General features: G+C 33.0%; 9 protein-coding genes and 2 pseudogenes across 44 annotated transcripts; 8 read left to right on the top strand and 3 right to left on the bottom strand.

Annotated features, from left to right (window-relative positions):
- Positions 1–1072: 1072 nt before the first annotated feature.
- On the bottom strand, positions 1073–4092 carry LOC111280553 (uncharacterized; annotated as a pseudogene).
- Positions 4093–4838: 746 nt separating this feature from the next.
- LOC111280828 (uncharacterized) lies at positions 4839–5558 on the top strand. Its single transcript, XM_089757260.1, has one exon. The coding sequence runs from the start codon at positions 5039–5041 to the stop codon at positions 5315–5317; it is 279 nt and encodes a 92-aa protein (XP_089613386.1). The 5' UTR covers positions 4839–5038; the 3' UTR covers positions 5318–5558.
- Positions 5559–5827: 269 nt separating this feature from the next.
- Positions 5828–11905, bottom strand: RH1 (RNA helicase 1). The gene is made up of 9 exons (XM_022868327.2): positions 11657–11905; positions 11313–11547; positions 10752–11006; positions 10079–10233; positions 9240–9417; positions 8521–8708; positions 7501–7705; positions 7169–7274; positions 5828–6641 (listed from the first exon to the last, which is right to left on the bottom strand). Exons 1-9 carry the CDS (start codon positions 11767–11769, stop codon positions 6532–6534), a joined length of 1545 nt encoding a protein of 514 aa, XP_022724062.1. The 5' UTR covers positions 11770–11905; the 3' UTR covers positions 5828–6531.
- A 1877-nt stretch (positions 11906–13782) lies between these two features.
- LOC111280554 (CBL-interacting serine/threonine-protein kinase 23-like) lies at positions 13783–20290 on the top strand. 10 transcript variants are annotated; one of them, XM_089757247.1, is made up of 16 exons: positions 13783–14006; positions 14161–14505; positions 15446–15508; positions 15700–15771; positions 15901–16008; positions 16104–16184; positions 16488–16541; positions 16624–16749; positions 17294–17383; positions 17562–17681; positions 17768–17893; positions 18221–18337; positions 18793–18849; positions 18975–19049; positions 19315–19393; positions 20037–20290. In XM_089757247.1, the coding sequence occupies exons 2-16, from the start codon at positions 14326–14328 to the stop codon at positions 20066–20068; spliced, it is 1380 nt and encodes a 459-aa protein (XP_089613373.1). In that variant the 5' UTR covers positions 13783–14006; positions 14161–14325; the 3' UTR covers positions 20069–20290. The 10 variants fall into 10 exon arrangements, 9 of the variants coding, with proteins under 9 accessions (XP_089613373.1, XP_022723753.2, XP_089613375.1 ...); XR_016335135.1 differs by having other exon boundaries at positions 13783–14505; positions 18975–19063; XM_022868018.2 differs by having other exon boundaries at positions 13783–14505.
- A 638-nt stretch (positions 20291–20928) lies between these two features.
- On the top strand, positions 20929–30203 carry LOC149510656 (uncharacterized). Of its 19 annotated transcripts, none has more exons than XR_016335130.1 (8): positions 20929–21047; positions 22229–22478; positions 22768–22891; positions 23495–23838; positions 23919–25704; positions 27314–27403; positions 28188–28290; positions 29982–30203. XR_016335130.1 is itself a non-coding variant. In XM_089757242.1 (8 exons), exons 1-7 carry the CDS (start codon positions 20992–20994, stop codon positions 28257–28259), a joined length of 2886 nt encoding a protein of 961 aa, XP_089613368.1. In that variant the 5' UTR covers positions 20929–20991; the 3' UTR covers positions 28260–28294; positions 29982–30203. The 19 variants fall into 19 exon arrangements, 10 of the variants coding, with proteins under 10 accessions (XP_089613368.1, XP_089613367.1, XP_089613364.1 ...); XR_016335127.1 differs by lacking the exon at positions 29982–30203 and adding an exon at positions 29370–29823 and having other exon boundaries at positions 28188–28294; XR_016335129.1 differs by lacking the exon at positions 29982–30203 and adding an exon at positions 29451–29823 and having other exon boundaries at positions 28188–28294.
- Positions 29476–39977, top strand: LOC111280827 (solanesyl diphosphate synthase 3, chloroplastic/mitochondrial-like). Its single transcript, XM_089757255.1, has 13 exons — positions 29476–29571; positions 31102–32051; positions 32390–32488; positions 32603–32674; positions 33085–33219; positions 33326–33412; positions 33946–34017; positions 34576–34661; positions 35232–35367; positions 35572–35661; positions 36138–36236; positions 36332–36448; positions 39954–39977. Exons 2-13 carry the CDS (start codon positions 31917–31919, stop codon positions 39975–39977), a joined length of 1152 nt encoding a protein of 383 aa, XP_089613381.1. The 5' UTR covers positions 29476–29571; positions 31102–31916.
- LOC111280555 (transcription termination factor MTEF1, chloroplastic pseudogene) lies at positions 30700–31391 on the top strand (annotated as a pseudogene).
- On the top strand, positions 37308–44505 carry LOC111280829 (solanesyl diphosphate synthase 3, chloroplastic/mitochondrial-like). 4 transcript variants are annotated; one of them, XM_089757257.1, is made up of 11 exons: positions 37310–39978; positions 40080–40151; positions 40260–40382; positions 40535–40666; positions 40768–40854; positions 40945–41016; positions 41111–41196; positions 42216–42347; positions 43146–43235; positions 43580–43677; positions 44012–44505. In XM_089757257.1, exons 4-9 carry the CDS (start codon positions 40658–40660, stop codon positions 43162–43164), a joined length of 405 nt encoding a protein of 134 aa, XP_089613383.1. In that variant the 5' UTR covers positions 37310–39978; positions 40080–40151; positions 40260–40382; positions 40535–40657; the 3' UTR covers positions 43165–43235; positions 43580–43677; positions 44012–44505. The 4 variants fall into 4 exon arrangements, with proteins under 4 accessions (XP_089613384.1, XP_089613383.1, XP_089613382.1 ...); XM_089757256.1 differs by having other exon boundaries at positions 40273–40382; XM_089757258.1 differs by lacking the exon at positions 40260–40382 and having other exon boundaries at positions 37308–39978; positions 40599–40666.
- A 101-nt stretch (positions 44506–44606) lies between these two features.
- On the bottom strand, positions 44607–47887 carry LOC111280825 (uncharacterized). The gene is made up of 7 exons (XM_022868325.2): positions 47246–47887; positions 45942–46474; positions 45778–45848; positions 45648–45704; positions 45282–45371; positions 45005–45181; positions 44607–44834 (listed from the first exon to the last, which is right to left on the bottom strand). The coding sequence occupies exons 1-7, from the start codon at positions 47743–47745 to the stop codon at positions 44790–44792; spliced, it is 1473 nt and encodes a 490-aa protein (XP_022724060.2). The 5' UTR covers positions 47746–47887; the 3' UTR covers positions 44607–44789.
- A 7236-nt stretch (positions 47888–55123) lies between these two features.
- LOC111281088 (putative hydrolase C777.06c) lies at positions 55124–59834 on the top strand. Of its 6 annotated transcripts, none has more exons than XM_089757235.1 (10): positions 55124–55744; positions 55921–56056; positions 56299–56426; positions 56713–56860; positions 56943–57048; positions 58146–58220; positions 58741–58772; positions 58861–58970; positions 59091–59152; positions 59550–59834. In XM_089757235.1, the coding sequence occupies exons 1-9, from the start codon at positions 55521–55523 to the stop codon at positions 59146–59148; spliced, it is 1017 nt and encodes a 338-aa protein (XP_089613361.1). In that variant the 5' UTR covers positions 55124–55520; the 3' UTR covers positions 59149–59152; positions 59550–59834. The 6 variants fall into 6 exon arrangements, 5 of the variants coding, with proteins under 5 accessions (XP_089613361.1, XP_089613360.1, XP_089613359.1 ...); XM_089757233.1 differs by having other exon boundaries at positions 55156–55744; positions 59091–59188; XM_022868686.2 differs by having other exon boundaries at positions 55185–55744; positions 58162–58220; positions 58737–58772; positions 59091–59188.
- A 1227-nt stretch (positions 59835–61061) lies between these two features.
- LOC111280946 (uncharacterized) lies at positions 61062–63610 on the top strand. The gene is made up of 3 exons (XM_022868502.2): positions 61062–61571; positions 61691–61756; positions 62400–63610. The coding sequence occupies exons 1-3, from the start codon at positions 61398–61400 to the stop codon at positions 62892–62894; spliced, it is 735 nt and encodes a 244-aa protein (XP_022724237.1). The 5' UTR covers positions 61062–61397; the 3' UTR covers positions 62895–63610.
- The last annotated feature ends 4214 nt before the right edge of the window (positions 63611–67824 follow it).

The following is a 67824-nucleotide window of genomic DNA, read 5'->3' on the forward strand; positions in this document are numbered from 1 at the left end:
AGTGAAAGGCTAACTTGCCTAGACTTTAGCCATTTTAAGAATTAGATGGCTTTGTCTGAATCAAACTCAGTCAAATTTATGCTATAATTTAAATGATTGTACTGTAGCTTCATACGGATTTACAATATTGAGGCCTCATTGTCACCCGGTACGAAAAATTCGCTTTTTGTTTCAATGCATGTGAACTGTTTGGACCACATGAAAATTCAATGTTGAATCAATTTAAATATGTAAGTAGTTCTATGAATCTTTATCTTCAATGCAACTATCTTTATGTCTGCAATCCACATATAAGTTGAAGAAAATAAGGATGGTCAGCATATAAATCCCCTTATGTGTGCTTTATATTCGACATGAAACTCAATGCAAATCAGAATGAAATAGGTATGTTGTACTGCTAATTAGCTTTGGGTCTTAAATGCAAAACTTCGAGTCATGTTTCAAGGTCTCTTTCTTTTTGAAACTCTTTTTTCGATAATTGATAGGGCGGCCGGCTACACTTATCCTGACAAGTTGCTGTGCCTTTTTGGTACGGATGAAGATCAACTCCAAAAGTCTTCATTTGAAGAACTCTGAGTTGGACATATCAGGCGATTTCCTTTTAGTTGTGCCCTGATAGATACGGCACAGACGAGAAAATACAGCTATGACGGCACTGCATTTGGTGGAGTTCTGTTCAAACAAGCAAACGGCAAAAGATCAGGAGTGATTGTTAAGGTTCCATCAGCTTTCAGGTTCTGTTTGTGGAAAATGCTCGGGCAGACATATCCTGGAGGATTCTTGGACCTCTCACTTAATTGAAACATCGCTCCCATTCCTAAAAGCACTTTTCTTAGTTCAATTAAGATTTAATAAACAACTTGTAAAACAATTTCAGTTATATTGCCTGTCTAAACGATGTTCAGATGCACTAACCAAATTGGTATATTTGAAAATGAGAGTCTAAAAACAAACAATAATCCTGAAACAAAACGTAATACTTGCATTCATATACTTGGGATGTTCTTACAACCAGTCATTAAACTGGGCAGTTTTAAATCGTCATTCATAAAAGTACATCATGATTAATCATTCAATATTTTAGAGGTGGTTACTGGGTTGGCAACAAACCGAAACGTTTCTTCAAAAGAACTCTTTGCCTCGAATATTTGTCATCGGGGGAGAAACGAGCTGCACACATAATGTTGGTAAAAGAAAAAAAATTTCATTAGAAACCGTAACAACATTTCCCAATAAAATTTCTATGCAATTTTCCAAAAATAAAATATGCCTTGATCCTATTACAAACTTGGGCAAAACCAGAATATATATATATATATATATATATATATATATATATATAAAACAGCCGAACATGTTTCCAAGCCGACGTTATCACTGTTGTAGTTGAGTGCCATGGATGACACGGTTGGATACCAACTTGCCAATGAAAGGAAAAATGAGAAACAGATAGCTAATGACCATGTAGTCTCAACACTATCAATTCTTCACCCTATATATATATATATAAAACAGCCGAACATGTTTCCAAGCCGACGTTATCACTATTGTAGTTGAGTGCCATGGATGACACGGTTGCATACCAACTTGCCAATGAAAGGAAAAATGAGAAACAGAGAGCTAATGACCATGTAGTCACAACACTATCAATTCTTCACCAAAATGGACCGTTTTTATTGGTTTCCACATAAAAACAGACAAAACAAATATATGCCGATCAAAGCAGCTTACAGAAAAGAAATTATATTGATAAAGCTTAAAGTAGCCATATGAATTTTCTTTTCAGCTGCCTCAATAGACCATGTAATACATGTAAGGCTTTCTCAAAAAAGGGACACAATCAAGAAGACCATAAAAAAAACAGTTTATGCCAGAACTTTTATAAATACATTAAGCTTTATTACCTACATATAAAATCCGAACAAATATAAATATAAAAAATAACTGGTGAAATATTGATTATACATAAATTAGAAACCTTAAATATTATTAACAAAAAGATGATAAGATGAAAGCCAAACATGAAATGACTGCAGGATAGAGATTAAAACTTAATCCTAGTTTTAATTTTCACGTTTAAATGTGTTTCTCATGATAGAGCAAGTTTATTCAGCCATCAACTCCCTCAATTATTATGGAAAAGAAAAATAGTCTTGACATTCCAAAGAAAAAACCTCAGCTGTAGTACAAGTTTAAGATCAATAATTTAAAATTGAAAAAAAAAAAAGACTTAGCTTTGAAATTAAAAAAAAAAAAAAAGAAAGGGTATAACTTTAAGAGGTATTTAGTTTGGGATAAAGTAATTTTTCGTTCCAGGATCTTTTTGTAGTTTGATTCCTTGGTTTGATTCAAAGTAATATAATTAACAAGGTTTTTTAAAATTTCCAAAAATATCGAAAAGTAGGAAAGTAGAGATAAAAATTGTGATCTCTCCGAAGTTTTTAATATTATGGAAGAAAAGTGAAATTCTTTTTCATTTGTCCTCACTTAATTGTATTTTTAAATTATATAAATAATGTTACTTACCTTAAAAATGAAATAATTTTTTTATTAAATATTATTTAAATTATTTTTCCTTAATATATTTTAAATAAAAATCATGTTTTTAACACGAATATAATTAAAAACACAATTTTTGTTAAAAAGATGAAAAATTATTTTTCATGATTCAACAAAAATAACCTTTTTAAAATAAAAAAGGTAATTTTTGTTAAAAATATAATAAAATTATTTTTTAAAATTTAACAAAGATGAACGTTTTAAAAATTAAAAATGTAATTTTTGTTAAAAAAATAACATTTCTAAGATAAAAACATCATTTTTATTGTAAACATGAAAAAAAAAATTAAATTTAACAAAAACGACGGTTTTAATATAGAAAATACAGTTTTTATTGAAAAGATAATATTTTTTAAAATGGAAAACACAATTTTTGTTGAAAACATGAAAAAAAATTTTCAAATTAAAAAAAAAAAAACAACATTTTTAAGATAAAAAATGTAATCTTTGTTAAAAAGATAAAAAAAATATATAGTTTTTAAAATTCAATAAAAACGATAATTCAAAAATAAATAGGTAACTTTCATTAAAAAAATGACACTTTTAAGATAAAAAGTCACAGTTTTTATTAAAAACATGAAAAATATATTTTTCAAAATCAAATAAAAACAATATTTCTACGATAAAAATATAACTTTTATTGAAAAAAATATTTTTCTAAGATAAAAAAAGTTTTTGTTAAAAACAAAAAATAAAATAAAATCTAAAATATATTTTATTTAATATTATTGCATATAAAATTTATACTAAGCTTAGAGGGAGATTAACCACCCCCTTCCAACATCTACGTCGATTTTACTATAAAAGTTGATTTGCGTATTTTCTTTGCATAAGACAATAACATTAAAATAATAATTAAAATTATAAAATTATATTTGTTGAAAATATAAAAAATTATTATTTAAAATTATTTAATTTTAATAAAAATAACATATTATTCATATGCCACATTTTATTCACATAGTATTATTAATGTAACATGTTATTAAAGATAATATAATAAAAAATTTTATTAAATAATCTCAGATTTACATGAACCAAACACAGAAATTTTTCTTTTCCTAGATCAATAAAATCTAAAAATTATATGTTCTCTTTTAATATTAATTTTTTCTTAAATCATTTTTTTCTCAAAATATTTAAGATTTCAAGTAGTAAACACCTTTTAAGTTTCAAGTTTATAAAAGGTTTTAGTTTCATTACATAAAAGGTCGTCCTTCCCACAATCTCAATCTCCATAAACAAAACATACAAAATGAAAGAATTAACACAAACCTGAGATGCTTTAAACTTTTAACCAATAAATATCAATAAATAAAGCGAAAAAAAAAAAAGGGATTTTACCTTAGTGGTGTAAACTTTGTCACCATTCTCATTTATATAGAACTGGAGATACATCTTATCCAAACAAAAGGAATAGCAAATGTAAAAAAGAGAGAAAAAAAATTTCAAGCAATTAAAAGAAAACCCAAGAAAAAGAAGGAAAATGTGAATCAATGATCCGAGCCGCACCATCTCGGATAGGGGTTTGGAGAAGCAAACAAAGAACCAAGGATAAACAAATATGGTGATCCCTGGGCTTTAGAATTTCAATCAGGTGAGTGGTGATGGACCATTACAGGCTCAATCCTTGAAACTGGGCCAATAGTATAAACAATCAAATTCTAATTCAAGGTGGGTCCAAATGCATTACTAACATTTAATAATTCTTTTTCAGTATAATGTTGAGTTAATTCTAATTGTTCTAAAGTTTCCACTCTTCATTTTAATTTTTTTTTCAGGATTTTTTTCTTCATTTCAATCCATATTTTAATGCACTTGTGTTACAGAAAGAAACACGTAAGACAAGATGATATATGGTTTGAAAGATTTCTTCAACTGATGCACCAAATGAGTTTCCAGCCAATTACAGTGGACCATTGTTTATATGCAAGTTTTTCAGGAAATTTCTTCTACCAACATTGTCAATGTCAACTTCAGACAAACTGGGTTGCCTTTTCTTCAATCCACAAGGCAAGAGGTGCACATTAGGACCTTTACATCTATAGAAAAAATCAACTGACAGATGGCACACAACAGGTTAGTGCCGGTTGAGCTCAGAAAAGGGCAAAGTTGGAAGCTACTGATCCCAACAAAATCCATATCTGCAAAGATTACCTAATTTTCCATTCAAGTTTTGACACATAAAAAGAAAAGGTCCCACGATGTAGTTATCTCTTGGAGCTTGTATTGGAAACATCTAACATCAGACTTTTTCAAATTACTGGTAATGACAGTAAGTGGCGGCACTAGGAGTTAAATTTTGATTAGAACCACTGACTAGGACCTCTCTCTCAATTTAAGCCTAACCATGTTCTTATAAATCTTACCCATAGCTTGAGCTTGTGCTCATCCAAAACCAGGGTGTTTCCCCTATAATTCTTGTTCCTTCTTGGGATTTCCATGTTTCAGCCTTCTACTTCTTCCTGAGATCCTAGACATGGCGAATTCACGTCTCCCGAGGTTCATTATGGAGGTTGCTCCACCCCAGTTTGTTACTGTCATGAGGCACAGAACAAGAAAGATGTTGGACACTATCAGTGAAGAGGATAGAGATGGTAGCAACAATGGTTCTCTTTCTCCTACTTACAAGAGCTCACCAACTTCAGTCGCTGCGGGTGCTATGGCTGCTGCTTCTTCTTCTTCTGCCACTACTGTGACGGCTAACTCCAAGTATTTTCTCAAAGGAGTGTCGAGTTTTTCCATATTCAATAACTAGAATGATTTGCTTTTGTTGTATTGAAGATGTATCTTCCTTCTTCAGTTTTTTTCTCTTTCTTCCACTAACAGAGTCCGGGGGAATTGGCCTGATAGCCTAGACCTTGCTGAGACTTTTGTAGGTCTATATATATCCGTATGTACTTGGTAATATAACCAATGCTGTGATTGGCTGAGTAAGATATTTGCATTCTATGCTGTAAAGAGTTTCATGAATAAAAAAAACATTAGTTGATAGATTAGCCTTGATACTTGACATTATCATCTTGAACCAATGAGTTGCAGAGATTTTACCCTGAATGCCTAACAATTCAATAAAAAGTTTCAGTATCCCCATTGAACCAGCTAAGGAGGCAACAACCTTCATAATGCTCCAGCAGTTCATCTCATGATGAAGTAATTTGAATGACCTCATATAAAGTAGCAAGCTATCAGAATACAGATTCCTCAAGATATGGGGAATCTTCCAAGCACCATTGGCATGCATGCATGACTTTAAACATGTAACCAATAGTCTAAATTCTAAGGATTGCATTATATAAATAGAAAAACCACTATTTAATTAAGACAATATCAATTAGTTTTGACTCTTTCTGCAAGTTCTCAGATCTAATCAGCGATAATAACAATTCTAGAATATCTTTACTGGAGTTATCTCATGGTTTAAAACCATTGAACATGATCATAATAAGTTGAAATACAATTTGATATGATGGGCACGGGGCTTATCCTACTGTTGAGGAAGTAAGGGGTGAGCTCGGTAACTTTCTGTCCTCCTTTGGTAAGTGAAGGACCTCATCGTCCTTCATTGGACGAACAACCGAAGATCTTAACTTGAACAATGCTTTGCCCCAAAAGCTGAAAGCAATTCATGACAACATTATTAATTTTAAGGCTCCTGCTGATTCTCCAGTTAACAGTATGTGCATGACTCAACTTTGTTAGCAACGTAAACTTCTCTGAGCTCTCAAAAATTTCACACCAAGTCCATATGTGTGTGTAAACAGTTCTGCTTTCTGCCTTTGGTGTGAAAAGGTTGATCCTGGCTTCCACACACCACACTAGGGTATTGAAAAATGTAATCTGAGTAGAGTCCTGAATATCAGCTTATCTGCGAAAGTGACATGTTGCCTTCATGTTAAGCAATATCCATCTCCATCGAGAAAATTGAACTATTTTGTAACAAGAACTTTTTGCCTCTGCAGTAAAAGATCATCACTTCTGATGGCCTTTTCCCTTGCTCTTGCTCAATCTCGAAAACTTGGAACCAATTTTTCTCTTACGGGATACTTCAGATTCAACCGTCTCTTTCAGTTTTCCAAGGGCTGGTGCATTAAAAAAAGTGAAAAGCTTCAGTCAAGAACCCTCTTTCTAATTTTCTATTATGCACAACAGGAGGAGAACTAAGCATATCACAGAACCAACAGTATCTCCTTTCACTAAAAATGAAAGGTAAAGGTTATAATCGATAGTTTGTGCTCAATGAACTCATTTTTGAATTTGATCTCATTTTTGAATTTGATCAACACAAGAAAGAAATTTGCTATAACCTTTCCTTTTATCCCTTCAATCTATTACAAATGAAAGGCATTGCAAAATATGCGAAGGAAGAAACGAGTAATCAGCCAAACAGAGAGTCAGGTTCATCATATCCATTTACGAGTGGAATACTAAATCGTAACTAAATTCCGAAAAGGTGGTCCTAAGACCCCCCTCTCCCACCCGCACACCTTCCCAACCCAAAAAGAAAAAGGCAGATTAATGTGGCAGATCATTTGAAAGAAGAGGCTAGTAGCTGAGTGGGATTAATCCAAAGATCTTATATTGGCCTAGATAAGAGCCAAGAAGTTACCAGAGTTATAAACAGCATGCAGTGACTCAATTGAACTGGAAGGAATAGAGTAATGAGGAACTGAGTCATTGTCTGCTTTCAGCAACATCTTCTTAAAACGTTTCACCTGAAACAAGTAAAAGAATAAATAACTTCACAAGTATTTCACTGGTTTTCAATTCGTCCTACTGAACAGGAATGCAAAATAAAGTTATAATAACAAAGATAGAAGAAAAGTCCTATCCACAAGTCCTCATTGACATATACAATGTTCATGAAGAAAAGAGCTATCCACAAGTCCTTGTTGACATGTACAATGTTCATGGTTGGAAGCAATTGATATGTTCACGTACCTCATGCTTATGGAGCAATGTGAAGCAACATCCAGCTTGACCTGCTCTAGCAGTCCGACCGGCTCGATGGATATAGGTCTTTATATATGCAGGCATATCATAATTAATGACATTTCTCACTCCTTCAACATCCATTCCACGAGTCATCGCATCAGAGGATACAAGTACTTGCACCTTCCCTTCCCGGAATGCTTTCAATGTCTTGCTGCAGCACAAAGTTGCATTTCATAAGAAGTCAGCAAGAATGTTTTACAATCACCTCATAGACATTGTACCATTGTGAATGATCATCATCAATTAGAAAATAAGAAGTTAAATATAAAACACTACTCATTTTCGGCAGATGTGGTTGGAGAAAAAGGAAAATGCAGAAACAAGGATACAGGATTACATAATTTCTTGTTTGGCTAGAAGCCAAGGGGGGAAAGCATTTTGGAAGGATCAGAATGTTCCTTAGCAGTCTACCAAAACCATTAGTCACAAAATTGACAAACAAAAAGGGGAGAGTGAATATTACATCTACACCATTTCAATTTGATCTATCATTTTTTTCTTCTTCTCAAGCAAATTGCAAATGAAGAAAGCAGAGTTAGCTTTCATTTCCTTTCCCACCGTTTCTTATTCCCCAAGTCCCATCCATTTGTTCCATTCACTTTCCATCATTTCAATAGAGAGCTATTTATTACCTGTTGTTATATCACTTGATCCATGTGATATTCAAGAGCTCAATAAGGAATATTAATGAAATTTTTTCCACACAATCAAAGTTAAACAGGCACTAAAATTTACAGAAAGAAGAACACTATGTATTTAATCAAGAACTACATTACTGAAGCTCAATCATGTCTAGTTCTTTAGCACTTAAGATGGCACAAAATTGTTTAATTTTGAAAAACAATTCCCAAATGTCATCAAAGAATAAATGCAAATGGGCTGCAAAAGGCTCAGTCAAGCATAGAAATCGTTTATTTACAAAGATGAGAAACAGAAGCCGTTAGGGGAAACTAATCCAGGCATTACCTTCTTAAAGATTGACGTTGACGGCCTGAATACTCTTTTATTTTTATACTTAAATCACCAAAAAGGTTCAGCAACATACAAAGTCGATGAGTTGACTCAGTGGATGAGGTGAAAACAATGCACTTCTTTTCTCCTAATTCTTGTAGAAGGGCAACCAAATACAGGGGCCTCAGGTTCGATTCACATATCTGTAGAGAATACATAGAAATTTAATACAATAAAATAAAAAAGAAACCACCTAGTGCATTAGAAACTAAATTCACAAGCTTTGAAATTAGCATCAGAAATGGGATTTTAAGTTATTGATTCAACTGACATTTTTCTTTCAAGATTAGAGCAGTATATTTAAAACTTATGCCAACAAGACCTCTTAATTTCAAAATATTTCAAGCATTCTTTGATCCTGTCTATTTGTATAGTAGTTCAGAATTCACAGCAGGAAAAAAAGTCCAATCTTATTGTACATAAATTGCTAGAACTTTAAATATTGTCCTGATATTTTGACAACAAAACTGATGAACTTGAAGTGAGCTTTGGAAAAAAAAGAATTACTTAAGACTCTCAACTTTTTCTGAAAATAACTTAAAGACCCCATATTTTAATTAAGTACAATATTAATGAAGAAAGCTACTCAATGTTGGAGCTCAAGAGGTTGAAAAACCAATAGACTCACAAAGACCAATGTATAAATATTCACCAGAAGGGTTACTGAAGCATACAATTTTGTACGATTCCAATTTTTCTGGGAGTTGGTAACGTCTTTTCCCTGTTGTAATCAGCAAAGGATGATGCAGATTAAGCTGAGCAAGCTTGCTTGGATCTTGGGTTAAGGTGGCAGATAAAACCATCTTAACAAGCCTAGGGTGAGATTTACCCTTGAACCCCCTTTCCACCCCACTGCAGCAAAAATGTAACAAAATCATGAATTGAAGTTGGATATTCATAAATATGGCTCTCTTGCTATTTCAAACAGTATGAAAACCCTGAGAAATATTTTGAACATACTCTAAATTCGAGAGTGAGACACTTTCAATAATTTGTTCAAGGAACTCAGTTACTATTCCAAAGTGAACGTGGTTTCAAGCATCTATAGTAGTTATAATATCAATATCCAGAGAGTAACCCATTTTAAGCAGTTTCACGAAATATTTTTAGAAATCATTTAATTAAAGAAAAAATAAATAAATAGAATACACCAAAACATGCTATTTGCCATTTTGCTTTTGCTTAGTGCTACATCTTTAAAAAAAATAAATAAATAATCTTCAAAATGAAGAAAGAAGTCTTTTAATAAAAGAGAAGAAAAGATAGACAGAAAAAGCTAGTACAAACATGCCTAAAAGCATTCCACCTTGCAGAAAAGCTAGTTCCACCATATATACATGCACGTACACATGCCTATTTATCTTTGCATGTAAATGTGTCTAAACAAAAAATGCATGTCTTATAGATAGAAATCTATAAACAACAGTGAAACTAAGTTCAGATCATTTTGTACTATGCTTATTGCCGAAGATCAAGAAATAGCCTAAGAAACCATAAGGAACATAGAACTTACAATCTCCTTATAGTTTTTAAAGGACCCAATGTAGATGAAAGATAAGAATTAGCAAGAGGAAAGAGGCTTTCATCATTAGCTTGAGTCAACTGAAGTACAGTGGGTAGCCAAGACTGGTACGCTTCTCTGAGCAGCCGATCTGTCTCATCAACTACCTGAACCAATTTACCCATCAGCATCAACAAACAAATGACTCAAAACTGAACTATGATAAAATAGGCTCTTTTCCCTTATAAAAAAGATGTCATTATTTTACCAATAAATCTCACTCCAAAAATTAGGACTCACATGAAGTTAAAGAGATTTTAAGTAGAAACTATAGACTACTATGTGTAGGAGACCAATTTTACAGTTGTGTTCTTCAATATCTACAAAAAAAATTGTGCAACTATCAAAGGCATGGTCCACATCAGTGAACAAATAGTCCCAGGTGTTTATAGCTTAACAGAAAAACTTATACAGAACTAGTCACCCAAATTGATGTCAGTATAAATTCAAGATAGGATTCTTAACTAGCCAAACCCTGACAAGCACAGTGAAACTCTCACAGTAAGGTTTATGTTTCAATCCCAGAAACAATGTTTATGAACAACCATTCTAAAAATATTATTGGTAATTAATAGTAGTCAGGCCCCAACAGTGGTTAGAATGCATACACATAGTCACTACTTACAAGGTAACAAAGATGCTCGAGCGTAAATCCTTTTGTGGAGTTGATATGATCCATAAGCCTTCCTGGGGTTGCCACCAATATATCCACTGAACTTTGCAATTCATATGTCAGATCTTCGGGGTCATAACAGATGCCTGCCTCAAGCTTAGGTCTCTTAATAAGCTCTGATATTTCATCAGCAATCGAAGATTGACCCACTGCTAAACCAACGGACAAGCCTACTGCAGGTGCAATGGCTGCAAAAACTTCCTTAACCTGAACAAAAGGAAGCAAAACCCAACATTTTAATCTGTCATAACAGTTGGGCAAAACAGCAAAGTACCTTGAAATAGGAGGACGAGACAACGACCAAGAAATACATAACCCCATTATAATGAGTTTCATAAGAAGAATTTGAGTTCTTTTCAAACAGTTCAACAAATGGTTTCTTGAATAAATCAGAATTAACCATGTTGCTTCATAAAGTTAGTTATTCCTCAAATTTGCTTGAGAGAGAGTGAGGGAGGGAAATAACAGAAACAAAATGGGAATCGTTATACAAGAAAAAAAGGAAGAATTCACCTGCAGTGCCAAATCACGTGTAGGCAACACTACCAAAGCCCGTAGACATCTAACAGCACGAGTCGACAGCATTTGCACAATGGGCAAAGCGTAGGCTAAAGTCTTTCCACTTCCAGTCGGTGAATTTATGCAGAGATCACGCTGGAAAGCACCAGGCCCTAACGTCTCTTGCCAAACTGCAACTTGCACCGGGAAGAGTGAAGAGATACCCATCTTCTCCAAAGCCACCTCCAACCTAACTTGAAAGAATCGATTATCAAATACTTCAAATCTTCAAAATAATTCACCATTAAAGTAAAATATAGGAAATTGCACTAAAAAATATTTAAAAAAAAAAATTCTACCTGGGGTCGAGACAAGGGACAAGATTGATAGGGCAATCTTCAAAGCGATTCACATCAATCGGGCTTCTCATCCATGGAAGAATTGGGATGCTCTTTTTCTTCACTTCCACCATTTTGTTCCCCTTTTTTTTTATTCAAGCTTGAATCATCAAAATGAACGAAAAAAAAAAGAAAAAAACAGCCTTAAACCCTAATTCCGGGTTTTAGGGAAAGGAGCAAGAAGATAAAGAACTGGGCCTGGCTCAACTCCTATTGGGCCTACTTCTGCCCCTTAACCGATTAAAATTAAAACCATGAAAGTGTAAATTAGAATGAGCATACGCATCTTTTGTTATAACAAATGGATTCCAGTCTACCTTTTATCTGTCTAAAATAATTATAAAAAAATATTTTTTTAATGGCTAAAAATATTGCTCACTAGGCTAGCCAACCAAATACAATTATTCTATTACACGAGAAAAGTTCAAGAATAGTACAAAACAGGTACTAATTATTTCTTCTTTCATGAATGTTCATGGAAGACATGAATTATAAGTTTATACATATTGTGGGTCCAAATTGTTGGAACATTTTAAAAATGATGTTATATCATTTATATATGGTAGTACATGAACTATATATGACAGTGAATGGTTATATATTTTTTTTTAAATATATAATTAGTTATTAAGATTTTGGAAAGATATAGGCAAAACAACTACGGTCGGAAGAAAGTGACCAAAAACCACAAAAGAGTAGTATATTTTTTATAATCAAATCAAATAATTATATTTTTACACTGATAGATGTTTAATTGATTGATTTCGTCAAATATAAAACATAATTAATTATTGGATTTTATTATACTTTTGAGATTTATATACCAATAACCTTTTTATATATCCATTAATCAAGTCATGGGGTTAATAAAACTTTAAAAAAGATACGATTGTTATTTTATTTTATTTTGTTTTTTTTTATGGATTGACTTTGTATGATATTATAATTAATAATTAATCACTCCATGACGGTGCTCTGTTTGGTTCAGATTCACGTAAAGCCATAACAGAAAACAAGCACTAAACTACATTAATATAATTATTTTTATACTTAAAATGATAATAGCTGTCTAATAATATTGGTTAAAGTGATGTTTAAAAAATTTAATTAATATATTATTTTACCTTAAATTTAGTGAGCATAATACATTAAATAAAAATGTAATTTTTAAAATAATATTTTAACTACTCCCTTTCTTAAACTAACACAGATTAATTATAATTTGTGCCCTTATTGTATTAATAACTTTTATAATGAAATAAACTGTAATTATATTTTATAAAAATTAAATATCAAATTTAATTTTACAAATAAAATTAAAATATCAGTATTTGAAATTTAATAAAAATATAGAATTTTTATTTAAAAAATTAAGTTTGATGCTCTCATTTTCTCGAATCAAAAGAAAAATAAAAATCATAACAATTCAAGGGATTGCCTTAAGCAACAATGTAAGTTTTTTTTTTTTATATATATATATTTTAAACATATAATCATTTAATTCTTCTTCCACTTCAAATTCTTATATTTTAATTTTAAATACAACATAAAAATATAAAAGTGAAATTAAAATTACTTAAAATTTTAATAAAAAATTATATTTAACTTATTAATATAAATTATAATTTACACATATTTAAAATTAAGTATATAAATATAAATACATAAATTATCGGAAATTCTCTATCAATTCATGAGAGTAAGACACGTATGGCTGTTCTATCTCGTGCAGGTGTCTAGTGCTTTTTTGTTTATTATAAGTGATAGTTATGTCTACTTCTTTTTTTTTTTTTTTTTTTTTAAATCAAATGGTTTGATTTATTCAATGCAGAATGTTAATTATATTATTTTTTTAAAGAGGTAAAAAAATTTTAAAAAAAATCCAAAAGATAGGAAAAAATATGGAGACAGTTTTTGTTTTATATATTTTCCCTGTTAAAATCGAATTATTATTATTTTTTGTGCAAATCAGAGAAGGTTACCAATTTGAGACGAAAAGAGTATCTTACGTCCATCCTCTCCAATAATTGCAGTATATTAAAACCGCCAAACCTTATAAAAACATTCTTACCAACCATCGAAAGATTAATTCACCAAAGTCGAAATCACCTGCATTATTGTTATTTTTTATTTTTATTTTTGGGCAAAACCGCCTTAGAGCTACGCCCTGATTCGACTTCTCCAATCTGCAAATCAAAACCCTAGGAAAGGAAAAGAGAAGGCAAAAAATTTGCCAGCGAACCTCCCCTTCAAATCTCTACGTTCTTCGCTTTCTTGAACCGATTTCTCCGCCGTTGATTTATCCGATTTCGTGTGTACTATGTCTAATCCCTTGGCCACCGCTTCTGCTTTCTCTGTCTCCAACATTTTCCCCTTGATCATCGAGATTTAATTTTTTTCCCATTTTAATCTTCATATATAGGATTTTGATTTTCTTGAATTCGTTTTTTTTTTTTTTTTTGGAGAACAATGAGGGTGTCTAAGTCTCGGGTATGGCAACCGTGCAAGAAGAAGAGGTCTTTGATTAATTGCAAGCTTTAGAAGAAAACAAAGAGAAAAAGAGGATTCTTTTTTGAAAGAAATAGGGAAAAGAAATTTAACAGAAATAAGTAGGAATCAGATAGAAGGTGATGGCGACTCGCACGAGTGCTGGGACCAGGACACGTGTGGGGAGGTACGAGCTAGGGAAGACCTTGGGAGAAGGAACATTCGCGAAGGTGAAATTCGCGAGGAATATGGAGACCGGAGAGAACGTAGCAATCAAGATTCTTGATAAAGAGAAAGTTTTGAAGAATAAGATGATTGGTCAGGTACTTTTTCTTCTAATAATCACACTAATAAATCTCTTTTGCAAAAGTTAATATTAATTTACAACCAATTAAACTTTACTTGATTTGTATTTTTTTCTCGATACGGAATCTTAATTCTATGTTAGTTTCATTTTTCCTTGTATTGATTTCCAGTTAATTGAACAAATTACTGATTATCAGTTACTTGAATGAATTTTTTTTTGGGCATTTTAGTTAAGTTAATTGTTCTAGTTTTTTATTAGTCAGGATACCAAACATGATTTGACTTTGTAATTTTCAATTTTTTAACAGTTTCTTATTTTTATTAATTTTTGTAGATTTTGACTCTCATTTCTCTGTTTCTTATGACTCAATTTTGGGTCTTTTAGTTAAGTTAATTGTTGTTGTTTTTGATTAATCAGGATGCTAAACATGATTTGACTTTGTAATTTTCAAAATTTTAACAGTTTCTTATTTTTATTAATTGTTTTAGGCTTTGATTCTCATTTCTTTGTTTCTTATGACTCAATTAAGAATTGTGACTATGATAATTTAGTGGTTGGTTGGGGGACCAAATGGAGCGTATTAGGGATTAGCAAACAAATGGAGTTTTTATGTCCAAAAAGTAAGAGTCAAACTTAATTTGTCTATGAGAAATAATCTTAATAGTTTCACATTTGACTAATGTCTGTCATTTGGTTACTCCATGTTTTACCAAAAAAGAAATTATTCTTTGAAATAGTAATATAAGTATACCGTAAAATAATAATAACTTTTTTCCTTCAAAGAATTTCTTTTTGGACTTATAAAAAACTTTTGCTTTGAACTGTTACTACATCCCTTGATTTTTCCCCTTATTTACTGCTGACAGTTAGATGGCTATGCTATTTATATCCCTTTGAATCTCATTTCTGTTTTACCTTGTGCATGCCGCATTGTTCTTTTTCTTTGTCCTTTGCAGATTAAACGTGAAATTTCAACAATGAAACTTATTAGACACCCAAATGTCATCCGTATGTATGAGGTTTGACACAAAGTTTTTCTCTATATATCTTAATCTAGTTATTTTGTTGATCTCCATGCATTGCTTCCTTGTATCTTGTATGTGCTCTCTCTAAGCAGTTTGTCTGAAGAGGGCTCTACTTGGCTTTATAACTGATGTAAGTATATGATGTCTATGCTTCTTGGTAACTTCTAGCAATATTCTGGGTGTAGGTGATGGCTAGCAAGACGAAAATATACATTGTTCTGGAATTTGTGACTGGTGGTGAACTTTTTGACAAAATTGTAAGATAGTGCTTGGAACAAATTTGTGTTTTACTTTTGGAAAAGTAAAAGTGCTATCAGGAATCAAGTCTTAGTTGTTCATCAGGGTTGATTACTGTATATTAATCTTGCATTCTGTCCCTGTGCCAGGCTAGCAGAGGGCGGTTAAAGGAAGATGAAGCTAGAAAGTTCTTTCAGCAGCTTATTAATGCTGTGGATTACTGCCATAGCAGAGGTGTTTACCATCGAGACCTGAAGGTGTGGGATATTTTTTGTGTTCAATACCCCTTTAACTATAACAGTTAATCTGTGAATTTATTTGATCCAGCATAGCTGTGTTTCGTAATTTACAGCCAGAGAATTTGCTGCTGGATGCTAATGGAGTTCTTAAAGTCTCAGATTTTGGTTTGAGTGCTTTACCTCAGCAAGTTCGAGTGAGTGTGCTGTCTTTATGTATTATGACATCTTTCTCTCTGAATGACAATATTTACCCAATATCTTATATTCATTATGGTATGGCTGCTTGATCTGTGTTGTCCACTTTGCACGTGTATGGTTTTAGTCTTGCTTGGTGCTTGAATTTTGTGGGTAGCAGAAGAAGATGGCAGACCCCAGAAGCACATTTTATTTGGTTTTTCCATTCCCTACTACATTGGTGAATGGCTATTTATCATGCAACTTTTTGTAACATGCTGATAAAACAATTGAAAACTGATTATCTTATTTTTTAAATATAGGAGGATGGGTTACTTCACACAACGTGTGGGACACCAAATTATGTTGCTCCAGAGGTACATCTGTTTTGTTGCAAAATAGATCCCTTTTCTTTGTGATCCAGCTTTTCTTTATTGCTTTTGTGCTATCACTTTTTAGGTGATAAAAAATAAAGGCTATGATGGAGCTAAGGCAGATCTTTGGTCATGTGGTGTGATACTCTTTGTCTTAATGGCTGGTTTCTTGCCTTTTGAGGACTCCAATTTAATTGCTCTATATAAAAAGGTGCTTGTTCTCTCTATTTTTGTCTCTCTGAGTTCTTTTTCCTTTCACTTCAAAACAAACAATTTTGCTGAACTTTTATGTGTTATTGCTTATTAAGTCATCATCGTCATCATCGACATAAGTTAATCACAGAATCAAATGGTCTCATATTTTGGAAATAATCAATTTTCTCCTGATAAATATTGATTTGTATCCTATATTCTTCTTGTTAGCCATTCTCCATTTCCTCAATCAATATTGTTATTTTAAAGAATAAATTGAAATATTAAAAGTCTTAGTTATTGGTGGTCGTTGGCTTGGGAAACCGTCAATTCTTTCATGGAGGCAGTTATAACTCATGGCCAGGGAGGACAGTACCGTGGAAACATCAATAAGAAAAGTTTATGTGCACACAAATAAGCACAGAAAGACAGGTGCCTGTCATGTTTGTATCTGCATACAACAATGCTGTCATACTGCTGACCAATGAACTTGCAATTAAGTTTGATCTGTGTCTTCTACATCTGAAATGCTTTCTCTGAAGGAGTTTCCTATGTGATTGCAGATATTTAAGGCTGACTTCAGTTTTCCACCATGGTTCTCCTCAAGTGCAAAGAAACTAATCAAGAGAATCCTAGACCCTAATCCGTTGACAGTAAGTTCTTGTCTCTTGCCCTTTGCCCATGCTCTCTTTCTTTCTCCCCATTTTATTATTATTATTTTCTGTTGGTATTTTTGAATTCATTTTGTGCCTAAGGTTGCCGGCCCTGATGTTCTCTTTGTGTTTTTTTTGGGATATAATTTTCACTCTTTATTACTTGTGACTGAACCAGAGGATAACAATTGCTGAGGTTATTGAGAATGACTGGTTTAAGAAAGGATATATGCCACCTAGGTTTGAGCAAGCTGATGTTACTCTTGCTGATGTGGATGCCATTTTCAATGAATCAGGGGTAAGAGTTGTCTTTTTCACTTATGGAATGTGGTTTTATAGTGTTGGTGCAGTGGAACGAGTCTGTCTACATGATTTTGTTAGCAGGATTCTCAAAACCTTGTTGTTGAACGACGAGAAGAAGGGCCTGTTGTACCGGCTACTATGAATGCATTTGAACTTATCTCCAAATCTCAGGGTCTCAACCTTAGGTGTTTGTTTGAGAAGCCAATGGTATGTTTGCCAATTATGTTACTTACAAGATAGAAAATAGAACCCTTGAGAATCTGAAATTTTGCTTCATCCAGTGAAGTGAAAGCCCCTTTGGTTGGTAGTCATGAAAGATATCTCAGATAATTTTCTTGAACTACTGGTTGTCCATAAATTATTTTGATTGTTTTGAAGCATGTGATTGATAATTCACATGTTTATCCCTTAAAAAATGTTCTGTTATATGTAAATAGTTTGACCAACCATGGGTAAATCTTGGGATATTATTTATTGTCTTAATTAATACATAACTTTGAAAGATAATGTGGCTGCAATTTCCTCTGATTACAGGGCCTTGTTAAACGGGAAACAAGGTTCGCATCAAAATGTCCTGCAAATGAGATAATCTCAAAAATAGAGGAAGCTGCAATGCCCTTGGGTTTTGATGTGAAGAAAAATAACTATAAGGTTTAATCTCGTTCCAACCTTAAGCATTTTGACTGCTTTTAATCTTCTTCAGAAATTTAGATGGATGAATTTGTGGTTTCTATACTTAATGCTCCCTTATCCTGATATTTTATCATCTATTGGTAACTTTATCACCTGCTCAGGGCAGCAGTGATCCTATATTTGATGGACACTGATTGAACTAGATTCAGTTTCGATTGGTGCTTGTTGCCAACTTCATTTGGTAAAGATTGTTTTGGTATCAGTTCTTTCCAATGGAACTGGAGTATTGCATATCTGCATTGAGCACTTGAAAGTCCCATTTCTTTGGGTCTTTTTGGCTGAAATAGAAAGATTCATGTGTAACTAAATTGAGTTAATATGTAATCTCTTCAGAATTTTGACTATAAATCAGTAATCAAATGTTAAATTATTTTCTCATTTCTGATAAAGTCGGCTTCTTTTACCCATCTCAGATGAAGCTTCTAGGAGAAAAAACAGGACGCAAGGGTCATTTGGCTGTTACAACAGAGGCACTTCTCTTTCAGTCTTTATCTTTTGAGCATAATTTCAGTTTCACTCTCATTAAAAGTTGTTTGAACATGGTTATTGATGGTCTGGTCTGTAACCCCCATTCCCTGCCTCTTTCCCTATTCAGATTTTTCAGGTGGCTCCTTCACTTTGCATGGTTGAACTTCGAAAGTCTGAAGGAGATACCTTGGAATTTCACAAGGTATTAAGCATAATGTTAGTGATGTTGCGTTGTTTACTTATGAAAATGCTTAATGCTTACCTCTTGAATGGAAATTCTAGGTCTCTTTGCTGTTAATATGGTGGATAATTCATTTATTAATTTTCTGATAACCATGGCCACTTTATCTTGCAAAGGCATGCAAAGAATATCAATTTGGTTTTCCATGATTCGAAGTTAACTTGAATTTTTTCCCTCTTGACTTTATATTACCTTGAATTTACACTTTGCTTTCTTAAATTCACAGTTCTATAAGAATCTCTGTACTGGGCTAAAAGATATTGTTTGGAAAATGGCAGAGGAAGGAAGGGTGGAAAAAAAGGATGGTTAGTATATCATACCAGTTAGTAGAGCATGTATCTCTTTTGAATTCTCAATTAACTATCCTCCTACGATTTAGTCTAAAGGAAGATCGAAATTCAACATATTTTTTCATTAGGACATGGCAAGGATGGTTAGTATATCATACCAGTTAGTAGAGTATGTATCTCTTTTGAATTCTCAATTAACTATCCTCCTATGATTTTAGTTTAAGGGAAAATCGAAATTCAACATATATTTACACTAGGGCAGTGGCGGGACTGAAAATTAGAGTTGTCAAATCAATGAGCTCACAGGAATCTCATCCCTTCTGGGGGGAAATATGGAGTGTCATCTGATCCCTTCAGCCTTCACCCTTTTGGAAAATATTTTAAGAGTGTAAGATGTGAATCTAATGTGGATGGTTTTTAGTATGTCAGCATTTAGCAGTTAGGAAATGTTACATTCTGTAGGAATGATGCACAAGCAGAGTAAACCATATTCAATGAATCTTCCGTTAAATCACATCACTTTCTCTAGGTCTCGCTTTTGTCACTATCTATTACAGATTTACATTATACAAATGTGAGAGATTAGAAAGGCCAGTTTCTTGGACGTAAAGTCTTATATTTTTGGGTTTCTTTTATGGTTTTCCTTCAATGATTACAGGGGCTGCTGGTAGCTCTTCTCAATCGGGATGATTGGCGCCTTTCGCAATGCGCACTGGTCAGTTCTCTGAGGCGAACTTGAAATACCACTACTAGCTACTCAAATGTATATATATCTTGCTTTTCCATGGTTGTAACTTCACTTTTGTGCAAACCACCGTTTACGCATACCAGCTATATGTTTGCCTCTGTTGGATGGTGTGATTCAAAACGAACTTACCATATATCGTATTTCTCTGCTGTTTGGAGACCTAATTTTACCTATCAATTGAATTTATGAATAAATAAAATTGGGAAAAAAAAAAGAGAAAAAATAGTGGTAGAGATTGAAATGTGTTGTTTTTCATTTTTTTTTTTCAATTATGATTTCCTATACAACTAGGCAATTAGGAAGTAAGGACAAGTCCATTTAATTGCAAGGCTGTCGGATAAAACAGTAAATTTAAACACAATATAATGATATATTATGAAAACGTATAAATTTAAATAAAAATAATATATGAATTTGATTAAAATAAAAAATATTTTATATTTGACATACTGATATGATATGATAGTTTTCGTATTTTTCATATTTAACAAAATTATTTGATACGAGATAAGTATGTTCAGATCCATCAGTTGCCAAGTCTTGGCCAAGTTTTGAGTCCAAAATCAGATATAAAAAACGGTGGAAAGCAAAGATTAAAGACGATTTAAGTGGATTTTCCAGTCCTAATCTTCCCCCAGTTTGTTTTATAACTTGGGAGGCCCAAAAAGAGAAGCGAGACCTGGGAGACCCAAACATTAAGAAAAATGCGAGGCCCATCCCCATCATAAAAAAAGAGAAGCAATACTCGTGTTACGCGAGCCTGTCAAGTGTAATAAAAAGGAGCTGACAATGTCTAGTACTCGGGTTTTTGTTTCCAAATTATTAATTTCCTTAGGCCGAAAGAGGCAGGTGGGAAGGCGCTGCAATGAGAGAAGAGGTTATTAGCTCTGGTGGGACCATAGAACCCACTCCTGCTGCGAGGTGCTAACTTTCACTCGCTCCTTTTTCTTTGTTTTCGTCCCAATTCTCAAATTAGGATTTTCTTTTCACAAGCCTTGTTTCTTTCTTGGTGAATTTGGGGTTTTTATTTGCTATTTTTCTGTATGATATGTAGGGTTAGGGTTAGGTTTTTGGTTGTGTTTGGTTGCTGGGAAAAGCGGGGAAAGAAGAATATTGAGAGTTTCAGTTGAGGTTAATTGATTTGGAGAGTGAAAAATGATTGAGATTTAGTTGAAGCGAAGATTTTTAGTTTCTGGGTAAGTGAGGGGCAAGTAATGAGCGTTGGGGTTTGGCTAAAGATCCTAAATTTGAGCTTTGGCGCATTTTCCCTTTAACCTGAAAAAGAAAGAGGAAAATTTGAAAAAAATGAATTTAACTCAGTTTTTGCATTGCAAAGTCTTAACTAGGTAACTAGGTTTATCTTTATATCTCTGTAGACATTTAATATGGCTTTCTATGGAATTGAATCGGTTGTACTCACTTTTATCCCATCTATCTTGCTTTTTTGTTATTCTTTTGTTGGTCAACCAAACTTTTTTGCTCAATTTTATCTGTAAAATTATAAATTGTGAAGCTGGAAATTTTTAATCCCTTGGAAATAAGCAATGATGTAAGGACTTGAAATAAGTGAGGGTATTTGTTCTGCTGCAAAAATTTTTGCTCTGGTTTTGAGTGATGTAAAGGAAGAAAAGAGTGAAACAATCATGATGATCTGGAAAAGATATTGTTCATCACTTCTACAATGTTTTGTCAACGTTCTAAGTCCTTAATTATCCTATTTTGTGGTTATGTTTGAGGGGTGAGGGGAATAGAGGATGAAAACTGTGTCCATGTCGACTAGGAATATGTCATTTCATTAGCAGGCTTAACTCAGTTGGTTTATATAGCCACCTTTGAGAGGAGGCATCCGGTAGGTCTGGATTTTAAATCTCAGCACCTGCAATACCTTTCTTTATCCCAAGCTGCAGCTTCCTTTGTACCAAAAATAAAAAATTTTCTGCTAAAGAAACTGATATATAAGGAACTTGCTAACTTACATTATAAGGAGGTATAGACGTGCTAATTTGTTTATTTATTCATTCATTTTATGTGAAACAATCATATTCACTATGCTTCATTAGGAGTTCGGACAAAAGTGATTTATGCTTCTTCTTACTTATCAGTTCTGCGGGGGCATCCTCACCTGCTGTTCCAACAAATGTTGGCAGTGTGGATTGGTCTGGTCATGGCCAAAATTCCAAAGCAGCTTCTCAATCTTGTGTTGGATCTCAAGCACCATGGATTTCACTCAGTACCAGTGCTGGTGGATCTGCTCTTGGATCATCAAGAACATCATGTCGACCATGGGAAAGGGGAGACCTTCTTAGGCGTTTGGCTACATTTAAGCCTATGAATTGGTTTGGGAAACCCAAGGTACACACTTGATGTGGTATCTCCTTAGTATAAATATACTAGTGGAGTTTGCATTATTTGACATGTTTTCTTTCTTGTATGTATTGATCTCTGATATACATCACGATTGGACAATTACCCATAAAAAAGGATATCATGGATACGCTTTTAAATACAAACTTCTAAGTTTGCCCCTTGATTTTTAGTGATTGCATTGAGTCTAGTACTTAAAAGATTCATTTTTCTTTTAGTTATAGAATATGCGTGATATAATGTTGAATAAAACTGCTCCTTTTCAAATTAATTGCAGGTCGCAAGCTCATTGGCTTGTGCTCAAAGAGGTTGGATAAATATGGATGTTGATAAAATTGCATGTGAAACATGTGGAGGACACCTGCATTTTGCTTTCTCCCCATCCTGGGCTGCTTCTGAAGGTTGGCTGCTGCATTTCGACTACTTTTCTTTGTTTACAGCTCTCAGGGATATAAAATTATTGCAGTATGACCAATGACCATCACAAAAACTCAGGATTTTCTAGTTATTTGATGCTTTGATATATGCTTAATGATATATAAGAAATTAGATGAGGAATGGTGTCATGAATGGACATATAGATAAAAGAACTCGTTTTTTGGAGCAGTTATGTTTTTCTTTTCCGTTTAAATTAATTGTGCTAATAGGAAAAGGAAACTATAGTGTTTTGCTTCTGCTCTCATTCATTTTCTTTAGACAATTTGTGTTTGTTTGAATCATATTTGATGTTGCCTTAGCTTTTATTTATTCTGGTTTCTGGTTAGTTAATAGCTGTAAAAATTGTTCTGGTTTAGGTAACATAGAAGTGGAACCAAACTGTTTTGGGGGGTTGTCATGAAGTTAATATTATGGATGGTGTTTCTTCAGGGGGATTTGCAGTTTTCAAGATTTTGTTAGCAGTAAATTGCTAATGATATGCTATGCTTTGGTCTCTCTTCTTTGCCATTTTTCAAATGCTAACACATTTATATTCTTTTTGGTCCTTTTTTTTATTCTTTCTGAAGCTGAGGATGCTGGTGTAGCTTTTTCCAAGCAGCTGGATGTTGGGCACAAAGTTGCTTGTCCTTGGAGAGGAAACAGCTGTCCGCAAAGCTTGGTCCAATTCCCGCCAACACCTCAATCTGCCCTAATTGCAGGATACAAGGATAGATGTGATGGACTATTGCAGTTTCAATCTCTTCCTGTCATAGCTTCATCTGCAGTGGAGCATATGCGAGTGTCTTGGGGTCCCCAGGTTGATCGCCTTTTGTCTCAGTTGCAGAATTATATGGCAGAATTTGAATCCAGATCAGAGAGTATACCAGAACTTGATAATTGTATAGATGGTGCATTTTGTCTATATTCTCATGTAAGATATTTTAATGCTTTTTTATGTGCTGGTAATTGGCAATGTTTCATTATTCTTATATATGCTTTGCCCTTTTGCAGTCACAGAAGCTGATAAGCTTGTGTGGATGGGAACCGAGATGGCTTTTAAATGTTCAAGACTGTGAAGAACATTCTGCTCAATCAGCTAGAAATGGATGTTCTTTTGGGCCTAATACAGCGCAGGTCCATCTTTCGCAGGACCCTGGACCAAGCAAAAATGCACTGACTTTCAAAGACACTGGAAAAAGTAAATTGTTAGTCATGGAGTCTAGATCTGAATTCAGGTTGCCTTTGTTGGACTGTAGCTTATGTGGTGCTGCTGTCAGGATATTGGATTTTTTAACTGTTCCTCGACCTGCTAGAGTTGCTCCTAACAACATTGATATCCCTGATACAAGCAAAAAAATGGGATTGATTCGTGGAGTAAGTGCAGCAAGTGGAATTAGTGGTTGGGTTGCTGCTGATGATCCTGAGAAAGAACTGACTGAAGACCGTGATGAAGTAGGAACAACTGATGAGAGAAAATTGATGCAAAAAACAGATGTTGATTTAAATCTTACAATGGCTGCGGGTCTGTCTTTTAATCAGTTGGGTAGAACCACAATATCCAGAAATATGAATGATGCAGACATGGGACGGGATCTAATGATTGGGCAACCATCAGGCAGTGAGGTTGGTGATCAAGCAGCTTCGTATGAATCACGGGGTCCTAGTTCTCGCAAGCGAAGCTTGGAAATAGGTGCTAGTTCAGATGACAAGCCACACTTACGCATACAGCAGGCTGATAGTGTTGAAGGAGCTGTTGTCGATCGTGATGGTGATGAAGTCACTGATGGCAGACAATATTCTGCTGGTCCATCAAAACGAGCTCGTGATTCAGATATTTTTGACACTTACTGCTCACCGTATCCAAGAGATTCATCTGATGCAGGTCCAAGCCATTCTATGGGTTTTGAAACTTATGCAGATGGCAATAAAGTGGCTCTGTTTAGGCAAGGAAGCGACCATGTTATTGGAATCCCATCAGCCAGAGATTCAACACGCGCATCCTCTGTCATTGCAATGGATACTGTTTGCCACAGTGCCGATGATGATTCAATGGAAAGTGTTGTAAATTATCCTGGAGATGTTGATGATATCCATTTCCCCTCTTCTAGTACATATGGCCACCTTGAGATGAATGATACATCAGAGTTGAATTATAGTAATCAAGGTCAGCAGAGTATTTGTTTCCAACCAGCTGCCAAAGCAGTTCCAGGTGAAATGGGCATCAGCGGTACAAATGATGGTGAGGAAATTTTTAATGCTGAAACTGTGACAGCTCAGGCTAAGGATGGGCTTAGTTTTGGAATTAGTGGGGGGAGTGTTGGTATGTGTGCCAGCCATGAAGCTGAAATCCATGGAGCAGATGCCTCTGTGCACAGAACAGTTAGTGTAGTTGGTGATGTGGAACCCAGAATAGAATATGCTGAAAATCAGGGTCAAACAGGTGAATCTGCACCAGATCCTGGGTTGATGGATGAGGTTGTACCCGATGAAATAAATAGGGAAGATCCTCATGGTGACAGCCAAGAAATGTTGTCTCGCTCTCTACGAAGGGATGACAGTGGTTCGAAAGTTGATGGTTCTGCCAAAGCAGAGTCTGTTGAAAGTGGTGAAAAGATAAGCCAAAGCTTCAAAGTAGTCCCAAATAACAGTGTTCATCCTTCTCTTTCCTGCAATGCTAATGTGCACTCTGGTAGTGAACCACGAAATAAAGAGGTAAAAAATGCTGGAAAATCATCTTCCATAAACAATTCTCCATACCGAGACCCAGAGTCAGATTATGCTGTTGCAAATGGGATAGGTAAACTCTATGTGCCATACATGTTAGATCCAAGCCATAGAATTTTCATTGATTTTACATCTCAAGGCTCTTTGGGTAGTTTGGCTCTCTTTTTTTGTTTATTTATCACACTAAAATAACACATAAATAAAATGGCAAAACTAGTGTATCAGAAAACTGGCTATTAAAAAAAAGCAAGATCCCCCTCTTTGGTGGCCAGGTATGCATAAGTTGATTCTGTTATCCATGGTTTTTGTAAATTTGATTTATCTTTATAATGATTCTTTTCCTGCATATTTTCAGATTGTCTTGATTCTTGAAGCCTAAAACTAATGATACACTGTATATTGTACTGAATACCTCTTTCAGTGAATGTACAATGTGGTTGCTCTTAGGGTTGCTTTGAGAACTATGAACTCTTTGTTTCTGGATCTGATTTGGAACGATAGTTCCATTGCCTATTTTTTAGTAGATTTCTGAACTTTTTCGTATATGCATCAAATGATTACTCAGTTTGCATACTTTATTTTTGGGCAATTTAAATATCTTTTATTATATTTGCTAATGAAACAATCTAATAGCTGTAACTAGTTGCCTTGCCCTACTGATTTAAGACTAATAGGTTATTTTGTGTTTAGAATGATATGATGCTGCATGTGAAAAATTTTTACTTGTGACATGTGAGTGGAATCGTTTGAAATAGCGTTTCAGGAACCTTCTGAGATACAATGAAGTTATATGATGTAATGTTTCTTCAAATCGTTAGCTTTCAATGGCAACTCCTGTAGTTTGGTTTGAAATTGCTTTCATTGTGCCTGCTGAAGCAGTTGAATTTAGCTATTCTCGGGGTCACAAAGGTTTGTGTCTTCTGTACTGGAATTAATTCAATCTACCTCGGTTTCTTTGGTAACCCATCTAGTTTGGTTTGAAATTGCTTTCATTCAGCCTTCTGAAGAAGTAAAAAATAGGTATTCTGGATCATAAAGATTTGTGTCTTCTGTGCTGGAACTTTTTCTATCTATCTGGGTTTCAATGGTAACCCCTGTAGTTTGGTTTGAAATTTCTATGATTCAGCCTGCTGAAGCAGTAAAAATTAGCTATTCTCAGGATCATAAGGATTTGTGTCTTCTGTTCTGGAATTAATTGAATCCATCTGGGTCATGTTCTCGTTTCTATTGATTTCTGGATCTATACGTGATTAGCATTTAGCAGTGTTCCATATGTTCATGGAAATTTGTACCAGTTCAATTCTAACTGATATTGCCTTCATTGACTTGACTTGCTTTTAATCATATCAGACTTTAGTTTGTGTTGGAATTGATAATGTACATGCCCAGGTTGTAATCTATGTGTTTTGTTCAACTATTTGAACTTTCAAAGATGGTGTTTATATGTTTGTGGTTCTTCATTTCTATTCCCGTTCTTTTTCTGTGCTGGATCCCTTATCGAGACTAGTTAATTTTTAGGACCGCCAAAAGGAGAAAGCAATTATGAAGAAACTATAGAATTTGATCCAATTATTCATCACAACCAGTTCTGCCCCTGGGTGAATGGAAATGTTGCTGCTGCTGGCTGTAGTAGCACCGGCTCTAACACCAGTGCTGATGTTGTTGCACTTTGTGGATGGCAGCTGACCTTGGATGCTCTGGATGCTCTGCGATCACTAGGGCATATTCCTGTGCAGACATTACAGTCTGAGTCAGCAGCATCATTATATAAGGTAGTGGCCTTAATTCTGAAATATGGTTTGTCTGGGGCGTAACTTTTGTTTTCTTGATTGAACAGCTTATAGACTGCTTTCATTGATGACTAGAATACATGTATCTTTTGAAGAATTAGAAATAGATGGTTAGCTAGCCTCTGCTGTCAAGTCATGAATCTGTTTCCTGTTCTTACATGCATGGTTTTATGAATTATCTGCTGTTCTCATTGGTGTGTCCTTGCTCTAGTTTTAGTGAAAAGAGTCCAAAATTGTGAAAACATTTCACTGAAGCTTACTTCCTAGCTTTGACCTACTGCTTTATACACGACACTCATGCTTCAATGAGGCATTTAGAGATTTAATCTGTGGATTGTGGTACTTTCATGGCTCCTTCATTCAGTTAATTCATAACCAATGCTGTTGTAGCCATTAGCATACCTTAAGCAAAAAGAGTGAAAAATTTCGGTTGTTCATAATCATTTAAATCAACACTGTTGAAGCAGTTATTATATCTTTAGCAAAGGAGAGTGTAAAGTTTTCAATTCGGATTTTTTATAATTAGTTCTTGGTGACCATTGCTCCTAGATCATTTTTCAGATGTTTGTTAATAATTACTATGATTGAACTTGTTTTCTTTGGGAAAGAGCTAAGTCATCTGATATCTAGGTAGTTATGGTTCATGCCTTTTCATTTTAGCAATTATGGGAGTAGCTGCTACAGGCTACTGGTACCTCTGATATGCTTGACACTACTAATCTAACCCCTCATTTCCTCAACTAATTTTGCCTATTTGCTTATGCAGGATGATCACCAAGCTCCTGGTAAAAAGCTCCTTCGACGGAACTCAATAAACAAAAGTTGCGGGCAACATTGACAGTCAAGCATAAAGACACCTGCAATGACTAGTAAGTATGTCACTTGTGTAAAATGATTTGGTTGTAGCTTCCCCTAATCATGCATCTTTCTTTATGTAATCCTTGTTTTAACTAGATTTGGGATCATCATAACAAGTTTAGGAGAGATACTTTTAGGTATTGAGCAAATTTAGGGAGGGTGGGCCAAGCCTAAGAGTGTGTGTGTGTGTGTATTTATATATATATATATATATATATATATATCCTACATTTTTTCAATACAAAAAGGTGTTGAAAAGATCTACTTGTTATACGGTTCCCAGATCTACAATGTCTGTGTATAAAAAAAATCAGAATACTTGATCTTAGGTTGAAAAAAATTAGATAGTTCTCTTGCAAAGGGGTGTGATTATTTGCTAGCTTTAATGTAATTAATTGTTGGTCACACAGCTATTACAAGCATTTCTTTTTGGCAGGAAGTAAAAGTTATTTACATTTATTTTATTGTTTGAAAGGAGGATCTTGACTATCAATCTGATTATACTTCATTGCTGTAATGAGAATTGTGATTTAATTAGAGAGTCTAGATGCATGGAGAAACTTTTTGATTTTCTAAATGACAACTAAATGAAATAGGTGATTTGGAGCTGGAGTTTTGTAAAAAAATTACCAATTTTAGGTTATTAATGCCTATTATTAAAGAAAAAATTTGTTAATCATGGCCAAACCTAAGAGTGCAACAATAAATTATGAAAAGATAGAAATATGTATTAGCATTATACATTTAATCTCCCAGAGTTAAATATAGCTACAAATGCAACCTTCTTTTGAACTCCAAGGAAAAATGAAAAAAGATGTATGTTACAATTACAAGTTTAATTGGCATCCTAAAGTTAAATACCTGCAACTGTTAACAATGAATGTAACCTTCTTTAAAATTCCAAAAAGAATGATTACATTGAGATATCTTCAATCATATGTGCCAACATAGTCATGATTTTATAATCTGAAGAAAGCATGATTTTACAAGTTAGAACAGACATCTGTGCTTTTCTCAACAAGACAAGCAGTAAAACAAGTAATTTAGACATACAAACCTTATGCTGCAAATATGATTGTCTCCTTGACAGAATCTGCTCTACTGTAGCAACAGTTTGCTTTAAGCATGCAGCAATGTAATTATGAAGTCCACATATGCCAATGTCATGTAGGAAGGTATAGCATTCAATGATTGGAGCAAATTGGAAGCTTTTTCAGTAGTTGCTATTGGAATTGTTGCCAGGGAAAGTTATGTCAATTCTTACTCCGATCTTATTAAAACCTTGTTTCACGGTAAAGTAATTTGTATTATTCGAGTGAGATACTTGTCTATACTGCATAAATTATGTTTTTGCTATCTTTAAGCAGGTTCTTCTGACTATTATGAATATTATTATTATTCACTTGATCACTGATGTCAGTTAACATTGCTGTTGAGAACAAATGTCACTAGTTCTACAATTTTCATTTGGGATTCTAATTTCATGTTTTGGAAATTGTGATGACACTGCTAATAAGACGGAGAATTTTGGTTTTGTTGATAAATGATGGATACATAACATAGTCATTATGCATTTGGTTCGGTGTCTGCTAACAATGCTATCATGTGGCATACTGGATGGTTGTCTTGAGTTTTTTACTCCTAATTCTAGTAATGAAGTGTATTTTGTTCCACTTTTTTTCCTGGGCAATTCTTTTTGCAGTTCTGTTTTTCTTGCGCAATGCATTTGTAAGTTCAGCAGCTGGGAAAGGGAGAGTAGCCAATGGACTACAAATATTCTTCTGATAGTTTGAATTTTGTTTTATAAAGTCTTTGATGTTGATTCTGGATTGAAATACATGGTGAATGCAAATTTAGGACAATGTGAGGACAAAAAGAGTTATTATTATTATTATTATTTGCTTCTGGGTTTTGGTGTCTTTAATAGATACGAGTATATTGTAAATTAAGTTGGCTCGACCAGGCTTAGCTGCCTTTTGAAGCATGTTTTTTAGGAGGACATGATGTTGATATAACACCATTAAAAGAGGTGGGGAATTAGCGATTACACGCAGGAGTGGGGTGGCCCGTATCAAGAACTGGGCCACCCAAGTCATCTAAAACAAATCTGACTCTAGCCAATCATTTTCTACTCAATCTCAACGTGTCATTGTCAAATAAAATACAGATAAGACCAATAAGATTAGTTTTCGGACAAGGAGCCTATCTCTCTCTGTTTCTCGACCGTCTGAGCAACTGCATTACAATCTTCTCTATGCATCTCTTCTAATAAACCCGCATTTTCCCCTACAAATTCCCAAGAAGCAAACAACCTTTTACCAGCAAAACCTAAAAGCCTCCTCCATGAACACCAACTCTACTCGTCAACTCATCATAATCTGTCCCTTCAAATCAAAGAGAAAATTTTAAGCCCTGAAATCATGGCCATTGACTTGGGTAAAGTGCTCTCTCTTAACCCTTGTCTTCACATCACTTTCCTTGATTCACTCCATTCCATAATTTCCTTCCTCCAATCGAAAGGCATTCACCAAAAGGACTTCCTAAGAATCTTTGGTATGTGCCCCAAAATCTTAACCTCTAACAACCCAGTTTTCAGTTTCCTCTCCCAATACCTTAATGTCCCTGAAAACATAGAAAGTTCATTAGTAAGTGTCCAAGATTACTTACTTCGAGTGTCAGAGACCGGCTAAAACCAGCTTTGTTCTATCTTAAAAGGCTTGGATTTAAACATTTAGAAGCTTTGGCTTATCAAGATCCTATATTGTTGGTTTCTAGTGTTGAACATACCTTGATACCTAAACTGAAGTTCTTGGTAAGTATAGGGTTTTCAAGTAATGAGGCTAAAAGCATGGCGTTGAGGTGTCCAGGGTTGTTCACTTTCAGCATAGAAAACAACTACAAGCCAAAATTTGAGTACTTTAACGAGGAGATGAATGGAAAGTTGGAGGAGTTGAAGGAGTTTCCTCAGTTCTTTGCTTTTAGTTTGGAGAAGAGGATAAAACCAAGCCACATTGAAGTCATGAAAAGTGGGGTTAAATTGCCTTTGGCTAACCTGCAAAAGAGTACTGATGAACAGTTTAAAAGGTTGCTGAGACAAGGAGGCAATAGTTGATGATATGTGATTTTCTTCTGTTTCTTTTGGGTCCTTGTTTCATATGTAAATTGGGCAATTTCATTCAATGCACCGTAAATAAAAGACCAGAGCTGTAAGATATTGAAATGGGAGTGACGTACTATGTTTTACTTTATTTTATTTTATTTACCGTTTTTTACTCAACCCACGTATCACATATGGAAAAGTTTCATATGATTATGCAATTAAGAGATCAAGGCCTAAGGTTTGAGTGGAATGGCCTAATGGAACTTGCAATAAGAAATCGATATGCAGTTTTTCATTTTTAACATCACTGTTGGAATATATATATATATATATATTTTATTTCGATAGTGAAGCATAAATGAATTCTTTACAATTTCCGGGAAGGAGAAAACAAAAGGCCCTTATAGTTTTGTCCTCTTTGACCGAAAAAGGCAATCAGTTAATCAGACAAAGATACCATAACCAGATAAAGGACTTTGATAAGGAAAAACGTTATCCTGTGTTTCTCCAAGAGTTTAACGTTCCTATATCAGGGAGATGACGGTTCTTTTTTCTCGGGTAATTACTAGGATTTCAGGGACTCCCAGAAAAACCTTGTTTGGCTGCCCTCAACACTGCCAATCTCTTGTCTTTAGCACTAGCTGTCTATCTTCCACTGATTCTAACCCAAAGGTACTTTCAAAAGCTTTGATCTTCTTTGTTTTCTATAGCAGCAACTGATTAATTGGTTTGAGCATGTCATTTCAATTTTATTTTGTTAATTATTATGTGTGAAACGGGTTCTATGTTAGAGTGGAAGGTGCCATTGTGATTTATAATTTAAAGAGTCAATTAATCTATCTTCAGGGTGTTTAATAAAAAGTTTTTTGGGTGTCAATTAGTGGAAAATTATTTTCAAGAACATCAATCAGCTCATTTAAAGATTAAAAATTAAGGCCAGAGAAATTCTTTTGCTTTCTCTTTTCTGGGTAGGTTTTGTTTAACTATTCTATCTTTTTCTCTTCCTATAGGGAGATGCTCTTTTACAGGAAAAGGTGGACCCATTTTCACTTGTTGCTGATGAAATCTCACTTGTTTCAAAGAGATTGCGTTCATCTGCAGTTGCTAAGGTATTTGATTGTTATTTCTCGTCTTTTGGCTGTCTCATATGTAGATATGCTCGGACGGGGTAAAAGAAAGCAATGACTTGTTACAATTAAAACTTGGATTCCTATGTCATCTAGGTCCCTGAGCTTGCCTCAGCTGCTGGATATTTATTCAAAGAGGGGGTTGAAGGAAAGAGGACATGTTCCACGGTAATTAGAATAATGCTATTTTTTTTATGTTGCTGTGGTTCAATATGGTTTTAGAAACCTATAGCAATCATTTCCTTGATTGTCAGTTCCATTGATGCTTCTTCTAGTTGCTAGAGGAAACCTTCCACCCTTGAGCTATGATGCTGTCATAATATATAGCCTTTCTGTGCGTCTCATTTACATGGTTAGATTCTTCATACTTAACTTATAATTAAACTGTACTGCATATAGTTATAAACAACGTTCATTATTTTGTTCCTTTATCTCCAACCTAAAGAAATTGAGAGATGTCCGGTATTTGAGGTTCCCACCTCGAGGTGCATCTCCCTTGGTCATTTGACATTTGCTTCCAACCCTTCTATTTGTGTTCTACTGCCTTTCAATGAGCTAAAAAGGAAAGTTTTATGCAGGTCTTGTTGTTGATGGCTACGGCTATGGATATACATAGATCTGAGTCACCTTTAAATTGCATTGGAAATACATTGAGAATAATTGAACTGCGTAGGAGACAGCAACTTATTGCTGAAATAACCGAGATGATCCATGTTAGTTCTTCACAAAATTCTGATTTTTGCTATGGTAGTTGCTCCCATGTCAAGAAACATTTTTAATATCCATTGGTAGACTAATTTAATAATCTTGTGATCTTAGGTGGCTAGCCTTATTCATGATGATGTCTTGGATGATGCAGATACAAGACGTGGTATTGGTTCATTAAATTCTGTGGTTGGAAATAAGGTGACTATACACTTCTTTTATAATTTTTCGATTTATACAAGTCATTGATAAACTTCTAGGTTGAAAATTCTACCTGATTTATGGAACAAAATTTCTTATGGTACTCTTCGCAAATAAGCATGTCTTAATACAGTATTTGAAGGTGAACGACACTAGTAGTTGGCATAAGAATAATGCAATTTGTAAGGGTGTAGGTCTGTGATGTAGTTCTAAGAATAGGTGAATTCTACTGCTCTACTTAACTGTTCCACTCTAGCCCTTGCTTGGTTCCACAGCAAAGCTTTGACAGCATGGCTTTGTACCCTTGACATTCTTTTAGAGGTTAACTGGTTGATCTAGATCTAGGGGAAAAATGTGCACCTAGTCATCTTATTGAGTTTTTCAGGCAGGGAGATACTAATATAGGCATCAGATATTGATCCCAATTCTAATAAACCTTTGCAAATTGACAACAAAATAAAAACATCTTATGTTAATTGAAATGCAATTATTATTTTACTATTCATTCATGTTTATTTATCTATATGATGCAGTTAGCAGTGTTAGCAGGAGATTTTCTGCTTTTTCGAGCTTTAGGGGCACTTGCTTCCTTAAAAAATACAGTGGTATGTGTTTACATATAATCTATCTGCATATATGTATTTAAAGATGGTTATATATGCAAATGTATGATTTTGAGGGAGGAAAATACGGTCTTCTAAAACCTAATCCTTGATTTTCCTCTTTATGGGAATGGATTGAAGTAGAAGCCTTCTTCAATGCTTTGACCAATGACATTTGATGTCGAGAAAATGCTGTGACATCCAATGTCTTTTTTTGAATCAATTCTTCAGCTGTGTATCTTCTTATTCGTGGTTGGCCCTTCCTGCCTTTGTATCTTCTTATGCATAGTGGCCATATTGTAGGCTGCAATTGCTCCGCTTTGTTTGTATACATTTTTTGGTCTGCTGCCCAAGGCTAATTATGTGGTGTAAAACTGACAGTACACACCGACACTTCATTAGACAGCCAAACTTAAATATGGCCTTGTAAGAGTATCTGATTCTTTTACATCATTATTACTGTCTATTGTCCATTGATTCTGATATTGTATTAATTTGTAGAAATCGTGGGCATTCATCTAGTTGTTCACATTATGTTTCAAACCATTATATGTGCTGCAGGTTGTATCGCTACTAGTAACAGCAGTAGAGAATCTTGTTACTGGTGAAACCATGCAAATGGCAGCAACAATTGAGCAGCACTGTAGGTATGATTGTTTTTTTGCCCCACTTCTGTGCTTATCCCTGCAAATTAAACCATACCTGTGATTAAAGAGAAAAATATTGTGGATATGCTTGCCCTTGACTTGGCTCAGACAGCCAAAGAAAACCTGTTTGGCTAGTTGTCTGCTGTAGATTAAACTGGCTAAATTGCACAAAAGTCGCAGTGAGTTATCATCCATCAGGTTTGTAGAACTTGATAAATCTTGTCCTTGCAAAAGGCTTAAATTTTACTTAACAATATAATGGTTCAACCATTGTTAAATGAATGGCTGCATCAGTGACTCACAACCAAATTAATGTATGTCATTTTAAAGAACGTTAGGATGCTTTGTAGTTTGGTGTTTTCCAACATTTATTTGAATCTGTGCCATTCTTTGGCCTTTTCTTTTGGGTTGCAAATGTGGCTTAAATTTACACATACAGACCTTCCGGGAAACTTGTAGCTATGTATGAATAAATGGTTGGCATGCAGAGCACCCCGCTTACACCTTCATGTGTGTATTTATTTGTGCATAATAATTATAATTTTGTTCACATCTACATTTGATTCATAGCAGCATGGAGTATTATATGCAAAAGACATATTACAAAACTGCATCATTGATCTCGAACAGCTGCAAGGCTATTGCCCTTCTATCCGACCAAACACCTGGAGTTGCAATGTTGGCTTTTGAATATGGCAAAAATTTGGTTTGTAAATTTCCTAAACTCATCATCTTACCCGATAAGAAATTTATTATAAGTGGCACAATAATGGAATCTTCTTTAGTTTATGGCCAATATTCCTTTAACAAAAAATTCTGTCATCTTACTATGTTTACCAAGATTCATGTTTTACAGCATGCATTTTTTTTTTGGTTCACCATCTCCTGATTCTTTAAATTCCTTTCCCAGGGATTGGCATATCAATTCATAGACGATATTCTCGATTTCACAGGCACATCAGCTTCCCTTGGAAAGGGTTCTTTATCTGACATACGGCAGGTAATTCATCTTCCCTTACTGTGCTATCTCTCAGTTCCTGAAAATATTAGATTGTCATAGGCTTAAAAGCTTTAAACATAAACATTTTTAGCCTTATTAGGCTCTGCATCTGTATTTTGACAACTCAAGCAGCCGTTAATCATTTTCTTTTGTACAAAGGAGGCCACAGCCCGGAATAAAAGAAGAGAGAGATTACTGGTGCTGAGATTTGAACCCTAAACTTGGGGATGCCACCTTTTAAGAGTGACTGCATGAACTAACTTAACTAAATTCCTGATTCAACCATTAATCATCTTTGCTTGTTCGTTTAAGCCTTCTGAGTTTGGTTTGGAAGGAATATAAACAACCATGTGTGGAGATCATTCCATTTTGTCGAAACCCTTTTTCATAGTGCATCCATTGATGAATGTATTTGGTTTTTTTTGCCTGCCAGAATCATGTTTGCATAATTTATCATATAGTATATATTTTTGCAGGGAATCATAACTGCTCCTATATTATTTGCCATGGAAGAGTTTCCTCAGTTGCAAGCTGTCATTGAGCAGGGCTTCAACAACCCTGCCAATGTCGATACTGTAAGTTTGAATTTACAACCTGATGCCACTTAAAGCAAACTGGTGAATATGCATTTACTTTTGTCAAATTTTATACTATGATTTTGAGAACACAGGCTCTTGAGTACCTATGGAAAAGCCATGGAATACAAAGGACGAGAGAGCTAGCAACAAAGCATGCTAATCTTGCTGCTGCAGCCATTGATTCTCTGCCTGAAAGCAGCAGCATGGATGTAAGGTTTTCATTGCAAGCATACGACAAAAATTTTCTTATCAATTTTGTTATACTTGATCAATAATTATAGTTTTACAATTGGTTTGAGAGATTTGTGCGCTGCAATGATTTTTTTTTATAACTTGCTTTCAGAAACAATAAATCTTATATTAAATTAGGGGAATTGAAACTTTAAAATCAAGCATTTCATTAAGCAGATAAGATAAAAATTAATAAAAATTATAATAATAATATTTAAATATTACATTTTGTTTAATTAAATTGAGGTATGTTCGTTTTGACATTAAAACTTAAAGTTCTTTTGATTTTTATAATGAAAATAGTAAAATAATTTTATGTGAGCTTTCTTTATTTGATATGCATTGTTAACTGTTGTATCAATGAAATACAATAGTGAAATGATTGAATTGGGGGTACTCCAATGTGATACAAGTAAAAAAGTAAACTACGAAGAAAATATAATATCGCTTGCTTTATTTATTGAAAATATTAATCTTTATAAGATGATAAGTATATCTACTTTGTTATTAAAATTTATCATCTTATATTAATAATTTAATATTGAGATGGAGATGAAAAGTTTTTTTTTTATGAGACTTTTCAAGACAATTATTTACGGGATTTACAATTTTTACTTTTTGAATCAAATTATTTAAATAACAAAAAATTATTATTTTTTTAATATTGTAATATAAATTTTTTTTCATAAAATACATATATTCAAATATAAATGATAAAATAATTAAAGTAAAAATAAAATTATATATTTTTAATAATGAATGATAATTTAATTAATTTATATTTTATTATATTTTTAAGTATTATTCAATTTATATCTTTAAATTAGAAAAAAATTTTCATCATTTTGTCCCAGGTAAAATTGGTTTTTTTTTTCATCTAATTTGTTGGTTGTTTTAAGTTTGGTTTTGATGTGATTTAAAGTCTTGAATCAGGTGATTCTTTTCAGTTTAGCATTTGATCTTCTGACAGTTTACAGTTGTACCATATTGTACATGTTGATGAATTGAATAAATAATTTTGTTAAAGGGTCTCTGTTTAATGAAAAGACGTTCTTTTTTTAATGTCAATATAATTGAAACTTAGATTAAGTTTTAGTTAAACCAGAATGATTGATCTTGGATAGAACTTAGATCAAAGTTGATAGCTTTAGTGCTGCTTTAGCCAAGATTTTACACTTAACATACTTAATTCAACATTAATTTTTGCAATTCTTTGAGAGTGGAAAATTAAGAAAGTATGTAGCTGAAGTATTGGATGAAAAGATTAAGTGGTTAAATTTATTGATGATATGATTATTTAGGTGTCAATTAGGGCTCTTTCTTGGTATTATGTCATTGTTCGATTTGGTTTCTTGCAAAAAATTTCATTTCCGGAGGAAGAAGTTAATGCCACTGGTATTAATTGAAGTTGTTTGAGGTTTAATTGAACCAATGCATGCAGTATCCTAATAAATACTTCTGGTGTGATATTGTACTAAGGCTTGTGAGATAAGTAGGCACTTGTGGATATTCCTATTAAATTAACAAGTTATGAATTATACTATTTTTTATTCTTTTTAGACAAATAAAATTTTTTAAAATTTTTATTTAACATGTTTATGTTATTTTTATTTTAAATGAAAATTAGCCAGTAAAAATATATAAAAAAAAGAATATAGTAATTACTATTATTATTAAAATTTTTTAATTTTTTAATTCAAAAATGACAATAATTCAATCTCTATAAATCAAAACGATGATCATATTATAACTTAACTGTTATATGTATTTTATATATGCTTTAAAAATGTAAACTAAATAATATTAATTTATGTATTTATAAATATTTAAATAAATAAAATTAATTCGTGAGTCAAGAGCTAGTATAATAATAAGATAAAAGCAGCCAAAGGTTTTTTTCTTCACGTGGCTCCTGGCTAAAGCTGCGCTTCGTCATTCCAGAAAATTTAAAAAAAAAAAAAAGAGTTGTTTTAATTCGTGTGTAGACTTATGCTTTCTGCACACATTAACCAAAGTTGGTTTGGCTGCTTCTGATCATAACCAAAGATTTTCTCTGAATAAAAAATTGTTCATTTTTCTGGGTTTTTCTTCTGCTTGGATTACTGCTAAAGTAGTATTTAGAGAGAGACTGAGAGAGAGGTGAGCATGTTGTTTTGTCGGGGATTTTTCTCGGATTTCTACAACTCCCAGAAAGAGCTTGTTTGGTTTCATTCTCTCTCGTCCAACTGACCCTTCTCAATCCCTTCCTTCTAATCAATATCTTTACTCTACTATCAAGGTAATGCCTTGATTCTTATCTTTTCTTTTTCCTTAGCTCTTAAAATGCAGGAAAAAAAAATGTGTCTCAGTTCCCCTTAATTTTTTAGTTGTTTTAAAGATTTCTTTCCATTTTTTAAAAATTTTTCTGGGTTTTTGTTTATTGTTCATTTTTTTTTTTCATTAGTAAGAGTTCATCTATTTCTTCTCCGTTGGTAAAGCTAACTGGGAAATGGTTCAGGCATTCTGTTTGATAAAAGGGCACATTTTTTTTTTCTGTTGGGTTGTGTTTGTTTGTTGCTTTATTGCTTTATCCTTGCCTTGGGGTTTTTTTTAAGTCCTTAAAAGCAAGTTTTGGGTGCACAATTGAAATGCAACGGTGAACGGTGTTGTGACTATGCCCGGCATGAATTAATTCGGTGGTCAAAGCTACTTCTTTTAGTCAAAGTAAAGTTGGTGAAGTGAATTTGTAGATTGATAAGAATCACCATTGTCCAACGGGTTATATGATGACTGAATCGAATGAGCCGCCAAGAAGATGCCTGGGAAAGGACTATAGCTATGTTCATGGATTTTTGTATGATAATAGTCGATAGATATTTTACAATCTCTCTTTCTTTCTTTCTTTCTTTAGCCCAATTTTTTTTTAATGAAATGTATGTGATAGGAAAGAGTGATTGTAAATCTTGTATGTACTGATCATTTATCTTTTTTGTTGTTATTGTGTCTGGGGATTAGTAGGTTTGTGGTGGTAAAAAATCTTTATCTTGGAGTTTGCCTTCATTGCTTGGCCTTGGACGGCAAATTCATCAGAGCAGCTACCTAGTAGAGGTTATCATTTCATTATTCATTCTCCTAAATTTCTGAGTTTTTTTTTTTTTTTACCTTTGTTTAATTTCTCCATATAGGACAAGAGACATGGTTGCCCAGGGACCAGAATTTCTATAGTTAGTTTCTACAAAGTAATCCACAAGTGTGTTAACATTTTTAATGTTAAAAGATGAAAAAAGTTCTACAACTTCAGCCATAAGTTGATTGCTTTCCCATGTGTATTGTTTGTTATTGTTAATTGTTGGTTCCCATGATCTCTAAGAGCTACTAGTTTGTTTATCTCCCCTCTTTCTCTCTCTCTTCCTTTTCACCCTTATTTTATCTTGTCTTTAATATTGAGAGGGCAAGGAATTTCCTTCAGGAACAACTTGACCCTTTTTCACTTGTCGGTAATAGGTTGCGGAGTATGGTTGTTGCTGAGGTATCCCACTGTTCTTTTTCATGTCTCTGAATGAAGTTTATTACATTTCCTTATGTGAGAAAGCAATAATGTGATGAAAATTGCATATTCATCTCATACAGGTTCCAAAACTTGCTTCAGCTGCTGAGTACTTCTTCAAAATGGGGGTGGAAGGAAAGAGATTTCGTCCTACGGTAATGTATTCTTTCCCATATGGTAACCTTGAGGTTCCTCGTCTTCTTATTGCAGTTTTTCATAATTTTGATGGGTTATGGCAATTGGTGTTTTTACCGTGGGCTCAGTTATTGCTTCTAGGTTGCAATAGGCAAGGGGACCATCCAAAAATTTTTAGATGAACTACCCTTGTAGCATGCCATAGGCACAGTTTTGTTCTTGACTCATTCCAAAAAAACCACTTGACTGAGGTGTAAACTTAATCTCTGTTACTTTTCATCTGGGAAATTTGCTTTATGCAGATATTATTTATGGAAATTATAAACCATTCTCAGACTAACCTCGTTTTGAAATTATAATTATGATTACTTTCTAAAATGGTTATTGTATATGTTCCATGCAGGTTTTGCTTTTGATCGCTACAGCTTTGAATGTTCATATACCTGACCCAACTGTTGGTGGTGTAGGAGATACCTTGAAAACTGATTTACGTACAAGATAGCAGTCTATAGCTGAGATCACAGAGATGATCCATGTCAGTTCCTCTTTTTTTAAGTTTCGATTATCATATGTGTTGTATGTACTGAAGCTTCTTCACAACTCCCTTTAGTCTAATACAATCATTCGCTGATCTAGGTTGCAAGCCTCTTCCATGATGATATCTTGGATGATGCAGATAAAAGACGTGTTATTGGTTCATTGAATGCTGTAATGGGCAATAAGGTACTCTTCTTTTCTAGTTCTCTTGCAGCGGGCAGAAGAAGTTTGTGGCCTAAGTAATTGCTAAACTTTTACTGCTTGTTTATGATGCAGTTGGCTGTATTAGCTGGAGATTTTCTGCTTTCTCGAGCTTGTGTGGCCCTTGCTGCTTTAAAAAACACAGAGGTGCTTTTAATTTTTTATTATTATTGCATCATTTGTGTGATGAATTTGGCCAATGTAACTATATATTGAAAATTAGTTGCATATATGGCTGTAGGTTGTATCATTACTAGCAACAGTTGTGGAGCATCTGGTTACTGGTGAAACCATGCAAATGACCACTTCATCTGAACAACGCTGTAGGTATACTCGTCTACAACTCTGCAGCAATATTTCTTCATATCATCACCATGTTTTGCCACTTTCTAACCGCTTTTGATTTAAACACTTGGATGTCCAGCAAAGTGTAGGTGTCACGGACCTAAGGGGGAGTCCTGAATCCCACATCGAACATAATAGGAGGGTCACTGGGATATAAAAGGGTTCACACCATCTCCGCCTTGTGAGGCGCCTTTTGTAGGACAAAACCGTGAGGTCAGGGGGCCAGAGCGGACAATACCTCACAAAGGTGTGAACCGTGACGGTCAGGCTGATCTGGAACGCCGGAAGGGTGAATGCCCGGGTCCCGGAGCCGTGCAGGTTCGGAGCTTAAGTCTCGACCCGTGACATAGGCCCTGTGATAGCCATCACGGTAGTGGCTGGCTAGATACATGATTAGCATGTATATATGATGGAAAGTTATCTCATCACCACTACTGGAGTTTTAAACTCCACCAGTGGGATTAGCAAAGTGACACATACCCCTGTAGGGCATACTAAAAATAATTAAAAAATTAATATAATGAAAAAGAATACACTTGTCAGTCTCTTAATCCCACCAGTGGAGATAAAATTTCAGATTTGGTGTATAGAAAATGGAGTTATAAATGATTTCATATGTTTATGCTGATCTTTTCTTGAGTTATTAAATTAATGATAGTTACAGCTTATTGTAGTCTAATGCTACTGCTTGGCAACTTGAACATTTTAGAAATTTTCTCTCATTAGCCACATGTTTGCATGGTAACCTGTAAATGGTACTAACTTTGTTGACTCAGTGGTTATCTTTCAGTACAAGCTGTTTATATTTGTAGATAACACCTAGTTTCTAAGCTATAGATTGTTATGGATTTTGTAGGCAGCATTCTATAGATTATTTGTGTGTCTTATTATGCGTTTACATGCTAATGATTGCCAATGGTTAACTCTGTCTTGTCCTGATTTGAATTTTAAGGATAATTGCTTGTAGTTAACTGAAGTGAGAATAATTTTTCATGATGCAGCATGGAATATTACCTGCAAAAGACATACTATACGACTGCTTCCTTGATTTCAAACAGTTGCAAGGCAATTGCACTTCTTGCTGGGCAAAGTGCTGAAGTTGCAATGTTGGCCTTTGACTATGGCAAAATCTGGTTTGTAATTTTGTTTATTTTTTTCTTATCTTGAACTCATCATAAATTGCAAGATCTGTTGGGGGATATTTTTTAAGATTAGAGCACATGTTTCCCTAAGAAATAGACTTGAATGAACCTTGGCCCTGCAAAACCTCTAAGTGATTAGAACCCTGTTTAGGTGATAGAAAATTGGTGTTAATATGATAATCGTTATAAAGCCCTAACTCCTTTCTTCTTCTCTATAAATAAAAACCCTAACTCCTAAACTAATTAATAAGTAAATTAGTTTAGAAGTTGCCTTTGGAATGAAGAGAAGCGCCATAAAATTTGATATGACCTGTTATGCTAGTTTCAGATATGGCCAGCTAAGAGGACAAGCAAATAAATAGATCTGAAGATAGACTAATCCTATAACAACTCATTCACATTTTTTATTGTCCTCTTTTGCATAATAAACCTTTGTTTACTTGATACTATTTGATTGATTTTCTAAGTCAGAATGGATTGTTGTGGCTCAATGGTTTTTGTTGCAAGTGCCAACTTGTTTCTGATTACAACATGGTTCACCAAATGTGAAGTTGTCACTTTGTGCAAAAGTGTAATACTGGATAATTTTAAAGCCATAGAATACCATATATTTAATAAAACTTGTGGAGTGATTGTGGAGCAACTGAGATTTAAGTATTCTTAGCTGTAAGCTGTAGAACAATCAGCATAATATTTGATGTCTTTTATCCATGTTACATCGACTACATTGTTCTATTTTATGTGTTGTTGTTTGGTCTAACTATCTATTTTTTCTATTGCTTTTTCTAGGGATTGGCATTTCAATTGATAGATGATGTTCTTGATTTCACTGGCACATCAGCATCCCTTGGAAAGGGTTCTCTATCTGACATCCAGCATGTAATTTTCTATCTTTGATGTCTTAAGCAAATGTTAAATGTCTGTAAGCTAGTAATAGCTTATGGAAGCATATAATTGTAATCCACATAGGCAGGCAGAGTTGTATAATAGTTCTTCTATATAATCTATTCAAACCCCCTTGTCAACTACTTTTTTTTGTTTTCTTTTCAGTTGTCTACTCACTAAAGTGTACAAAGGAAGAACCTTTTATTTTTTGGCCAAGTTTTTCTTACTGACTTTTCACAAGCGCTTTCTTTTTAGTTTATACTAGGTTAACAAGATGCTTTTAAATGGCATACATAATGATGAATACATCAGTTCATCACAATCATCCGGTGTTGCAGGGAATTGTAACAGCTCCAATATTGTTTGCCATGGAAGAATTTCCCCAGTTACAGCTGGTGTTTATCAAGGTTTTGACAACCCTGAAAACATTGACATTGTAAGTATAAGTAATTTACATTTTAAGCATTATATGTGTTTGCTGATGTTAATCTTCTATTTCTATGTTGCTTTGGTCCCCGTATACAATTTTGAATTTACCAACTTTTCCTTCATAAGGTATTCTTTTAGTCTTCACACGATCAATGATGAAGAGAGTGTATAACTTGTGTGGTTTTAAGCGACCACCATCCTTTTAACTTTTTTACTTGGTTACAAATTTGACTTGCAGAGTCATTAAACTTGTGCTTTATACATTTAACTATGTTTGTGCATTTATATGAACCTTTATTTTGTCAAACTCACTTTAGTTGATCTGTATCTTAAACATATAGGCCCTTGAGTACCTTGGGAAGAGTAATGGAATACAGAGGACAAGAGAGCTAGCAACGAAGCATGCTAACCTTTCTGTGACAGCAATTGGTTCTCTACCGGAGAGCAATAATGAGAACGTAAGAAAGTCAAGGCGGGCGCTAGTAGACCTCACTCAAAGAGTAATTACAAGAAACAAGTGGCATAGTTGATAAGACTATCAACTTTTACAAATTCATGGTGCCAGCGGTTTTGCTTAGTGTTTTAATCATTGTTCCTTCAAGGTGAGTTGAAATCTACCCTCATGTTTTCAACTGTTACAAAATTTTTAATTACTTTTTTGTAAATGATAGTTTCTGGGCTAAGACAGTGCACTAGTATTATCAGATTATGTTGAATTGCTGTATCTATATTTATAACCTGCAAATTGCTTTTACTACGTCTGGGCTAAGACAGTGTACTAGAATTATCGGATTATGTTGAATTGCAATATCTATAGATAGTTATAACCTGCAAATTGCTTTTACTAACCAGAGTTAATTTCAAATACTAACTTCTTGATTGATTTTCTGGGTATTGGGTCGTCCAGATGGAGTAGAATGTAGGCATCTTTGCAAATCATCAAACAAGCATACAAAATTCTTGCATCTTACCATATCTACCAAATTAACAGTTACAGATAATTCTTGCACATTCCCATGCTTTTTAACCCTTTACCAGTGCCCTCAATCCTTCGAGTCCAAGGACTCCTTGTTTGTTCCAAGCTTCCCAGAAAGGTTCCAAAATTCCCTGCATCATCGACTAGTTGAAGAAGACATCTTTGGAGATGAATGCACCCCATGCATCCTACATCATATAGCATCGTATTAAAGCTTTGGTTTAGACTATGGTAACAATGAGTCACTTTTGTTTCTTCTTTTAAAATTTATTGGGAAGGAAAACCCTCTTTGGATTTCTGCAAACTTTTTCATGGTGCAGAAGAGATGCAAGAAAAGGCTATTCACTAGAAAGTTTACCTGGAGTATGGAAAAGGCCTTCTCTGCTACATATTTTTGTGATAGTGTTGCACCTCTTTGTTGCAGTTTGTCTGGGTGAAGACATAGCCTGGCTTTCTGGTAAGCTTTTTTCACTTGTGAGCTTTCTATAAGGCTCGTTACAGGGGTCATGTGCCAGCCGCTATTGGGCCACAGAATCTGAATTCATTTTTCAATAAACCAATTAAAAAAATCCATTCGTATGTCGCCTGCAAATCAATGAAATCCTTGAACACGGAAAAGGTTAATAATATCTTACATGATGAAGTGTTGAAAGGAGCAATCGAATGTTATTTTCCTTGCCAGATGACCAAAGCTTCACATCTTCATCAAAAACCCCCATTTTAATCTGTAGTTTGCATCAAAGGAAAATGTCAACACATTGATCAAATCTTGTTCATAAATTAATGAATAGAAAGAAGCTACAATGATGACTATGCCTAGATTTAAGATGTTGGAAAAAAAAAATATATATATATATATATGTGTGTGTGTGTGTGTGTATGTATGTATTTGTGTATGTATTTATGTATGTATATAGTAGATGCTGTTCCTGATTTGTCTAAAAAATCAAACTGGCCAGTGAGTCGTGAAACTTAAACATCACAACAAGGTTCTAGCTTACATGTTCTTCTGATCTCTCCTTTTCTTCTTCTGCTTTCGATTTCTTCTGTTCTTCTTCCTGCAAATTGAGGAAAAGATATTACTCAACATTGTGTTGCTTGTGAAAAGGAAAAAGGCAAAAGACTCTTTACCATTGGAGATTGTTGCATTGTTCCATGGCCATCCATTCGCCGGTCAAAAGACCCATTTGCATTAGACCTGGCTGCAAACCATATATAAAAAGCTCTGTTACTTATCCAGCCAATTGAGCTTCATCATAAAATTTTGCTGATCAAATTCAAATTTACAATCTCACCTTCTGTTCCAATTGGCTGGTCTTTTTCATGTTCCCTTTCAGAACTTTGAGTATTGTAGCTCTCCTTCGCCCAAGCAATTGCTTCATCAATTAAAACTGCTTCACCCGTACCCTCTCTAAGATCCGAATTGATCTCAATAACATAAGAGCTCATAACTTCATCTTCATCATCATCTTCTTCTTCTTCTTGTTGCATTGAATCATTTCGGACTCCAGCTCTAGCCTCAGGCTCTTGACAAAGTGAAGAGGCAGGGGATGAAGGGGAGTTAAACTCCAGACCATCAGCTGATATTTTGACACTTCGAAAAGAAGGGGGTTCCAAGCTAATGATTTCCGGGGAACAGGCACGTCGACAGAAACCATGATATGATGAGCTTCTCGTCAAGTTGTCGACATTGTATTGATTTTCCATGTAAAAATTTTCGTTATAGAAAGAACGAGTTCTTGGATATGCTGGCATCCCTTGTTGCTTTGCTGGTTCTTGATCTGCCGCCATTGTTGTCGAGTTCCATCTGCATGGAACATTGATTGGCCTGCACCACCAAAATTTGTCTAATTGATAAAGATTTTGGGTGATAAAACCTAACGTCATTGTTGGAAACTAACGACAGGGTTTTAATAATTTTCACTTTTTTACCCCCAAAGGCAAAATCTTAAGATAATGCTGTTTAAGTGAAGTTTTGAAAACTTTTATTTAAATGTATTAAAGAAAGGAAAGGATCCGCAACTTAAAATGTAGTAGAAGTTTTACTTTATTTAAGCGTAAATAATGTGCTTTTGTTTAAATCTATTATTAATATTTATTTAAATCATTTTTATTTTTAATTAAATTTTATTTATTTTCATATTTATTTTAAAATCATTAAATATCAACCATGAATTTACATGAAAATACATTATTGACCATTAATAAAGGAGTGAAAATATCCATTATTTTTAAAATTGATAAATTAAAAAATTTTATTGTATAAATCAAATATATAAATTTTTTAAAAATTTAATAAAATTTAATATTTTTTTTATATGTATTTTTTTAACAATTTTGACAGAATTTTGAACCCATTAAATTTAAATTATTAACCACAGTTTTAATAATTTTTAATAAATTATTGATTAATTTAAATTTTTTTATTAAATTAATCTATAAAATTTTCACTAATTTTATCATGAGAAGAAAGAATATGCCGGCCGAAGAGAGGTTAGGATCATAAACGTCAAATCAACACGACAGAATCAAAAACAGTTGAAACTTGAAAACAGTCAAACATATTTTTTTTTTCTTAAAGTTAAAGTAGACTGATTACCTGAGCTTTGAAGCAAAAGACGACAATCCGACGTCATCACGGGCCACCGGTCGGAGAGGGCTCAGTACCTCCGAACTAAGCACCGACGATGAATTCGACTTGGACTTTGCCTTCGAGTTCGACCTTGAGCGTTCCCTGGACAGCCGGAGATCATCGTCCGACCCGAAAATATCACTGTAGAATCCTTCCCCTCCTGCTGGAATCCTATATGCAGACAAGCTCCGGCCACCCTTCATCGAATGAGACGAACTGAGCTCCAGTGGCCGGAAAACCTCTTCATAAAAGGATGCCGACTGGGTGACGTCGCTGGACAACTTCCGGCATAGCACGCTCCGAGGTGGACCACCGAAGACGTCGGAAAAGTCATCTATGTCAAGGTTATGATCAACCATCACCATGTTGACGTGGTTCAATGAAAAAATGGTGTTTTCCACGGATTTTCGACGTGGGAGATGTTGGGTAGTTGACATTCCCATGCACATCCACCAAGACTTGTCCATTTAACTTGGAGAGCAATTCTATGGCAAAAGCTTTTATAAAAAAAAAAAAAAAAAAAAGAGATGAAGGTATTTGAGTTCTGGGTTTTACAAACAAGAAAGATTACTTAAATATATAAAAAGAAAAGTGGCTTTTAGCAAGAAAAAGACGCTTGAATTATGGTTAAAGTGGTTTTTAAGAAAGATGATTTTGACTAGGAAAGATGATGACGAGGGAATATATGGTGGACCGGAGAATCATCAAAGTTGACACGTACACACAACTTCTGCTTTACCTGGTAAAGTTTGTTTCTTTCGTTTGTGGTATTTGAGTCCCACATTGACATTATATGTTACCTTTTTTCCTTTTATTTTCTCTTTTTTTTTTTTTTTTTTGTTGTGTTGTAACCTTTTGTATTTTGATCCAGAAATAAAGGAGAAGGAAAAGGGTGACTTAAATTTATTAGGTAGGTGAGTTTTTTTTTTCTTAATTTGCTTTTATAAAAGAAAAAAATAAAATATATTCTATGTTTGAGATTGTTAAAAATCAAAGTATGATCATTAAATTTTTTTTATAATAATATATGCTTACCGACATCAAAGAAATTAAAGCAAACATAATAATATTTGGACTTTGCAGTTGGAGTCTTGGACTATTATTTTCCCTAATAAAACCAAATTTGGGGATGAAGGATTATTGATTGAAGTTGGAGCATAATTTATTAATAAAAAAAAAAAAAAAACCACAATTTTTATTCAATGTCAAAAGTTATTTTGTCAATATTTGATTGCCCCATGTAACGTTAAAATCATTGGGAACGAAATGATTGGAAGTAAAAGGAATAAAATTAAAAAAAAAATCATGTCATTCAATGCCTTTTTTTTTTATAAATTTTTATATCTTTCATATCTACAGTATATTTTTGGTTACCAGCAATCATATCATATATGCATATACAGTCATACCACTATTTTTGAAATGATTGAGAAAACGATTATTCTTTGGTCCCATTTTAAGCATTTATCTTATTTTTAAAATGTCTCAAAATGAAGTTATTTTTTATTTTAAAACATTTTATACTCTTACTTTTTTTAATTTTTATATAAAAATTGTTTATCAATATTATATACAATTTTAATTTATAATATTAAATATATAAAAGTAAATTTTTTTTTAAATATGCATGAAAATAAAATAATGAACAGTTAAGATGAGATGGATGGAGTATTTTTATATGCTTCGTGTGTGTTGAAAAGTTAGAGTATCAAATTAATTAATAGAGAGAAAGGAAAAAAAAAAATAAAAAGAGAAATAGTGGCTGAGATTTGCCAATGGTTCTTTGGCTTAGTGGTAAAAAGGAGAATCTAAAATTTTAAAATCTTAGGTTCGAATCTCATTGTGTGGGTGTGTTTTTAATTGTTAAATTAAGTTATAATTTATTAATTAATTATTTAATGATTTAATAATTGATTATATGAATATAATACTTAATTATAAATGTAACTTCAAAAAAAAAAAAAAAAATAGTGGTTGAGACTTGAGAGAGTATTTTCCATTATGTAATATAATTAAAAACAAATTAATCTTAATTAAAGATATAATTGAATATGGCTATTTAGAATCAAAGTTTTAGGCAAATTCTTAAGTTTATATATATATATATTCAAATTACAGTAATTTCTTCTTGTACAGATTAAATCAGACAATTACTAATAATTATGCAAAATAGAATGTTCAATAAAAAAATATAAATAAAACAAAATGATGAACTAATTAAGAGAGAGGGGGGATGATATCTGCTTTGATATCATTAAATATAAAATTTTTCATCTTTTACCTAATGATAAAGATTTAGTTTTGTATATTTTTACCCAATGAACAATGCAAATCAAGATGGAAGCTTTAAAAAATAAAAACAAAAATCTAGCAATAAGAAAGTTATGTCTTGAGTTTTGAATGAAAAACTTGTAAACTTGTACAAGCAATAACATGGTACATAATTGATCAATTATATACACTAATCCCACCCCAAACTTTTTCTAAAATTTAAGAACATTCATAATTGATCTTTTTGTTAGGTTTTCAGCTTCCTCTTGATGGGGGGATTAGGGAACCATCAACCCCCAAAAAAAGAAAGGTGTGAAAATGGCCCAAATTAGACCTAATCATATGTATTGAAGCAAAGGGACCCCAAAACCCTTTCAAAAAAAGTGTGAAAATGCAGCAAAATTAAAATAAAAGGGTTAGCGTTATGAATGATTTTTAAATTATAATGAAATGTTTAATGTGATACTTAAATTATAAATTTATTAATTAATTAGTACTTTTCACTAATGTGACAAATTTTAAATGATAATATGTGATGAACTAACAACTTTTAAAATATTATATTAATTGATAGATTTATAATTCAAATAAAATATCAAAGATTTTAAACTATTAACGACATTAATCCAACCAAAATACATGACAGAGCGAGTTGATGAGATCATTGAGAAGCAAACAAAACCAGTCGAGCAATGCTAGCTTCATTAATCAATACCAGATCGTTCAAGTGTCACATTATTGAAATGTACCATACATAACTCTTGTTATCTGACTCCCCCAAAATGCCAAATGCATTTAGACATTTGCAGTTACCTGGCCCATTAATCCAACAATGACAACACTGGAAAATCTTTCCATAACGTGGTAGCGTGCATGGCAGACGACAGTTTTCATGGAAATTATTTGTAGGTGAGTAGCAAAATTTTTGACGGACCAAAAAAAAAGTTGTTGATACTATGAATTCGTGCTAGATAATGACCCATTTAGATGGTTATTATGAGTAGGAGAGCAGCCAAATTTTTGACGGACCAAAAAAAAAGTTGCTGATATTATGAATTCGTACTAGATAATGACCCATTTAGATGGTTATTATTAGACCCTTTTGATCATTTCATCTTTCTTGAAAATTCGAATGTTTAACGTTTGTGTATTATCAAACAGTTAAGCTTTGTTGATTTCAAGCAACAACGTCGACCGGATATGTTCATACTATCTTAAACGATTAATTTTTAATATTTTTTTTATATGAAAGTCTGAGAATGAGAAATTTTTTTCTGATTGAGTAGTAAAAAAATTTTAAATTTTGTTTGATACACATGATCTATTTGCACAGGTTTATTTATGTCACATTAACCGAATTTTAAAAAATTATTTTTCATAATCTTCGAACAAATTCAAATCCAAACAATAAAAAGAAGAGCTTCAAAAGAGTTACGTTAGGGGGTTTATAGTAATTTTATGGAGAAATCATTTCTCTAATTATTGCGTCTATTTGTGGAAATGGTTGAAGGTTAAACTATATCGCTTGATGTAGCCTGGATTAGATAAAAAAATTTTATTAAATTAAAATTATAAGGGTCAGGTGAGGCAATGGATGGCTGATACCACAATAGCAGACAATGCATGCTCTAAGTTGATCGCAATCATAAGCTTTTTGCCTCAAAAACCTCTACTTTCCAACACAAGTCATCATCAATCTTGAAACAAAACATAATTATTAATCACCACGAAAACACAGTCTGATGTTGAAGAAAAAAAAAAACAAGGGTAAAATGAATAACCCCATAAAATGATGATACCAATATGAATGTCTTAATCTATAGAATAATCCAATTTACTCACCAACAATACACCGATTTGATTTCAATATTGTGCTGGTGTTTTCCTGAACGTGTTGCCAAATGGAGAAAAAAGAGAAGGTGAAAGTGGGATATGTTAGTAATCATAGCTAGAGAAAAACAAATCAATCGATTTCTTTAAATAATGTACCAAAATTTCAGTAATCAAACAAACAGAAACCCCGAAAGAAATGAGCAAAGATGAATAAAATCTGTTTGAGTAGTTCAAGCTTATTGGATTCCAGGAACAGTAGTTGTTTCTGCTTCTAACAGCTTGCACCATGATTTTAAATTGATGATCATCAAAAGAAAGATGATAGAATTTACCTGATCAACTAGAAAACCCAGAGATTTAATATGCTTGTCTCTAATTTTTTCCATAGCCAGCTGAGCTTGTGTTTCCAGGTTATTATGTTTGAAATAAATGGTTTCATTATAGTGATACTGCGGTATTAATTTGGTTTTACATCAAATAATGTTTGAAATTATTTGTGGGAAAAACAAAGAAAAATAGTTAAAAACTTGATGCTCCAATTTTACTTAAAGATATTTTAAAAATCTATTATGATATATAAATAAATGTTTAAATTTAAATTTGTAAAGTATATATTATGAAATAAAATCGTTAAAATTTCAAATCAAAACAGATAAAACCTCTTAAATTAAATATAAATTTTCACTTAAACAAAAATCAAATGTCAAAATCTGAGCTCGTAGAAGAAAAGACCATGTCTGATGACCAACATCTTTTTCTGCTCCCAAGAGGGACGATAAAAAAATTGGTTAATTTTAAATGTTTTCAATAAAACATTTAAGATTATTAAAATTAAAATTTTAATATTTTCTCAATAACTCTTGTGATTGTCAGCAACACTTTACATTTTTTAGTTATTAGTTTGGTGAGAATCACACCAGTTGGGTCCCAAACAAATTCTAAATAAGAAAATGAACATTTTGAATGTAATTTTATAATTAATTTTTTATTTTTAATATATTTTAATAAATATATCATTTTATTAATTTTATTTATGAAATTTAAAAAATTATTGTCAATATATTTGATAACTTTGTAAATATAATATTTTAATTTAATGTAACGAAGATATTTGCAAATAAAAAAAAAATTGCAAAATTTTCCAAAGCAAGTAGAAACATAGATAAGGACCTTGTTTAAGGTTGATACAGGATGATGAGGTTGATACCCAAACAACTGTTGTAAATTAGCACGTGAAGATGCTACAATGACAAAATGTACATACATATAATGGCAAATTAGCAATAAGAGAAAAAAAAATAGTCGGGAAAATGTACTAATCTAAACAGGACACTCAGGCCCAGCTAACAGGGTAAAGGAATCTAAATATAACAAGGGAAATATGCGGGGACCTCAAAGGAATCTAGACATGGTTTGGTTCATTGTAAACTTCCCAATATATGATCTAAGCAGCCTGTTGCAAATAAATAGGATTGATGATGAATGAAATTATAGGGATGGGGTTGGTTTGTCCTTGAAAAAGATGAGGGAGAAAAGGGTATTTCAGATCTTTCTGGATCCAGGGACTATGATTTTTATCCCAAAGATCAGGTCTTCCGTTAGATTCACGTCAAACTTGTAATAATAGTATAAAAATTTTATGATTTTATCTTATAAAAATATTTTTTAAATTTAAATTTAAATCTTAATTTATATATCTTAGTAGCTTTTCGTTAATACACTAAAAAGAAAATAAACAGTAAAGTTTTTGGCGGATGGATGGGTCGGCCATGAAGCAGGCATGTTTCACATGGGGCGTTTTCGACATAAGATACCCCTTTCATTATTTATCCAATCAAATTGATAAAGCAAGTGCGAGTCAAAGCCCCGTCATTTTCTTGAACCAAGGTTCCTCCACCTTTTTTATTTCTGCCTTTCATCTTTCCAGATTATTTGGCTCCTTTCACCAAGGAGATGCCTTCATTGAGTAGTTGCAAACGACGAAGTGCTATATGTTAGAATCATAATATGATTAACTTTATTTGCATCAACTAATAATGTACCAGTGACAGGTAAAGAGTGGAACAATATGAGTTTCCTTAAAACCAAATCCTCTGCAATCTCTGAAATATTGTTGGCCAGTTGTAACGCTGATGAATCCCTCGTGAGAAGCTTGAGTACTTCTCACAACGAAATCTAGGAGGGACCAGATCTTGTGGTCACAAATTTAACTGATTCACATTCGTCTCTGAGCTGATCCAGCAGGAATTTCATGAACTTCCGAAAATCAAGACGCTTCACTGATTTTCCAGAGTGATTCCGTGGTCATTTCAGATATATTATGACCACTTGGCTCTATCTGCACCAAACCTGCTTTACTCAGTTTTATTCTTGGATAAAACTGAACCTGAATTTCAAGCATTTTTTTTTCAGCTCCTGCATGTGCTTTCAAAGTGAACTTGCTATAAATGGTTCATATCAGTGTGTTTGACACTTCTCATCATTTCTGTGATATGATACATTAAGTTTGTTACGCCCAAATTATCTGATCAACAGTTAATCTAATTAAGGTTTGGTTAATACAGTTATATCTTTGGATCGCTTAGATAATATACACTTAAAACATCATATCATCTGCTCTTAAAAAAATAACTTGTTTTTTGTCAAAAGAATAACTCATTTAATATTTTTCGACATTTTGTCAAAACAATTATTTTGAAACTAATTGTTTGACATTCAATTTATCTAAAATTATTAAATGCAATTCATATTTATTTGAAAACATTAAATGTGATTGACATCTATTCACACAGACCTTTCTCAAATTTCGCGTATCTATCCCATCAACTATCAATTATCAATTGTCAATCACTTTACTCTTTATCACTGACCCTCATCTCATACATAAAATGATAAAGAAACACAAGTAGATAGGACATTTGCATACTTCATACCTTACTCTATCTTCTTTGAAGCTTTCCACACACACACCTCATCATTTTCTTCTTCACCTCACCATTTTCTTATTCTTCCTCGCCTTTCCTTATTCGAAATACTTCACTGACTTTAGCATTAGAGTGAACCCAAAAATAACAACTTTAATGTCCTTTAACCGTGTTTTTTAGCCACAGGCTCAAGGTATCTTCCCCTCAACCTTGTCTTATTCTTTTTAAGCTTAGACTCCTAAAAACACCATAACAAAGTTTAAATTGAGCAGCTCTAATTTAGACATCATAGGATGTACATGTATCCAACTTCATTACCAGCTCTTAAAATGAAATATTAATCTTGACTCATAAAAATTCTAAAGCTTTAATGTAAGAAATTGGTCAAACAAGGATTAAAATATAGGAAGCTGTTACCATGCACTTAAAACCCAGCCCAATGCACCCCCTGCCCAATGAAGAGGAAGAAGAAGAAGAAGTAAAGTTTGGGACTAGCATTTTCAAGCCATTGAACTTCAAAGAGAAAGCTCCCTCAGCAATACAATTTGAAATATAGCATCAGAACCATACATACAACTTTGGGTATGCTTTAAGCCCATTAAAGTTTCTTTTCGGCCTAATATCAAAACCCATTAAAATTTAGTAACAAAAGAAAATGCCCATAAATAGTTTCGTGGATGTTAAGAAAAAGAAATCATTTTATCATTTTTTTTTGTTTAAAAATTCTTATCTAGTTTTTCCCCTCTCTTCCCAAGGAGTCCTTAGAGATAAAAAGCTGAAATCAAATTTTCAAAAAGTTTGAATTTTCAATCTTCTTATCAAATTTTTTTTTTTAAAAAAATTATTTGATTTTGTTTCAAGATAATAATTAGAAAATAATAAAATTTCTGTATTTTTCTCGTTATTTTTAATAAAAAAAATTTTCGTTAATCATATTTCACATAAACTTTTGTTATGAAAGTTTCTTAAAATTGCATGAAGAAAAAATATATTTGCTATCGTAAATTTTTGTAAGAGTAGAGGAAAAAAAAAGTATCTGAATAAGTGCCACGTGGCAATAGTGCAAAGTCCTGACCCGTTACTATTCGCGGGCGACATCTTCCCTATAAATGCCATCCACCTTTCGTAAAATTCCCTCCCGGTACCCTTAACGCTTTCTCTCTGCCCCTACCCTCCTCTCTCTGTATCTCAAACTCAGATTTCCAAAACAAAAAATGAAGAACCAAAATTCGCTTCAAAATGGAAATAATGTTGATGGTAATTTATTAGCCGCCGACAATCGTGATCGTGATGGTGATGGATCGGCTCTGATCTTCCTGGGAACCGGCTGCTCCAGTGCCGTCCCCAACGCAATGTGCTTGATCCATCCCTCCGATCCTCCCTGCCACGTATGCTCCCAATCCCTCTCTATATCTCCCGAGCATAACCCTAATTACAGGTCACCTCCTTTTCCCTTCTTTTTCTAAAATTTAATCGTGCATACAAATTTTTTTTATATCGCAGATCTGAACTTTTCCGTGCATTTTTTTTTTTTGCACAATGTGATTATTTTCGGTTTTGTTTCTTAAAAAATTAGGTTTTTTTTAGCTTTGATTTTGAATCTTTTTCTTTCAGGTGCAATACATCTTTGCTTATAGATTACTGTTCGAGCAATGGTATGCACAATTATATTATAATTGATGTTGGGAAGACATTTAGGGAGCAAGTTCTTCGATGGTTTACTTTCCACAAGATTCCTCGAATCGATTCGGTGAGTTTAATTTTTTTTCCACATTTATTCCTCATAATTCTTTTTTTTTTTTTTTTTGGTATTGTAGTATCTTATTAGAACAGTTAACATTTATATTTGGTTTTATCTGTTCTATTATTTTATAGGATTTATAGCGAGTTTGTTGATTTATATAATGGCTTTGTGCATTTTATTAACTATAATCTCGTCTTTCTGTATACGAGTGGAATTGCAACTAGTACTAATTTCTGTATGAACTGCAGATTATTTTGACTCATGAACATGCTGATGCAGTTCTTGGTCTGGATGATATACGTGCTGTGCAGCCACATAGTCCTACAAACGATATTGATCCCACTGCCATTTACCTAACTCAATATGCGATGGATAGGTATAATATGAATTTTTTATTCTTGGGGTCATTGTGCGTATTGTTTTTGTACCCTACAGATTGCTAGTTATGCTGATACATTATCAAGTCACATGTCATTCAGATATTTTTATAATGTGAGAGGTTATTTGCTTTAACATGCTTTAAGTAGCCTAGTCAAAAGTTTGGTTTCAGATAATAGAATTGAAGCTTATTTCCCAAACAAGTTGTAGCAGAAGGATGTGTTGCGGTTTTATGCTGTCTCTAGCAACCTTGGCTGATGTTTATTTTGTTTGTCCCTGAACAGCATTGCCACAAAATTTCCATACTTGGTTCAGAAGAAACTTAGAGAAGGCCAAGAAGTAAGACGGGTGGCACAGCTTGACTGGAAGATAATTGAGGAGCATTATGACAAACCATTTGTTGCATCAGGACTAAAATTCATTCCTTTGCCAGTTAGTGTGCTGTCTCTTAAGATAATATACCATCTCTGCCATATAATTTATGCCTAAGTGCTTAATCATACTTTTGATTCAGGTGATGCATGGAGAAGATTATATCTGTTTAGGTTTTCTTTTTGGTGAAAATTGTAAAGTGGCTTATATTTCTGATATCTCACGTTTTCCTTCAAACACAGAATACGGTAGGTGCTGCTTTTGCTCCTTTTCTTGTAGGCACACATGCATTTTCACCTTTTACACATATTTTCATTTTATCGGTGATGTTAAATGTGGAGAGGAGACTTCTATCTACTTCATGTCATCTTGAGGAGCTTGTCAATGTTAGCATTTTAGGAATATATATTTATTGGATTTTCCTTGTGTTAACAATTGAAGGAAATATATCTATTGCTATAAAGGTTGCTTCACTGCTCAATAGGGATGTCAATCTTACCCATACCTAATGGGGAATTCGGCTTTTTATCCTAATAGGGATGGAGATGGGTTATGAGTATAGGGATGGGGATGGGTATGATTTTAAATTTTTATTGGGTTCGGGCTCATACCCATGCCCTACATATATTTTTTTATATATTTAGTAAATAGATTTTTTATTAAATAATATAAATTATTATTTTAGATTAATTAAAATTAGTATATTTTTATTGAAAAAATATATATTAATATATATATTTATAAAAAAAATTACCTAAATATACAAGATAAAAATAAAAAAGCTAAAAAAAATAAATTTTAGTTTTTATTTTTTTTAAAAAAGCTACGGATATATGGATTATCCATATCTATTAAATATCCACGGGATGGGGATAGATTTGAAATATCCATTGGGTATGGGTATGGGTATGGGTATGGGGATGAGTATAATATAAAAATCCGGGGATGGGGATGGGGAATGCTCTACCCTCCCCATACCCCACCCATTGACATCCCCACTCCTCAATGGATCCTTCAAGCAGTTTTAATCCTCGAATCATTTTTGTATTACTCAAACAGATTATAGGTCTTAAACTTAGTGAGAGAGCTGTCCTGCACAGGTCATAAACTAAGAAACTTCTCTATGACTTGACTCAAATTGCAAAAGATAAGATGCTTATGGATCATCCCTTTACAATGTTTACTCTGATCTCTTGATGTTGAGTGGGACTTGGTGTAAAGAATACACATGTTCTCTCACTTCTAAGTTTTTGGTGTTCCAAGTCTTGTTTTTCTGAATGATTTGTCTGTGAATTGAGTTTTCTTCATGTTAAAAGAAATTATGTAATGAATTGTGTTTGATCAGAATATTGGGTTTACAGTTATTTCCAAAAATGGTGCTGGACAATTGGATCTTCTGATATTAGATTGTTTATACAAGGTGTGTTACTGCCTTGGTTCTTTCATTTTTATACTGTTGACTACCTGCTTTCATTTTTTGTTGGTGAATTGTCTAGAACTGCTATAAGTAGAGAAATCAAAAGACTGAATTTGATCCTTGTTGATTCTTCCATAACGTATATCTGTATATATTTGTGTGCTGCTGTTCGTCTTATGTTCTTACATCCTAGTTTGGTACCATAGATGATTATTTAATATAGTTGACAGGGCAAAGTAATGTGGGATTTACATCCTAGTTCGGTACCATAGATGATTATTTAACACAGTTTACTCTAGTGCATTTGAAGTGTAAATTTCTCTGCTTAGTCTGATCATGGTTGGGCCACAGATTTCTTACTAAAATTCATTTGATGAACTTGTACACTGCAGTTGTACATTAATACTCCTTTCTGTTATTTATTTCGTATTTAATGATTTATGATTGTCCTTTCAATAATGATATGCTTGCTATATCCTCTAATCAGAACTAATGTTTTTTCTGTTTTCCGCATGGTAGAAAGGATCCCATAACGTTCATTTATGCTTACCACAGGTTTGTTCTAAATTTTCCAATAATTTTTCTTCATGTTAGTATTTTGATCGTCACAAGTTGCTCATTTTCCATCCACTTATTTTTGCAGACTCTTGAGGCTCTAAAGAGGATATATCCAAAACAAGCTCTATTAATTGGAATGACTCATGAGTTTGATCACCACAAGGACAATGAGTTTCTTATGGAATGGTCTGAGAGGTAAACTGATTTCCAAATTACTTCACAAATTTTATGGTATAGTTTACCCGAATTTCTCAGAAAGTATCAATAAAATAAAAGAAACTGATATCAGATGTTATTCTTCTTATCTGTATGTAGGGAAGGAATCCATGTGCAACTAGCACGCGACGGTCTGAGGGTCCCCATAGACCTATAATGAGGTGAGGCATGTCTTTAGAAAGTTGTTTTGATGCCAGGTGAGAATATCCTGCACACTGTCTAATTTATTTTTTCTTCTCTCTCTTGTTCTTAAGAGGAAACCATATTCCTCACTTGTCAGATTTCTTGTGAGTGTTTCATGAATGCTATAGTTAGCAAATCAACGGATACAATAAGGTGTCCAGATTCATATCTTATTTTAACAAAATAAAACTGAAAACATAAGCATATGACACCTACAACCAGCATTTTCCTGTGTGAATGCTAGTAAACTTGATAACCAACTATGAAGGCAATCAATTAAGCTCTTTGCTTGTACTTCGATCACATTACATGCTTAGGTCCTACAAAAGAAAAAGGAAAACGTTAACAAAATACCTTTTTCTCTTGTTTACGCAGGTTTATACATGGGCCACGGAAACATTCATACTTTTCCATCCCATTGGATTGGGAGAAGAGCAATTATATTCTGTTAATTATTTATAGCTTCAGTAGATCTGGGGTTTAGGGTTTATAATATGGTAAACAATGTGAACAACGAGAAAAGTGCAAGCAGAGAGGATTCCTGATGTTACCGCTTGATCGTTAAACTTGTTCCAAGTTCTACTACCCTTTCTTCTTTGTAACATTGTTTTTTAAAATAATTTTATTCAATCATTACCCACCCTTTATATGGTTGGTGGACCGGAAGCGTAGATTCATCCCCGCGTTTTCCAACATTTGCATTGGAATTAAGGAACCGATGTAGTTCCTCGAAAAGATTTAAATAATTGGTACGTGTCCATGCAGGAATAATTAAAAAATTATTATTATTTCATTATTAAAAAAACTCAACGAGATTCAATTTCAACATGCCTTCCATAATTTTATTGTAAGGTTCCTTATTTTCTGCACCATTCACTTTTCAAAGGAATTTTTTAGTTTTAAACCCTAAAAAATTATCGATTTCATTGCTTCGTTCGATCGACCAATCTACATGATCGATGTTTGTTTTACAAAAAATGATTTTTAAAAAATAATTTTTGTATTTTTAGATGTTTATTTAATAAAAAATTGATTAATTAATAAAAAATGACTTATTAATCAATGAAAAATAAGATACTTTTTAAAAGGTTATCTTAAGATTTGGAAAAAAAAAAATTTCAAAAAAGAGTTGTCTGAGTATAATTATTTATTAATACTTTTGAGTATAATTTTATTTATAAATAATATTATAATAATAAATATTATTATATTATTATATATTGATATATTAATAAATAATATAATTATAAATATTATTGATTTAATTAATAAATATTATAATAATATATGAATAAATAATAAACTATTAATATAATATATTAATAAATATTATTAATAAATAATATAAAGAATAATAAATAGTTTTATTTTAGATATTTTTTATATTAACAAACATTTTAATATTATATTATTAAAATATAATTATTTTCATATTAATAATTTTAATATATTTTAATAATAAGTAATTTTTAACATTTTAATAATTATATCAATATTATTTTTAAAAAATATAAAATTTTCAAAAAATAACCAAATAACAAAAAATATTTTTCATTAATTCATTCAAACAATAAAAAATTTATTTCAATTTAAAAATTATAAATATTTTTTGAAAATTATTTTACAAAAATTATTTTCTGTAGAACAACCAAACCTAAGATTAAACTGAAACCTGAAATTCTTTCTTTTTTTTCTTTCTTTCAATGCAACATAGAGCTGTGTTCAAACTTCTAATATATAGACCATTATCATACAATTACAATTAAATAATCAAAACCAATATGAAAATAACAAAGTCCAACATCCAAATTACAAAATAAAAAAATTAAAAAAAAAAAACCTCTTCAGTTGAATGATCAATTTGCAAAACATTAGTTTTAGTTGTGATATAGAGATTTTGTTTTAAAAAAATAAAGTGTGGAAAGAGTCAAAACAGGAGACTATTAGCTAGTCTTTTCTCAGGGCTTTAAAATCATTTTTTCAGTTTTCCTCGCAAGTAGGCAAGGTAGACCAGGCAAGCTCCCATGACTAATTGAATTTCTTCTTTCTTTCTTCCAACCCCTCAACTACGCCACCAAACCGAAGTTTCCAGTTCCCATTTCCCTTTCATATTTTTTTTTTTACCTTTAATCAGTTCATTTCAAGATATAAAGAAGAAAGAAAGGTAAGAGAAAAAAAAAAAATAATCTCAGGAGATAGTAAAAAGGGGGAAAAAAAAGGGTTATGGCTTGCTTTGTTCCTTTCAATAACAGAAATTTGGATGTAACCCTTTTTGTGTTTAAGCCAACGGTTGTACTTGTTGATGAACTTGTTGAGTCACTGAAACAGTTCTGTGTATGCACTGAAACTCTTGGTTGTGTTCAAAGTTCTATATTCAAGAGCATCCATGGTAATCTGGTAAGCTAAAAGCCAACAACTTATTTTTATATGTCCTGTTTTTTTCTCCATGATCTTCCTTTCAATACCATACCTTATTCCATTTTGAAGATTTTTCAACTGCCTTGTTTTCTCTTTAGATCATATGGTATGGAGGATGGATGAAGAAATCTTCCGAAAACAAAGAACTTTTGACTACAACCCTTGTAAGTTGGATTGCTCCTCCTGGAACTGTTGTATCTGTTGCAATATTGCTTCTTGATTGATTAATCTAAAACACTTTTGAAACTATCATTAATGCAATCCTTTCAAGAAGGGAATTGTGTAAAACCAATATGAACATAAACTCTGGTAGCGTCCCAAACCATATTAAAATCATAGCAGGCCTCAAGTAGAATCCAGATTTTTTTTCTTTTTTGGTTATCCTAAGGAAGTAACATGAGAAACAAATTTGTTGAATGATTGAAATTCATTGCAAAATATTTCCTATCAAATGTCCTAGGCTCTCTTTCTTGGTCAGGATGGAAATTAGATTTACCAGAAATGATTTCAACAATGCCATTAGGTTTGGTCCAAAGGAAAAAGAAAAAGCTTTGGAATTGAATCATATATCTGTTGGGCTTTCCATACTAATTATTGGCAGTCATTAGAGGGTTTCTTTTTTGTAAGCTGTGTAAAAAGTATCTGGCTTGACCAACAATATTGAATAGAATGAATATTATGAAAGAACTATAATTAGCTACTAAAACTTTATTTTACTGCTCAGTGTGATAAATTTGTTTTTGGACTATTGATCAGGATTGAGATTCTGTAATTTTTAATCAAGCCACCCTTATCCGTTTTCTCCAGCTATCAATGTTAACAAGCATGTCAAGCATGGCTGTTTTAACTGAACATAGCTTCTTTGATGCATACGCTGGAGAATCAAAAGATGGCTCCAATGCTGCCAAGTTCTCCACAGGTGACATAGTCTCCATGAATCTGATTACATCTTCTTCCAGTGACCTAAACGATGTCTCCTACGCGAACTTAGCCCTATTCAGGTCTCGTTTCTTGAAGATGGAAGGGGCCACAGCAGGAGTTTGCTTGAAATGCCAAAGCATGCCAAGGGTAGCATGCCTTTACGTATGGAAATCTCTTCTACTATGTTATTCATGGATCCTTACCTCGGATTACAGGAAGACAATGCTGCCCTACCTTGATCGTTTTTCCCTCAGTATTAAGTATGACATCTTCTGGGTTGTCTATGTTAGCAGTGAAAATGTACAGAACTATCAGATTCCCCCTCAGCATCATGTTCTAGAAAATGGAGAAGAAACCAGGAATGAAGGACGGATCATATGAGATTAAAGAAGAATGTTTCTTGACAATTTTGCATATATAGATTTTGTTGTGATGCAAATAATTTGTTGCATATGCTGCCATAAGTAGTATAATCAAGGGATTCAGTTAAGCTATTTTTAGTTAGAGCCCATGTACATACCAATTTGAATTCTTTGATGAAATTGAAATTTAACATGAAATACTATTGAACGAAAACTGCAGCCTGAGATTCAATGGACTTTTATGTCTGGTAGATGTATAAAAATAAGAAGGCCCCCTTCTCATTATCATTCTTTTCTTGAGGGAAAAGGAACCTAAAAAGAAGTGAAAAGGGTAATGGTCACAAGTTTCTTGCCTTTGCCGTTGAGCCAGTCAGAGGTACCAAGCGCTTGGAATTAGAATAACAAACAACTTTTGGTGAAAATTTTGAAAGGTGGAAGTGGAATTTGTTAGCTTCATCTGGCCTGATGGATTAGAAAAAAGCACCAAGTCAAACATGGGCTTCACCCAACTTCGGAGCTTCGGCGCCTTGTTCTAAGCTCAACCCCAAGCCTATCAAAGCAAAAACTTGGGCTGTTCTACCTAGATTTACACATCTTTACATTGGATTCTTACTGACATTTGTGTCATATTTTATATAATATTTGTATTATAATTTGTATAGACATAAAAAATAAAAAATATTTTTTTATTTTTATTAAATTTATATATAATTTTTGTTAAAATTTTAATTCCTATCACATTTGTGTTTTTTTTGTCTACCAGGTCTACTTACGGTAATAAACCCCTTTTAGCAGCCTATTTTGCAGTTATGTTCCTGATATTCCCTAGCTTTAGTGTATTTTTAAGTTGTCTTTCCTGTGAATCCTGTCTTTCTATTTTTTTATTGCTTACCAAAAAATGAAAAACAGGATTAGTTAATAAGAATTTAATTCTTGGGGCTTTGAAGGTGTTAATCTTCTGAGGCCAACAATGTGAAAAAGTATATGTAGCAAGGCAGTCCCACTCTGCAGCTTTCAGGGGAATCACCTGATCGAGCTTGTCACCCTCAAGTCTACCATGAATGAATTATTTCAGGTTATGTACGAAAAAGCTTCCCTTTATTCGGTAAGATTTTGTTTTCCTCTTATGGATACAATATGACAATACTATGACCTAAAACTCTTCCTTATTGAACAAAGTTATCAAGCCTTTATGATTAACCATCTTCACTTTGAATCTTTGATATGATATCCATATTTTGGCAGGAAAAATCAATAATAATTGCTATAGTCTTCAAACTAACAGTAATTAAGAAATGGTTATTGTTGCTAATCATAGAAATTGGATGCTCAAACTACCAAGAATTTAAGGGTGTACATAGAAATTGGATATAAATAAATTTTGTTAAGTTCATGTCCTGAAATATTATTCGTGATTGGTTGTTAAGTTTAATAAATGATTACAAATGAATAGAAATAGAGCCTATTCAACAAACTATTCATTGAATTCTTTATTCTTTTATATCATTTAAACAAATTAAACTTAAATGAATTATGTTATGTATTTAATTAACGAATCTTAAAATATTATCTGTAATCATTTATTAAATTTAATAAATAAACAAAAATCAAATATATTTACAAATTATTCATCGAAGGTTTTATTGTTTACTCTAGATTCTAATTCAATTAGTTGGAAATGAATGTATTTAATTAACGAACTTTAAAATATTATTCGTAATCGCTTATTAAATTTAATAAACAAATAAAAACTGAATATATTCATAAATTCTTCAACAAGTTGACTTACTCTCGAATTGATTCCAATTCAATTAATTCGTAAAAGTCTAAAAGATTGTTTATGGTCATGAATTCTTGAGTGGGAGAAAAATATAGTAATTAGAAACCACTGCTTTTAGCTAAAGAATACGAGATTTCAATCAGGAAAATGAACCAAATTTAAGAACCAAAGAAGGAATAGAATCTGCATTTTTCTCCTTTTTTCACAAAGTTATAATGTGCACGTTAAGTTAGATGGTAGGCAGGCAAATTAATCATCACTTCAACCCCTCAACCAACATGATGATATGAAGTTGGCTATCTCCATTTATTTAAACTAGCTTGAACTAGGTTTTGGGATCAACAATAGAAAAGCTAATATCAATTAACTTTTGAATCACTTTTACCCTCCCCTGTCAGGATTCCTGAAGGATCAACATCAATTGCCTAGCTTTTGAAGGCAATCAACAATCTTTGGTAGGTGAGATTTCTATAATTCTATATCCTCAAACAAGTACATGACCTGCCAATAACTTGCATGACCCACATAAAACGGTAATTGAGAATTTTGAATTATTAAACCTTCAACAAGTTTTTATATGCATCTTTATTCAAGTCATTCCTTCCAAAATGTCCTATTCATGATTGATCTTAAAGCTACACAAACATAAATTAATGTCTGAAATATTAGAACAAAGAAGAACATTCAAAGATTGGAGAAAGTTGGTAAACTATAAGGGACCCATGTGAGAAAGATGAAAGATTATCCTGCCCATTTCAGTCAAACATCATTTTTTTTTTTTGTTGAACAAGTCCAACTTGGTATTCCCTCCATTGTCATGCCCCACATTCAATGGAATTTCCACAGCAAAATCAAGTTTAAGTAAGAGCTGTTGTTTTCTATACAGGCACATGTAAGGCTAAGTCTATAGGCCATGTCTGGACTCTGGTTGGTCTAAAATTTCTCCAGTTAGTTTGAGAAAGTTTGAAAAAAGTTTGGATACCTTTTTATGATTGAAATAAGAGGGAATACGGACAATGTTCTTTTTGATCATGCCATGAATGAATATTTGGATGGTCCTACCAAAATAAATTCTAAAATACATTGAATCACAGGTTTGGCCAACATTTTTCAGCCATTTTTCGAATTGGCGAACCAGATTTACCTTCATTCAAATAACCGCAGCCGACCTTGAATTTTTGGTAGAGTCACTCTCATTAAGTCAAAAAAATGACATTTAATAAGAGCACAATTACAGGCCAATCTCAAGCCGTATGCAATGGCTAATGTATACTTATTATGCTACTAATTAAGTTGTGGGGTGCGATCCCATGTTGCCAATGAACCCCACAAGCTAATTTCCACAAATTAGGAATCTTGAAAAAAAAATTGTTGATCCAAAGTTTTGAACTTAGGCACATCAAAACAATTTTGTTTGAAATTAAATGATTATAAAATTATGTGCGAAGAGATTCATACGCATTTTATAGCAATTTTATGAATAAATCTAAATAATTCATTCATGATCAAAATCGAATAATTATAAATTACAGTAATAATTGATATCAACTTTAGTAAAAACACATATGAATTAGTTTAATTGATAAAAAGAAGTTCATTTTCTTTTCAATCAAGATTTAACATGATATGGGGAATTACCTTAAAATTTTTGGAAGAATAAATTCGAAAAATACCTAAAATATCTTTATTGTATTACCAAAAAAAAATGCAAGTGTGTTAAGAACCATGCTTCTTGCCATGTGGATAACATGGTAAATGAAGAATGCAAGACAAGTCACCCTGTTCACTCTTATACACATCAAAGGGCGGCCACGGCCAGCCGAAGTGGGGCCAGGCCCCGATCAACGATTGCCCTAAAATACAAAAGGACGTGGACCATTGACAACGGGGAACATCACATGTGAATAGATCTCCAAACCCACAGTCCCACAGTTCCACACGCACATTATTATTGTATAAAGAATGTTTTTGGACACCTTCATCTGAGGCAAATTCTCCCTAGAAAATTATAGCTGATAAAGAAAGGATTACTCGTGATGTGTAAATCAGATAATTCGTGTATGTATTTATTTTATATTTTATATAAAAATTACATGTTATAATTCGTATTAATATGAAAATATAAAATATATATTTTAAATTTATCAAATTTATATATAATTTTTAATAAAATATTAAATCATATTATAATTTTTTATATTATATTATAATATTATATTTTTAATTATCAAAGTTTAATGCTTTAGTAGGGAGCTTGAGATCCCATCATAAAAATTATCATAAGTAGGGTCGGGGACCCTTCATCTTTTATCCTGGGGCATTGAGCTACTACAAAACTATACCTAGTGGATACGTAATTAGTTTTTTAGTTAGGGAAATGTTGTTGAGTTTAGTGCCCTTAATTCTTAAATACATATAAAAAAACCTTGGAACCCTAGAAGGTATTTTCTTCCAACAATGGCGTTAGGACTTAGGATTATTATTTTTGTTGTCTTCGTCGCTAAGTCAGTAGTTAAGATTGCTAAATCAACGACAATCTTAATTAACCTAATGCTTAGCTGACAATAAACATATAAGTTGATCACATTAACACATATAAAATAAAAAGATAAATTCGTACTAAACAGGTAAAATTTTTTTAGTTCATTTTTTTTTCTTTTTCTATTGCCATCTTTCCCATTGTATTGATTTGTATTGATTTGAGTATTAAAACGTATTCAAAAATATTATTTTTATAACCGCTAATCATTTTTCTTGTTACATATCACACATACCTTGTAAATCAATCCTCCCATTCCACCTCTACCGAGACCCTAATTACCAATTGAAAAACACATTAATAATTTTCTTTTTAAATTATGCATTGGATTTTGTAACCTAAAAACTGTTGGTAGAGAGAAAGAAACCCTAATCTTTTTTCATTGGTTAGGTCTAATATGCTAAAATATCATTTGATAAAGATAAATTTTAATTTCGTTCCATAACTGCGTTGATGTAATCAGCAAAGTTGTGACAGTTCAATGATGAAGTCTCTGAATTTTATTCAGCACATGTCTCAAGATCATTAAAAAAAAAAAAAAAAATGATGATGCACTAATATTTATTGATAGTAATTGATAAAAAAAAAAAAAATCCCTTTTGGCCTATCTAAGGCTAGCAACATTTTGTA

Source organism: Durio zibethinus, chromosome 28 (genome assembly GCF_047325235.1).
Source record: "Durio zibethinus cultivar Kanyao isolate XHJ-2024 chromosome 28, ASM4732523v1, whole genome shotgun sequence".
NCBI lineage: Eukaryota > Viridiplantae > Streptophyta > Magnoliopsida > Malvales > Malvaceae > Durio > Durio zibethinus.

Coding starts and splice junctions, on each gene's coding strand:
- LOC111280828 (XM_089757260.1), top strand. CDS start 5,039: ATGGCGAATTCACGTCTCCCGAGGTTCATTATGGAGGTTGCTCCACCC.
- RH1 (XM_022868327.2), bottom strand. CDS start 11,769: ATGGTGGAAGTGAAGAAAAAGAGCATCCCAATTCTTCCATGGATGAGA. Junction 10,234..10,751: donor TCGAGCATCTTTGTTACCTT/GTAAGTAGTGAC, acceptor AAATTGGTTCAG/GTAGTTGATGAGACAGATCG. Junction 9,418..10,078: donor TTAAAAACTATAAGGAGATT/GTAAGTTCTATG, acceptor TTTTTGCTGCAG/TGGGGTGGAAAGGGGGTTCA.
- LOC111280554 (XM_022868018.2), top strand. CDS start 14,326: ATGGCGACTCGCACGAGTGCTGGGACCAGGACACGTGTGGGGAGGTAC. Junction 14,506..15,445: donor AGAATAAGATGATTGGTCAG/GTACTTTTTCTT, acceptor TGTCCTTTGCAG/ATTAAACGTGAAATTTCAAC. Junction 18,850..18,974: donor ATTTGGCTGTTACAACAGAG/GCACTTCTCTTT, acceptor TTCCCTATTCAG/ATTTTTCAGGTGGCTCCTTC.
- LOC149510656 (XM_089757242.1), top strand. CDS start 20,992: ATGAGAGAAGAGGTTATTAGCTCTGGTGGGACCATAGAACCCACTCCT. Junction 21,048..22,228: donor GAACCCACTCCTGCTGCGAG/GTGCTAACTTTC, acceptor CTTACTTATCAG/TTCTGCGGGGGCATCCTCAC. Junction 22,479..22,767: donor ATTGGTTTGGGAAACCCAAG/GTACACACTTGA, acceptor AATTAATTGCAG/GTCGCAAGCTCATTGGCTTG.
- LOC111280827 (XM_089757255.1), top strand. CDS start 31,917: ATGACGGTTCTTTTTTCTCGGGTAATTACTAGGATTTCAGGGACTCCC. Junction 32,052..32,389: donor CCACTGATTCTAACCCAAAG/GTACTTTCAAAA, acceptor CTCTTCCTATAG/GGAGATGCTCTTTTACAGGA. Junction 34,018..34,575: donor CTTCCTTAAAAAATACAGTG/GTATGTGTTTAC, acceptor TATGTGCTGCAG/GTTGTATCGCTACTAGTAAC.
- LOC111280829 (XM_089757258.1), top strand. Junction 41,017..41,110: donor CTGCTTTAAAAAACACAGAG/GTGCTTTTAATT, acceptor ATATGGCTGTAG/GTTGTATCATTACTAGCAAC. Junction 41,197..42,215: donor TCATCTGAACAACGCTGTAG/GTATACTCGTCT, acceptor TTCATGATGCAG/CATGGAATATTACCTGCAAA.
- LOC111280825 (XM_022868325.2), bottom strand. CDS start 47,745: ATGGACAAGTCTTGGTGGATGTGCATGGGAATGTCAACTACCCAACAT. Junction 45,705..45,777: donor CAATGCAACAATCTCCAATG/GTAAAGAGTCTT, acceptor CTCAATTTGCAG/GAAGAAGAACAGAAGAAATC. Junction 45,182..45,281: donor TCCTTTCAACACTTCATCAT/GTAAGATATTAT, acceptor AAATGAATTCAG/ATTCTGTGGCCCAATAGCGG.
- LOC111281088 (XM_089757235.1), top strand. CDS start 55,521: ATGAAGAACCAAAATTCGCTTCAAAATGGAAATAATGTTGATGGTAAT. Junction 56,861..56,942: donor TAAAATTCATTCCTTTGCCA/GTTAGTGTGCTG, acceptor CTTTTGATTCAG/GTGATGCATGGAGAAGATTA. Junction 58,971..59,090: donor CTTATGGAATGGTCTGAGAG/GTAAACTGATTT, acceptor ATCTGTATGTAG/GGAAGGAATCCATGTGCAAC.
- LOC111280946 (XM_022868502.2), top strand. CDS start 61,398: ATGGCTTGCTTTGTTCCTTTCAATAACAGAAATTTGGATGTAACCCTT. Junction 61,572..61,690: donor AGAGCATCCATGGTAATCTG/GTAAGCTAAAAG, acceptor TTTTCTCTTTAG/ATCATATGGTATGGAGGATG. Junction 61,757..62,399: donor AACTTTTGACTACAACCCTT/GTAAGTTGGATT, acceptor CGTTTTCTCCAG/CTATCAATGTTAACAAGCAT.